This window comes from Vicia villosa, linkage group LG6 (genome assembly GCF_029867415.1).
Source record: "Vicia villosa cultivar HV-30 ecotype Madison, WI linkage group LG6, Vvil1.0, whole genome shotgun sequence".
NCBI lineage: Eukaryota > Viridiplantae > Streptophyta > Magnoliopsida > Fabales > Fabaceae > Vicia > Vicia villosa.
The window spans coordinates 91,452,472-91,524,560 of NC_081185.1; the positions used below are offsets into that span (position 1 = coordinate 91,452,472).

Genomic DNA, 72,089 nt, shown 5'->3' on the forward strand with positions numbered 1-72,089 from the left:
CTTTCCAATTATTAAAATATTTGAACTTCTTAACTGGTAATCAATTTCTGACATCTAGTAATTGGTTACTGGCTCTGTTTTCTTTGAAAAATCTCACTTAAAGGCTTTGCTTCAATTGTTTCTATGTTTTAACTTCGAAAACAAGTTATCTTATGATTGAATGAAGTTTTATGAGACTTATAAGTGATATAAAAGATGAATAATGATATATTAAAGATAAAAACAAGCTTAACCTTGATTTAGATTATCCTTAGCATTTTGCTATTGGTCATTTGTTGTCCTCGTTTTTCTTTTCTTTTTTGTGATATTTTTATCTTCATCAAAACTCAGTTAAGTTCCTAGAAGAGATCTTCTTCACATATATTAAGAAACTTAGAAGTATACATAAATGATATGGTAGTAAATACAATAGGAATGGTATAGCCACAATAGGGACATGAAAGAGGTATTGGGCTAGGTAAGAAGGTACAACATGCACTTTAACCCGAAAAGTGTTCAGTTGAGGTGTAGTTATGATTTTTTTTTTGAGCTTCATGTTAACAAACCGAAGAATATATGCCAACCTGGAAAAATTTATTGAAATCATTGACATAAAGGGTTCGTTCAACATAAAGTAAATTTAACAAATTACAAGGAGAACAACAACGCTATCGAAATTCTTATCCTCATAGGAGAGAAATAATTCCACTTCTTTGCAAAACTCAGGAAAAGATAGAAATTTTCCTGGATACAAGTTATTATCTTTGTTGGATGTAGTCTTTTCAACTTTGTTGGTGTAGTTTTCTCCTTCTATGCCTAGTAGAAAAAAAAAGGCTAAATACCCTTTTTGGTCCCTTAAGTATACCTCGGGGTCCATTCTAGTACTTCATCTTTAAAAAGTTCCAAAGTGGTCCTTTAAATGTTCAAAAAGGTCCACGTTAGTCCTTTCCGTCCATTTTTCTCAAACAGCGTTAACTTTTGCTTAGGTGGCATCTGACGTGGCACATGTTTGTACGCATGGCATCTATTTATCATCAAAGTAATCAAAATTATTATAAAAATTCCAAAATTTTGTACCTAAGTTGGATTTGAACCCAAACCACCTTACATACAAGAGAAACAACTTACCACTACATCACTTAATAATTGATGTTTATCTTACACATTCTTAATTATTTATTATTAACTTTCTCATTATTAATTAACAATTACAATTTTAACCATTCTTCTTCATCTAGTAACAAGAAAAATCATGTTGACATAATATCACTACTGCACTAATTTTCACCTGCAACCACAACCATTTATGAACATAACATAACAACAAAATCCAGTAGCCAAAGCTGACATTCCACAAACATAAACTCTATCAAACAAATAAAAAATCACAGTATAACACAATCACAAATCATATGAAGCAACATTGTGTTTTTTTCTTTTCTTGTAGAAACTATAAAAAAAAAGACAAGCAATAAGATTCGTCAGCCTCCAACCAGAAGCTATCCTTTGTCTGTCGGCCGCTATCCTCCGACCACACGCACAACCGCTGCAAGATGTCTCGCCGTCGGCACCATCAAATCAGCCCACGCAGTCCATTAAGATTCGTCAGCCTCCGCTGTAATCGCGCCGTCCCTGGCCTCCCACAACACAGTGCTCCGATCCATCGGTTCAAGCTTCAAACAATTCTTCTTCATTCAATTACAATTACAGAGTAAAAAAAAATGTTGTTCATTATTTCAATTTGAAGGGATGGTGTTGTACAATACTACCGAAACAGAAGCCTGTGAACTTGAAAATCAATTGGAAGAAGCCTATGAATTCTAAATTTGAAAAAGGGCAAAGATTTAGGGTATAAGTTTAGGCATAATCTTAGTGCCATGGTCGAGTTGGATCTGAAATTGCAACTATGGCTTCCAACTACAAAAAATCAAATTGGGGAAAAACTGTCAAAAGCTAGGTTTAGCAATATTAAGCGCACTGCATATTTTGGGTGGGTTTAAAAATTGAATCTTTGTAAAAGAATAAGTACTAGAAATAATTAAGCATGTGATTAATATTATAGTTTGATGGTTTTGTATATCTTGATTTTTGATTTTTTAAGAATCTGTACTAAAAGTAGGGGTGGCAAACGGGCATGCCCGCCCCGTTTAGGCCCGCCCTGCGAAAGCCCGCAAAAAAACGGGGCGGGGCGGGCATTTTTGAAGATGCGGGCCTAAAACCTAACCCCGCCCCGCAAAAAAGTGAGGGCGGGGAAAGCCCGCGGGCATTGCACCTTTTAAGCCTAAAAATTACAAATTTTCATGTTAATGTCCATGCCCGCAAAAGCCCGCAAAAAAACGGGGCGGGCACATTAGATAGTGCGGGCCTAAAATCTTGTCCCGCCCCGCAAAAAAAATGCGGGCAACCGGGCTTTCCCCGCGGGCCGGGCCCGTTTTGCCACCCCTAACTAAAAGCATGATTGTTCTCGTTAATGGATGAAGAAGAATGGTTAGAATTGTAATTGTAAATTAATAATGAGAAAGTTAATAATAAATGATTAAGAATGTGTAAGATAAACATCAATTATAAAATGATGTAGTGTGTCATACCCCAAAATTTGCCCGAACAGATCTGTATCTTTTAATTCATCAAGGGTCAAAATTAAGAGCCATGGGGTTTGACATTCCTATTGTCAAACCCGCCCTCTTATAAAATATCCTGAGTTAAAATGTAGGTAAGGTTAGGAGGTATTTAGGCCCAGTCCTCTGGCCCATCTATTCCCTTTTTTGAGGTTTTTTAGTCCATTCTCACAAATTATTCACATGGTTTATTATTTATATTAATAATTGGTTTAATCATTTTATTATTATAACTAGCTATTATTTTTAATTAATAGTGGTTTTAATAATATTATTATTAAGGTTATTATTATTATAAATATAATTAGTTAATGGATTAGTAATTTATTTGAGCTAAAATGATTAGTTAGGTGATAGGCCCATTAGGGTATAAAAAAAAACCTAATTTGTAAATATAAGAGAGTGAATTCATTGAGAAAGGGGGGAGGGACCGAAAAATCATCATCACCCTATAAACTGCCACTACAACCAGCAACTTCGTGATGGCCACCAACAGCAACAAAACTTCATCATACAATATCTAACATCATTTTCCAAAATCTCAATAATCATCCATACACACAACACTTTAGTTTCCGATCACGCTTCCGACCCGCACCACCGTCCACTTGCGTCCCTCTTTTCCGTTGCCGCAGCTCCTCCGTATCGGATCTGCAAAAGGAAGAAGGAGAAATCGAGTCCGCTGCAACTCAGAGCATCCTCCGACGAGTTCGACAACGATCCAGCGGAAAGAACCAGATCTAGTCGTCCTCGCACGCACACGACTCCGGCGAGCAGCGATTTGACGGAATTCTGACCGGCACCGTGCGGATCCTTACACCACTAACCATCAGATTCGGATTCCTATGATGTGCCGGAAACGATGGTAACCACATAACCACGAACGCCTTAAATTTGTGAGTGTTCTTCCCCATATATGTATCTTATTTTGATGTTGGATCTTGAAAATAGTTTGGGTTTGTTTCGTTTTTGCGAATGTTGTGTGAAGAAGCAGAGAGAGGAAGAATACGGTGGCTTTCTCTATGTATCTGTATATATGTTTTTTTTTTCCTTCTATTTTTTGTTAATAACAAGTGCCAGCATGCTATTGGGTTGTGAGGAATTTGGATAGTCAAAGTTCTTAACTTGATTTAAGGAGGTTAAACCTATGTTTAGGGCTTTATTCACGTTCTGTATCATCTACTAATTATTAGGTCTTTAGGGAATAACTATATCATAATAACTTACTACTTTTCTATAATTTTTAATTAATTATTATAATCTAGTTTTTAAATAATGGCTTAAAATTCAAATCATGTTGGTTATTATATTTAATTAGTTTTATGTTTCGTTTGAACTAATCATGTTTAAGAAAAAAAACAAAACATATTAACTTCTTTTATCTAATTTTAATTAATTATTAGGTTATAAAAAATACTAAGTATAATATATAATAAAAGATGTTAGGTAAATATTAGGCAGTTCTTATTCAATTGATTCTAGCTTAATTCTCTCCTCGACCCGACTAAAGCTATTAGTCGCATTAGACGAGAGATAAAAAATACATAAAATTCAAAACACATTTAATTTGCTTTCCGCGACGATCAATCTATCGATCTGAGTAACCAGCAATGCTCCTTAATCCGTTAGCTATACTGACCAAATCTATTGGTCATCGCATCTAACGGTGCCATATCAAATCAGGGTTGTACGCCCAAAACATCTAAAAAAACACTAAACCACGACACTACGGATTTTTATCCTAGGCGATTCAAAATGCCTTTCATTTCAAAAACTGCGATAGGCCATTCAAAAAGCCTTCAAACATTCAAATTCAATTCTAAGGCGTACAACCCTGTGCCCGAACTACGTTGACTCTGATTCTCCGTAAGGAGATACGTAGGCACTTGGATAACCAAGGCGAGTCCCCCTCCCTAAAATCTCAATTTTTCCCCTATTCACTTTCTCAGCTATAAACCTCAATAATTCTAGCCACAAACCTTTACCTTAGATTCAAAGCCAATAGGAAAGGGTTGAGGGTGCCTAACACCTTCCCTCAACCTGATTATAATAACTTACCCTGAATCTCATATCTGCGTAGGGTTTCCTATTCGCCCTTCAGAATAGGTGGCGACTCTAAAAGCTAAATTTTTAGGGCAGGTTGCTACAGCTGGCGACTCTGCTGGGGATAGTGATAACAAAATTGTAAATTATTATGCTCCTATAGGTTTGGCAGGGTTTAGGATTTTTGGCAAACTGTTTTAGGTTTTGGCGAACTTTTTAGGGTTTGGCTAATTCGCCAAGATTAGGGTTTGGATTAGGATTTAGGTTTTCATTTTTTTATTTAAATATTTAATTTATTTAATTATTTATTTATTTACAATTCCTGTTCACAATCATTATTTACAACAATTTAAATGAATATTTGTCTACGTTAATATTTATTGTTGTACGACGTTTTTGGAGCTACAAATGGCGGATTTGGGGATCAGGTTCTTATAAATATTTAAATTTTATTTTTTTTATTTATTTACGGTTTTTATTTACAGTAATTATTTATAGTAATTTAAATAAATGTTTATTTAAATGATTATTTGTTTTACTGTAAATTTTGGGGATATATAAATTGTTGTTAAACTTAAGCGTGGGAATTATAATAATGACCAGAGGGGAATTACATCGCCTACGAGTCTTATTATAATTCCACTCAGAGTGGGTTGAATATCCGGAAAGGTCTGATACGAGGCTTGACCTTGTTGAGGGCTGGACTTGGTATTTGGCTGATCTCTCTGGGAACCTACCCCTAAAACTCGAACCTCATGGATAAAATGAGTTGTTCTAAAATCCAAAGAGACAAAAAGTCTCGGCGGCTACTGTCGCTACCGCGAAAATTAACAGAGTCGCCACTAACATATTTATCCTGAAAAGGAAGGGAATGCCAGCAAACCACAAAACAAAACAATGGTCTCACGACCAGAGAAAAAAGGTAAGGGAGTCGGTTACGCGAGGGGAAGGTATTAGCACCCCTCGCGCCCATCGTACTCGATGGTATCCACGCATGTGTCTAAATCTATGGGTGTGTAAGCAAACTATGCTAATCTGGACTAAAATGAATGCAGGAAAAGAAAGTATTATGCTCGCACGGGCCCTACCCCGCTGCCTACGTATCTGTTTTGCAGAATCAGAGCTACCGTAGCTCGGCTAACTAATTTTTGTTTGTTTTGTGTTTTTTAGGTGAACAAGTTACATTCACACTCCGCTGCTCGACCTTTGGAGACTTATGCTGGGAATGGAGCGGAAGTAACAAGCTCTTAAGAAAAGAAAATCAAAGAGTGTGGTTTGTGTTTTAAAAAATGCATGAGGAAGACCTAAGCTAAGGGGGGAAAGCTTGCTACCTAATGTTATCATACAAAGGGTGCAAGTCTAAACTAAACTAAACAACCTACGGGGGAAAAGCGAAGGCAGACAAGTATATCACACAAACGAGCATCCACTCGTGAAACAAACAAACCAACGGTACTGACCGAATGGTAGAAAAGCGGTCCCGCCATAGCCAAGGGGAGCAGCTCAACCCAAGTCAACCAAGCATTAGACCTCGCGAAAGTGATCGGGCCATAGACAAGAGGGCGGACCCCTCTCAGCAACCAAGCCGTCACGGATCGTAAAGGAAAACGGTGCGTGCGTACACCGAGCATCAACGTCGAGCGACGCGAGCTATAAGAAAGGCGGGGGTCCGACTGCATGAACCCTTTTCCTGACATACTCGATAACAAGATCTTGTGCAGGTTCAGAAGCGAGCAACGCGTAGCGTGCGCATACTGAACAGACTCGATGAGACTAGGCGGGGGTTGATTACGAACCCTTGACCGCATGCCTTCCATGAGGACTTAACGGAGTGCCATATAGGACTTATTACACCGTGACTCCCTGCCGCAAAGCACAAATATAAACACACCAACAAAAACAGAGCCTCTTTCGAGGGCTTGGCCAGATGCATGTCTAAGTCCTACTTCTCATGTTAAAGGATGATGCGAGAAAGCGATAAAGTGCGAGAAAAGATAAAATGAAACGGAATCAATACCAAACGGATGATGATCCGTAAACTAAAGCGAAGCAAAGCGAAGAAACTAGAATCCCGCGAGCGAGCTAGCAAAGCAAAAGCAAATAGTCAGCACACCGATTATCCATAAAACGCACAAATGTCGACTCGCATGTCGAGCATAATCACGATACACCTGCAAGAGGACCAAGCAAACCAAACAAGCAGATATAAAGCGATAAGATCGTGTCTCCAAGTCGAGAGCACGATATGAGTCCATGAGATATAATCATATTCCGCAAGTGAGGCGGAACACTCAAGCAATGAGTATCAATCGGTGACCGTCCAAATGCCTTGCACACTAGCACACAAGTTAGAGATAACAAACATCGCAATCGGAATTGCGTTATTGCATTATAAGCTAAGATAAAATGAACAATTAACGCACACATAAAGTGGACAACAAATGTAAAGGGGAAAACCAAACATGAATAACCTACAATCAATCAATATCAATCATCTCATGAGATAGCACGTTTCACAAGCTTTCCAACGATATAAAGAACGCGCAAATCGGAGTTACGAGCAAAAAGATACGAAAGATTGAAGTTAGAGAAAAAAAACACAGGGGAACCGGTTCCCCCATTTGGGAACCCGGGTTCCAGGGCATTCTGCCTCCCGTTTTGGCCTCTGATGGATGGGAACCGGTTCCCCAAAGCTAGGAACCGGGTTCCACTGTTTGAAAATCACTTTTTGCTATTTTTTATGTTTGGGAACCAATTCCACTCAACTTGAAACAATGCCAACTTGTAAGCATCATGAAAAGTCATCAAGACACATTCAAAACACAATGAAACACCCATGGAAACAAAGCACGATATCACGGTAACAATCAATGGCATATGAGGATATGTAAACCAAATATTAATGTGAGGCATGCTATTAGCAATAAGTGAACAATCCTTAAGCACCAAAGCAACAAAACCACACATATATCGATTTCAATGATTAAGCACAGGCCAAAAATGTATCGCTCTCAACGATTAGGCACAAAGCATCTTGGCGAAGGATAGTCATGAATCCACAAGTCAATTAGGCCGAATAACAACAAATCGAGCAAAGTGCGACGCGTCAAGCTAAACCACAATTCAAATATCATCACCAACAATTACATGAATGCAACAAAGGCAACAAGTATTTGCACATGCGATAGTGATCAAGCTACACAACATATAGCATCAAGCAAGGCAAATTATCAAGCAAAAAGTTATCACATGCATTTGTACAAACACCTTAAGTGCGACACAAGTCATCTATATGAATTTTAACAATTAAGCACACACAATCATCAACAAAACCACGGATCCGAAGCGCGAATGTCACAATTCACCAACAATGATCATTAATCACATGCAACAATTATTAGATCTCATCAAATCACTATCAATTCTATCAATCCACATGCAAATTCACCGATCAATCATCATCAATCAACATTAATCAACAACGAAATATGAATTTAGATCCGAATCCACATAACAATCAACAATTAAGCACTTAATTCAAGATCCGAAAGCTTACCGAATGGAGATCTAAATCGATGCGCGAACACGGACACGACACGAACGCGAACACGAAAGCGAAGTCGAAAAGCAAATCCCAAGGGAAGAGGAGAGTGGCGCGCAAGCTTGGGAGGGAGAAGAAGAAGAAATTCGAACTCCGAACTTTGATTCTCAATCCATGTTTTTCTTGATTCTTGAAGAAAATTGATGAATATTGATGAAAGTTCTATGTGATTTGTGGTTTTGATCCAAGAGAATTGAGAGAGAATTGAGAGAAAGTGTTTTTGATCTTTTGGTGAATTGAAAATTATGAGAGTCCTCCCTTTTGATTTGTGAAGAGCAAAATGTTTATATATTGTCAACGCGAAATGTCCAAATTGCCCTCGGTGCGTCTCATTTTGGCTCGCTTTTAAGGAAACTCGGTTCGGCTCTGAATCCCGGAACGAAACCGATGCCATTATGAAGATGACCAAATTTGTGATCCGTCGCCGCGAGAATCACCTTAATCCGATAAGTGATGAAGAAAATACGCCTGTTTGAATGACGAGAAACGTTGATTCATCTGGCGCGACTGTGCGAAATTTTGTGAGTACCGCTCAAAGAACTCGATAAAAACCTATCTTCGGCTCAGAATCTGAACAGGCATGTGTGACGAAGAATTGAAGCTAACGAAATTTCTGAGAGAATGCCGCCGGAATGGACTTCATACGATAAAAATCGAAGAAGTTATGAATTTTCGAACTCGGCGCGACATACCCGAAAACACACTTTTTACCGAAACAACGCGACGATCCTTAAAATTCTGGGAATTTTCTATGCATATTTGGCCTTCGGTCCGAACATATGAAATCTTGGTAATGATGCCACGGAGCTCCAGTTAAATTTTCAAGCGAATCCGGCGAAAGGATTAGGAGATATGAATTTTCCGAGGCGCAAGACCTTACATTCAGCACTATTTTTCACTATGAAACCTCAAGTAATTTGCCAATTTGAAAGCCTTCCTCAAAGAATTGGCTCCCGAGCCGAACACGAAAGTTGTAGATCTTGTCGAAACAATGGGGACAACGAGGGAACTTAACTCGTATCACCTTTCAAATAGTATTTATGAATTTTCCCGTACTTTCACCGTTTTAAGCCATTTTTCACACTTTACTTCCTTAACACATGAAAACTCTTTATTATTTTTCTTCCATTTTTGGATGGCGAAATAAACGTCATCATTAACTTATAGCTCCAATAAAGAGGGCAAATTTTGGGGTGCAACAGCTACGAACGACCCCATGAGACCTTCTAGAACATACCAATGGGAAGGGTAGGCACCCTAAGCCGTTACGTCGAACCTATGAACCTAGGGCTTATGTGCTTACGTGCTTATTATATATGCAATTTATATATTGCGAATGTCTTGCTTCTAATTTTTGCAGGTATTCCTACGCACTCCCTGGCCTGCAGGGACTCTAATTTCGAGACCATGTCCTTCCCACGAAGGACACCTCCATTTACGCACGTTGATTGGCCTCACGATGGCCATGAGACTTAGTGACTGTCATGAACGGTCACCCCGTGCTTACATTTACGTGTCCCCTACCCTGTAGGGATTCCATTTCTAAAAAACGACGCGTCCTTCTCGAAGGACAACTTCATTAGCATGCGTTCGATGGGCCTCTCGATGGCCATGCGATCTAGTGACTGTCTTGAACGGTCACTCCATGCTTATTCCCGCGCACCCTCTAACTTGTAGAGTTTGGATCCCCATCTATACATCTTTCATCCCTAGCATGTAGGGATTTCACTTCATCCGATATCGTCCTTATATAGGTTGTGTTCCGCATAGAGAACCTTCCGACCAAGGACAACTTCATTGGTACACGTTGATTGGCCTCTCGATGGCCATGAGATTTGGTGACTGTCTTGAACGGTCACCAGCCGCTACCTTCTGCATACTCCCTCATCTAAGGGATTTCTATTGGCGTGTCATAACATCTAATTCGCAAGAATTTCGCTATGGACCAATGACACCCCTAAATCCGCATAGGTTATCCTAAGGATTATATCTGTCGCACGTCTGCATGGCATTACATACAAGGGGTTATAATACAAAAAAAAAAGAGTCTCCCGTATACGCATGCATTTGCATTTTCATGCATTCATACATTTACATTTGCATCTTCGCCCGCACCCACACTTACCACGCTAGCCGGTTTCCCGAAATTCTCGAAGAAAATCAAAGGATTATAGACTATGGAGAAAGGAGGATCAATTATTGGGAGTGAGCCCGACCCTACTAAGGAAAGAGAGGATGCCTTTCACCATGCCAGCCACGTGTCCATGCCTTTCCGTAACGGGTTGTCATCGAGCAAGGATTAGTTCAACAAAGAAGTTCCCTCATAGATACACTCAAGATGTATCTAGTCGTAAAGGGGTTCATCTTAGAACATACCAAACTTACAAGGACGCTCTACGATAACCTAAGGGCAAGGGTCAGTCCAACTGGGGCAATACCCTGAACAAAGATGCATGACTATGATGGAGGGAATGCGACATATGTTGACTCCCCACCAAGGGGCAAAAGGGTCATAGGCTATCTTTATCAATCTACAAACTCTGGGGGTTACAAATGGTGTGATACTATCCGTAGGAAAAGCAAAAGAGGTTCAGTCAAAGGAAACTCATGAAGTTCCGATACGACGAAAACCCACCGCTTACAACTTATTCCCGATCAGTCTGATGTGCCCAAGGAAAATTCGAGGTTGCCCTCACTTCTACAAGTCTAAGGATTAAAACAAGGTCGATGGATCTACAAAGGAGATTGTCCCTAGGATTAATAGGTGTTTATCACGCTCATAATTTCAACCGTTACGATCACTAAGTGTTACTCAGGATAAAGTTGCACCATCGGATTAGCAATTCTAATGGGATGACCATGTAGGTTTTGGAGTCAATTCATTCGCTCGCGCACTTCTATTCCATTTTCAATTTCAAATTTAGGATTATTAACAAACTTAAGGGAGAATGACAAATACAAATAACTAAGTCCAGCTAAACATATGCTTTCAAGGTAAAACCGAGCCGACGATGTACAGGCATTGTTTCAATTCCCAAACAGTGGAGATATAAGGATGTTAATCCCTCGTTACCCCCTCGAGCCTGGAGTTGGAGTTTTGTTTCTAGTTTTCAAATAAACCTTGATTTCAACCAGGGGCAGGGTAGATTTCAATTAATTCAATGGCGTATTTTGGTTGTCAAGAGAATCAGTCAATCCAAGCAAAGGATCAAGCAAAGCAAAGGTTCAAGCATATTTTCTTCCTCGCATTCATCAAAGATTGAGGAAGTAATGGAGATAACATTCACAACAATCTTCTTCCTCATTACATCGTTCAAGATCGAGGAAGTATCAAAGGCGAAGCTTACAAATCAAAGGCGACATGGCAGTCACAACATTCAATATCCAAAGATCAAAAAGAGCATTTCAAAAGAAAAAGGAGAAAAACGCCCGCTAAGTCAAAATGAAAAAATTCCATGAAAGAAAACAAAAACGACTTAGGCAAAAATTAGGGCATCCCGATGAATCAAATCCAAAGAATTGGTTCATGCAAAAATAAGGGATAAAAACAAAGGCGAAGTACAAAGGATAATCTTGTGACTGCTAAACCATCAAAGCTTCACATCAATGCTTGGATCCCTACTAAGGCTTCTGCTCAACATCGAAACTAAAACGATTCTCTTACAAACAAAGCACATCCATTGGATTAGTAGAATTTTTAGGATCTTGAGAACATCAAGGAGAAAGGGGTGGGATAAATAAAATTTTGAGCCTTATATCCATTGTTTCTTAAAACATGAACCAGGCCAAGTTAAAACATTTAAAAGTCCTAATTGAGGCAAGGTTAACTACGAAAGCATATTAAGCAGGAATTTGTTATACTGACTCCTATGTTTGTTAAAACTACTTCTAATCACTATGCTTCTTCAAGCATTCTTTTCAAAACCATCCAGTCCTAATTCATAACGGACTTCGATTTCAAAACTTGCATACACATTGCATTGGAGTTACTTCTCAAAGGGTACAACGTCATCTGCGAGTATACACTTAGCATCGAAGAAATCTCAAAATTGGTTTAATCAAAGGTGAGCATTTCTAATAAAGACCCTGGAGTAGGGGGAACCACATCTAGAGGGTTCTCCTAAACAGGGGCAAAAAAAAAATTTTTTTTTTCTCAAGGATCACAGGGGCATACAATCAAACATCCTATCAACTAGGGGCACTCTTCCTAAGGTTCAATCGACTTGGGTGCACATCTCGAAGCAATAACAAACAGGGGCATGTCAAGCATGGGATAAGTTCAAAATGGATAGAAAACCATGGATAACCCTCCATATCTGGCAAGTCAGGGGCACACCCTTCAATCTAAACGTCGAAGCATATGACAAGGCTATTTCCTGGGGGGCACTTCCCTCATAAGCATCTTTCCCACTAAACACGGGGGGCATGGGGTATCAAACCCATAAGGCAAACAATTCAAAGGTTAAAGGTGTGGAGAACCTCTAAAGATTAAAGTGTGAAGAACCTCAAAAGGTAAAAAGAGTGGAGTAATTCAAAAGAGCCAAACTGGGGCAAGACGAACAACAAAAGGAAAAGGCGTTCTCGCACTTTACAACCTTGGACAAATATTTCTCCTAACTACGATCATCAAAGTTCAAAAACAGGTACCGGGGAATCGCGCTAGCATCACACCTCATCTTATCAAAGCAAACCTACAACTCAAGCGAACTATATACGCTTTGGTTATTAATAACCTACCGTTGGAGCATCACACAAATACATACAAATCACGCATTACATACATTGGTTGATACATTACACCGTAACTCTTTATGTGGTCTTCTTCAAGCCAAACATTCACATCCATTCAAAAGACCTTTTTCAGGTAATCTTACAGAAGACATTACTTCGTTCCACTCATTACGTCAACCAAGCATACGCATATGCATAAGCATACATAAACATTACAAAGCCAGCATAAGCATAGTCAGGGTATAAGTGCAAGCATGGAATAAACAAGTTCAAAGGGTTTGAGGAGATAAAACCATGAGATTGCATCACCATTAGCATACATGCATACGCATTAGCATTAGCATATACATATCACAAAAGCCCAATTTTTATTGGCAATCCAAACCATTACAAAGTCCAGTTCCCGTCTGGTAGTCAGTCCTCGTCTGGCCGTTTCATCAGTATACATACAACATATACATGTGTAAGCATTCACACATACGCATTATACAAACAACAGGGGCATGTGCATAACGCATAAGCATGATGCATACGCATTTACAAAACAAAATTCTACATAGGTAAATTTCGCGATAACACTCGCGGATAACCCTATTGGTGGTACAGGTAAATTCTGCGATAACACTCGCAGATAACCCTGATGACATAGGTAAATTTCGCGACAACACTCGCGAATAACCCTATTGGTGGTACAGGTAAATTCTGCGATAACACTCGCAGATAACCCTGGTGAAACAGGTAAATTCTGCGATGATACTCGCAGATAACCCTGGTAATATAGGTAAATTTCGCGACAACACTCGCGAATAACCCTATTGGTGGTACAGGTAAATTCTGCGACAACACTCGCAGATAACCCTGATGACATAGGTAAATTTCGCGACAACACTCGCGAATAACCCTATTGGTGGTACAGGTAAATTCTGCGACAACACCCGCAGATAACGCTGATAACATAGGTAAATTTCGCGACAACACTCGTGAATAACCCTATTGGTGGTACAGGTAAATTCTGCGATGATATTCGCCGATAACCCTGTCGGTGCAGGTGAACTTGCTAGAATTATAGCAAGCAATCCTATTGGGGTCCACAAATTGCGGAAACTTACTAGAACTATAGTAAGTGGGGGTTCACAAACTACGGAAACTTACTAGAACTACAGTAAGTGGGGGTTCACAAACTACGGAAACTTACTAGAACTATAGTAAGTGGGGGTTCACAAACTACGGAAACTTACTAGAACTATAGTAAGTGGGGGTTCACAAACTACGGAAACTTACTAGAATTATAGTAAGTGGGGGTTCACAAGCTGCGGAAGCTTGCTGACCATAGCAAGCCAATTACACAACCAACAGAAGGTCCTCGCTATTCCTTTTCAGGAACCTTTCCAGGAAGTCTTCTTCAAGACGTATTCCATCCTTTCTAGGAGCTTTTCCAGGCATACAAGATTTTTCAAACGATTCCTCAATTGGGTTTATCACGTTAGTCCCTCGACAGTGATATTCTCCAAAACATCACCAATAACACGCAAAGGTTTTATCTTTCTTTTCAGAATTACTAACATACTTCAACTAACATAATTAACAATCATGCATCATTCAATTGCATATCTCATTCATACATAATGCATATACAAACATCTCTCTCATTTATTTTGAGAAGCTTACTGCATCATACATCGCATGCATCATACCATTGCATAATATTCAGGTTGCCTTTTTAGGCTATGCTACAATCAAAGCACCCGGTTCCTCCCCAAAAGCATCTGGTTCACATCCTACAGAAGAGGGGTATTTACTCTGGGTGGCATCTGTAAGCCCATCTCCCATAGAGCTTCTTCCCAACAAATGCAAATTTCGGGGCATTCTCAGTGTCCAATCATCTTCTACCTTTAGATCGCGATAGGCGGACGTGCCTATCTGATTCTTCAGGTTTAAGAAGATTGAACAGGGGCAGCTGTCATACCCCAAAATTTGCCCGAACAGATCTGTATCTTTTAATTCATCAAGGGTCAAAATTAAGAGCCATGGGGTTTGACATTCCTATTGTCAAACCCGCCCTCTTATAAAATATCCTGAGTTAAAATGTAGGTAAGGTTAGAAGGTATTTAGGCCCAGTCCTCTGGCCCATCTATTCCCTTTTTTGAGGTTTTTTAGTCCATTCTCACAAATTATTCACATGGTTTATTATTTATATTAATAATTGGTTTAATCATTTTATTATTATAACTAGCTATTATTTTTAATTAATAGTGGTTTTAATAATATTATTATTAAGGTTATTATTATTATAAATATAATTAGTTAATGGATTAGTAATTTATTTGGGCTAAAATGATTAGTTAGGTGATAGGCCCATTAGGGTATAAAAAAAAACCTAATTTGTAAATATAAGAGAGTGAATTCATTGAGAAAGGGGGGAGGGACCGAAAAATCATCATCACCCTATAAACTGCCACTACAACCAGCAACTTCGTGATGGCCACCAACAGCAACAAAACTTCATCATACAATATCTAACATCATTTTCCAAAATCTCAATAATCATCCATACACACAACACTTTAGTTTCCGATCACGCTTCCGACCCGCACCACCGTCCACTTGCGTCCCTCTTTTCCGTTGCCGCAGCTCCTCCGTATCGGATCTGCAAAAGGAAGAAGGAGAAATCGAGTCCGCTGCAACTCAGAGCATCCTCCGACGAGTTCGACAACGATCCAGCGGAAAGAACCAAATCTAGTCGTCCTCGCACGCACACGACTCCGGCGAGCAGCGATTTGACGGAATTCTGACCGGCACCGTGCGGATCCTTACACCACTAACCATCAGATTCGGATTCCTATGATGTGCCGGAAACGATGGTAACCACATAACCACGAACGCCTTAAATTTGTGAGTGTTCTTCCCCATATATGTATCTTATTTTGATGTTGGATCTTGAAAATAGTTTGGGTTTGTTTCGTTTTTGCGAATGTTGTGTGAAGAAGCAGAGAGAGGAAGAATACGGTGGCTTTCTCTATGTATCTGTATATATGTTTTTTTTTCCTTCTATTTTTTGTTAATAACAAGTGCCAGCATGCTATTGGGTTGTGAGGAATTTGGATAGTCAAAGTTCTTAACTTGATTTAAGGAGGTTAAACCTATGTTTAAGGCTTTATTCACGTTCTGTATCATCTACTAATTATTAGGTCTTTAGGGAATAACTATATCATAATAACTTACTACTTTTCTATAATTTTTAATTAATTATTATAATCTAGTTTTTAAATAATGGCTTAAAATTCAAATCATGTTGGTTATTATATTTAATTAGTTTTATGTTTCGTTTGAACTAATCATGTTTAAGAAAAAAAAACAAAACATATTAACTTCTTTTATCTAATTTTAATTAATTATTAGGTTATAAAAAATACTAAGTATAATATATAATAAAAGATGTTAGGTAAATATTAGGCAGTTCTTATTCAATTGATTCTAGCTTAATTCTCTCCTCGACCCGACTAAAGCTATTAGTCGCATTAGACGAGAGATAAAAAATACATAAAATTCAAAACACATTTAATTTGCTTTCCGCGACGATCAATCTATCGATCTGAGTAACCAGCAATGCCCCTTAATCCGTTAGCTATACTGACCAAATCTATTGGTCATCGCATCTAACGGTGCCATATCAAATCAGGGTTGTACGCCCAAAACATCTAAAAAAAACACTAAACCACGACGCTACGGATTTTTATCCTAGGCGATTCAAAATGCCTTTCATTTCAAAAACTACGATAGGCCATTCAAAAAGCCTTCAAACATTCAAATTCAATTCTAAGGCGTACAACCCTGTGCCCGAACTACGTTGACTCTGATTCTCCATAAGGAGATACGTAGGCACTTGGATAACCAAGGCGAGTCCCCCTCCCTAAAATCTCAATTTTTCCCCTATTCACTTTCTCAGCTATAAACCTCAATAATTCTAGCCACAAACCTTTACCTTAGATTCAAAGCCAATAGGAAAGGGTTGAGGGTGCCTAACACCTTCCCTCAACCTGATTATAATAACTTACCCTGAATCTCATATCTGCGTAGGGTTTCCTATTCGCCCTTCAGAATAGGTGGCGACTCTAAAAGCTAAATTTTTAGGGCAGGTTGCTACATAGTGGTAAATTGTTTCTCTTGTATGTAAGGTGGTTTGGGTTCAAATCCAGCTTAATTTAACGCCGTTTGAGAAAAATGGACGGAAAGGACTAACATGGACCTTTTGGAACATTTAAAGGACCACTTTGGAACTTTTTAAAGATGAAGGACCATAATGGACCCCGAGGTATACTTAAGGGAGCAAAAAGGGTATTTAGCCAAAAAAATAAGAATAACAAATTTAAGAAATATGTTGAACATTGGAATTATGATATTTTTGTAAAGACTAAACAAATAAATAATGCAATATTTTATAAGAATAAAAAAATACTTAACCTTTTTGGTTGTTCTATCTTAATTTATTTTTCACAAACGTCTAATTTCAAATTTATCGTCACCACAAGAAATGTCTTGTTTCTTGTATACAATCTCATTATCGATTCCTAACTATTAACAAGAGCTGAAGACTTTAGTAAGGATGTGATGAACAATCTTAGAATGGTGGTTGGTCCTAATTCAACCTTTCAAAACTAATTTGTAAGATAAAAGATAGTTTCACTTATAATCATATGTCCAAACCATATATTATCTGATGTAGTACTTTTAACGTAGACCCTCACTCCCAATATTAATGGGCTTGGTGTATGGATATAAATGATAAAGGACCATATAATGGAAACCTAATGGCAATGACCCCAAAAATCTTGAATCTGACTCTAATACCATCTTAGAATTGTGGTTGAACTTAACTCAACCTTATAAAACGGATTTACAAGGTGAATATTTCTCCACTTATAAACATATATAATACATATATTATTGGATTATATCGATGTGATACTCCTAACAAACTACAAGAGATCTTTGGTATGAACAAAATGTGATACCTTATAGTCTATAAGTTCATACAATTAAAACTAATTATTTATTTTTTTAACAAGTGTATAATTTATTTTATTACTTTATAATATTATTTAGAAGTAGTTTTAAATAGTTTATATCTTACTGCTTTTAATTTATATTTTTTATTTCAATTTTAGTTATGACATCTTAATTAAATATATCTTTTACATTAGTTTATATATAATATCTTTAATTTTATTAAATATTATAAATTAAATCAAAAAAATTATACATCAAGTATTAAGTATCAACCATTTTGATAGGTTGGAGTATATGGAGTGCATTGAAAATCTTTTTTTTCCTTCAAGAAGCGACTCAATCATAGGATTAAGAACTATGTAAAATTTGGGAGAATTTAATTCAACATCCTTATTATTAAACCTAGTAACCGCCACTTTTTCATATTGATAAAAATACCCTTTCTATTATTTATGTCATCTCAAATTTATGATTGACAATAAAATTTCACTCTAAAAAAACCAGTAAAATATAAAAATTCGGTAGTATATTTTAAAAATCTGGTATATATTTTTACTGACCTAGAAGTACAATTTGCATTTTTATCAGAATTTTAAAAGTCCATATGAATTTTTACCAAATTTAAAAAAAAACGATATGATTTTTTAGTGATTTTTTTAAAAAAATCTAGTAAAATGCAAATAACTTGGATATTTTAAAACATTCAAATATTTTCCAAATATTTTGAAAATCTGGTATACCAAAATTTTTAGCCCACCTCTAAATAATTTGTTAGTTCAAATCAACATGCTATCCTTATGTGCGCCTGAGGTGGATGGTTCTTCTACATATTTTACCCAATTCTTACCATTAACTTTGTATGTTTTACTTACATCTTTTTGTATCTTTTGAAAGTTTAATTAGGTTATGGTATCTTTTAGAAATTTTAAATCATTCATTATATGTTTTAATTGATAGATAATTCCCTCATAGACCGAAGTGTTATCATGGACACAATCTACTAGAAGACAACATGGTATAATTGTTGTTACCGTTCATTTAGATATAGCACATGGGCAAAAAGGGATGGAAGATAAATGAATTATGGATTGTGAGAGAGGAGGAAAGTATAAGAACCTGAATACCTCTTAAGGCACTAATAGTAGAAGAGTGAAATGTCTATTTATGTTGAGATATGCGCCAAACATATTTAGTTGGAATGTAACTATTAGATATGGTATTCATAACCATGAACTAGATCAGGATTTAATGAGTCATGGCATATTAGGCCATTTAAAACCTCATGAAAGACAATTTCTGAATGAAATGAGAAAGTAGAACATGGCGTCGAGATTCATAATTGCCTCTTAGAAATGATACCAAAATTTTAGTAAATTCGGTAAAACTTCATGATTTACCCAAAAAAAAAAACCGGTATATTGGATCAAAAATCTGCTAAAAAAACCGGTATATATGAGTAAAATTGGTAGGTTGTGTCCCATAAGCTTGGTTTTGTACAAAATTAGTTTAAATTAAGAAAAATTTAGAAAAAATAAATTGAGATAAATTCTAAAATAAGTTTATAAAAGAAGATATAATTCATCTTTTAAATTTTTTTTTAGACAAGTTAGAACTAAAGAAATTCGATATGATATTAGAATTTATCTATTCCATGTTAGATTCATTGTTATAGTCATCTTATTATTAAACTAATATAAAACAATTGAATCATTTTTATATAATTTCTCTATTTTTTGGACTCAATGATATTTCTCAATAAATATCACTCCCAATTTTAAAATCACATCAATTTTAATATTAGAATTATGTTTGATTAAACAAAAGTATTGTTTTGAATTGACAATAAAATATAATATAAATTTATAAAATGAGCATTTTTCGTCTACTTATAGGGATCTGTTTAAAAGAATCCCTTTAAAGTCAGAATAAAATTTGATATTAATTTAGTCAAATACAAAATTATTTGCATTTAATTTGATTCGAATTTGAGAATTAGAGAAGAATTCATTTTCTTAAAATCTAACTTTCATCACTAAACAAACATTAAAGGTTATAAAACGAGTCATTGACCACTTTAAAAATAATTTTATAATGTATGTTAAAACAGTTGGTAATTATTGTTAATATGTAATTATTTGTGTCTGTAAATGCTCGATTCTACAGAGTCGAATTAGTGTGTATTCGACATAGTCACATATAATTTATATAATAGATGTATCTGTTGGATTCAATAGAAAATTGAATACAGCCGATCAAAGTATGTATTAATTGATTATTTTGAGAATTGCTTGTTGTGCAAGTAATCTATTTATAAATAGGGAGGTACCGTATTCTTATAAAGAAGTACTCCCTCCGGTCTCAATTATAAGCAAACATTTAATTTTTAGATTCATTCAACAATCAATGTATTTAGTCTAATAATAGACTAAATACATTAATTGTTGAATGAATCTAAAAATTAAATTTTTGCTTATAAATGAGACCAGAGGGAGTAGAATAGAGACACTAGTACAAAAAGAACAATATGATTTAAAAATTTACACCCGATATTCTAAAAACGGGTGTAAATTAGAAACGTGATGGCAATTTTGTAAATAAAGTTTCATTTTAAGGATTAACATGTGACAAATTACACTCTATTTATTAAAAATCAGGTGTAAATTAAAAATATTATTATAATCAGATATCAATTACTCCCATTAAATTTAAAAAGGGTGTAAATTTAAATTGTTTAAAAAAATTATTTAACTTCATAACTCAACTCGACACCCCAAATGAACATACCCACAATCTTTAAACATTTGTTACATTGACGCATCTAAACCTGCAAGAGAGTCAGTCTCCAACATACAACTTCACTTGCCTCGATATTCAGATCGTAGCACCGCAACATACAGAACCCATCATCCATCTGCAGCACATCGACACAACTTTATCCTTCAAGCAGATTCAACAGCAACCACGGTGCATCAACAACAGAAGCACAACCTACATATCCTCCAATCTTCAATGCAATCGCAAACACCGACGCGAGCTTCACCTCACGGACCACATCATCATCATCATCGGCAAAAACGAAAACTGACACACACAACTGCAACGATTCCAGAACACAGGTGAGCTCAACGCAGCAACGTTATTGATCATCGTTATCTGATTCAATCTACAATAACAATTTAGGACGCTTCTATATAACTTTATGATTCTTTTTTCTTGTAATTTCTCAACAATTTGTTTATGCTAAATGTAAAGTTAATAGGTAAATTTGAACTTTCAAATGTGAGAGATGGATGCATGGAAAGTGTTTGTAAAAATGTCTCTTTGAACTTTGAAGGACTTCTTCATATACACCTTCTGCAAGGAAAGGATCTCGACCTGCTCATTGTCATTTTTCTTTATAATAATGGTTCTCTTTATGGTAAATGATACTCTGACTTATACTTCAAATTCTTCCTTGAAAGGTCCAGATCACATTTTAATATTTTCCAACTCTATAATAATTTCAGCTTGAGTAGGTGGGTGGAGTGAGGAAGTGCAAAATATAATGCTTAATAATCTCTACCATTTATATATCTCTATATATAAACACAGACCTATACATGTATCTATAGCTTAACATTGTTGATTTCTCATATTTCTTTCCTATGGATGTGTTATTGTTGTTACTGTCTCTATTGGTTGCTTTCCTAAGCTTGAATGTAGTTGAGAGCCGAAAAAAACCGGCTGAGGAGCACTATGTTGAGTACTGTGCTATGAGCTGCAGAGCTTACAGTGCCTTAGTGACGGAGTTTAGAGCGGTTGGCGATGGACAAACTTCGAACACACAAGCCTTTAGACGGCGGTAGATCATCTGAGTCAGTACATCTATGTGAATATGCAAATGTAATGTACTTGAAGTGCTTTGAATGTTGATGGGAGAAAAAGGACAGAGACATATGGGACCACCTCCTCCTGGACAGATGTTGAGAGGACCTCCTCCACCTCGTCCTGGAATGCAACAGCCGCCACGTCCCGGCATGCCTCCTCCTCCTGGAAGTGGTGTTCCAGCGTATGGTCCACCCCGGCCTGGCATGCCTCCTCCACCAAATGCTCCAAATCAACAACAGCAAAATTGATTGGTATGTTTGTCAGTTATTTTGTTCTTTCTTTTTTATGATGATAATTTCTGTTTATCATTTAGGTATCTGAATATCTCTGTGTTCTTTAAGGTCAATGTTTATGACAGTCATATATAGATATTTTAAGGATTATATCGATCAATGCTCCAAATCCGTGGGATTTTTCTCCTGTGCTCAATTTAGATTTATCAAACAGTGGTGTAAGGAAAAAAACGGTAGAATTTCGAAACATGGACTATTACTTTACTCTAGTGATTTAATAATTGGGAAACTAAAATTCTTGTTTCTGTAGAATAGAAAAAACATGCCGTTAAACAACTTAAATTAAGTTATTTTTCATAATTATTTGTTATCATGTTTGTTCACATGCAAGAATGGATGGATTTAAGTACTTGTGCTCAGATACTTTTTGATTTTGTTCTTTTGTTTAATGCACTTACTAGATAATTCTAGATGAGGTGGTTTGCTATGTGGTGTCGGGAAATTAAGTGGGATATGGATGTGCCTTGGAATGCCTTAGTGTATACATGTGAGTGTGATTAAATTTACTTGTATTTAAAGTCCTAAATGTCTTACAAGTGCTTTGTATGAAAACAGATGATGTCATTCTTGCCTCTCAGGTTTGATTATTAGCTTAACTAGTCTTGCACACTCAAGGCGGACGATATAGTAGTCTGATTTTCGGAACCAACCTCACTGATGTAGTCATAACAGGTAACTTTTGAGATATTGCGAATCGACGACTGAACTGTACAATCCGGTTAAGCTTTTGGGATTAATCTAAAATTTGGTTCCTTTAACAATGAATTTGAATAAGGGACAATGGAACATTAGATGGACAAGGTGAAGTGTGGTGGCAAAAGTTTCATAAGGGGGAGCTTAGTTATACAAGGCCTTACCTGATTGAAATCATGCACTCATATGATATTCAGAAATTGAATGCAGCAACATTGTTGTTCGAGGCATCACGATTCTCGCTCCTGTGAATTTGCCAAATACAGATGGGATCAACCCTGGTAAGTTAACAGAGCCAGCCGTGGAGATTTAAGTCCTGAAGAGTTGAAGAATAGACATGTTTGTTATATTGTGTGAAAATCTTTCCCAATCAGAAATTACAATTTAAATGTGTTCTTAGTATGACCCTAGCCAAAGTTTATCCAACTGGGTAGGGTTTAATTTCCCTTTGTCTCACTAGTGCTAGTTTATAGAATTGGTATAATCTTACTATTAGTGTTAAGATTCTCTAATTTTACTTTCCCATCCTGATTTTGTGTAAAATCTTGATTATGGTCTCCTCTATAGTGGAATCTTCTACTGAATCTTTAGAAGAGAGTTATAGACATGGCACAGTTGGGCTTGTCTCTTCTTCGGCTAAGTATATGATTGTTGACGATTCTATTTGCGAGAAACAAGAGACTCATACTAGGTGTTCGATCAATTGTCGTCAAATTGAACAGGGTTTGTTTATTTATACTTTGCCATGTTTTAGAAATGCCCTGTTTTTCTTGAGAATTCTTAAATAAGGTTCTAAGTAACACGCAGATGAGATTGAAAATTGAACAGGTTTGTTTATTTATACTTTCCATGTTTTAGAAATGCAATGTTTTTCTTTTTCTTCATACATGTGTCCTATGTTAAACACTACTCTAGTTAAATTTATTATAATAAACCACAATTATGTTTCTAGCTATCAAAGTTCATGGTTCATCAAATGATTAGCAGAACTTTGATATAGTTGTGTCGTAGTGCGACTTCCATGTAAAGCGTTCCTCACCGATTCTACTAATATATACCAATTTGATTAACATAGCAGGGTCTTAGAACTATTTTTTTATATGACTTTAAATGCAGGGACTTGGGTTCTCTTGTTGGAGTGTACACCAATTTGTGGTTGCCTTTTGTTTGCTTTGAGCTTGTCTTACATAAATGAAAGGTAAGAATAATCTTCCTGGATTTATATGGTCAAAATTAAAGTTTTAGAGCCTCTCTATTACATCCTTATGTACCTTGTTTAGTGTTAAAATGTATATTTTGTAATTACAATCAATGGAAGTGGTTCAAATTTCTGTGGTTTATTTATATGTGATAGTTAATACATACATAAATATTCTCATTTCCCTTCATTTTCACCATGGTTTGGAATAGAAAGAGAACTTGTACAACTTAATTGGTGTTTCTGATTAATTCTCAATGATACTTTACCATTTGTGTGAATTTGTGTTTATATTTCTTCAACATAGAATATAGAGGCTCTATTTTTTGTAGTAACTAATTCTGCAAGTTGGAGATACAGTTTGAGCTAGGTGTGTAAAAATAAGATTTCTATGATTGATTGTGCCCCTTCATAATTTGTAGTACTAAAATGCTTGTTTACTCTTACAACAATATATGCAAGTAGACATGTCATTTAGTGATGTTATTTAACTTCTTTTAGTGGCTAGGACAAGAAAGTTTTTCAAAGATGATTTATACAAGATCTACAAGGAAGAAGCTAAAATGGTGGAGGTAAAGAACATGTGTGATAGATATTGTTGCATCTAATTGGAGGTTTTGAAGAAGTTTCACCACAAGTCTGGCTAGTGTCTTATGCTTTGATAGTGAATTTTTAATTTTACAGTTTCTGCTCGAAGATTGAATGATTGAAGTTGAATCTGTTGTGACCTTTTGTGCAGCATGCCAATGGCGGTGTTGTGCCGGAATGTGATGCATATTTAGATGGTCCTTCTTGTTAAAGCATCAAGAGAGTCTTGACCGCATTTTAGGCCTTGCATATTTATTTTCAAATAGTCTACAAACATAAACTATTGTTTTGATCGAATGAGTCAATTCTGAGAAAAAATTATTGTTTTTACCTTTATATGACAGGAAATCAACTCAGAATTCAGTGATTCTCCCTTAAGACTTCAATATTACATAGCAATCACAGGAGCAGCATATCTCATATTTTCCTTCTCCATTCCAACATTATCTTCAATGAGAAATTGGTTAGGACTTAGGAGCATCTGCAATTATCACCCTCGCTTACATTGTATTTCTTCTCATTGTTGTTGTCAAAGATGGTAAATCAAACCCCAACAAAGATTTCACCATCACCGGAAGCAAAGTGAACAAGGTATTCAATAGCTTTGGTGCTATTTCTGCAATCATTGTTACAAACACCAGTGGCATGCTTCCTGAAATACAGTCAACTCTACGTAAGCCAGCGGTAAAGAACATGAGAAAAGCCTTGTACTCACAATTTACAGTGGGAATCTTGTTCTACTATGGTGTTACTATAATTGGATATTAGGCTTATGGATCAATGGTATCTTCATATCTTCCTGAAAACTTAAGTGGACCAAGATGGATCAATGTCATTGTTAATGTCATCGTTTTTCTACAATCCATAGTTTCTCAACATGTAAGTATTTAGCATATGTCTCATCATATAAGTATTTATTGAGATGCAATTGAACAAACTAATGTTCAAATAAAATGCAGATGTTTGTGGCACCGATTCACAAGGCTTTGGACACTAGATTTCTGGAAATCGACAAGGGTATGCATTTGGGAAAGAATTTTAAACGTTTATTTCTACTACGCGTCTGCTTCTATACCGGAAACACATTCTTCGCAGCTGCATTTCCTTTTATGGGTGACTTTGTAAATTTGCTTGGATCATTTTCACTTGTTCCCCTCACTTTCATGTTCCCAAGCATGCTCTTTCTTAAGGTTATTATCTCTATCCTTACTAACTACTCACTAGAATGTTATTAATTATTATTATACTTGACTAATTAATTTGTTTATGATTTTGTTTTAAATTAAGATAAAGGGAAAGGGAGCTAGAATTGAGAAGAAGGCATGGCATTGGATCAACATTATATTTTCATTTCTACTTACAATAGCAACAACTATTTCAGCTCTTCGGTTCATCATCAACAATATCCTCATTTCTACATACAATAGCAACAACTATTTCAGCTCTTCGGTTCATATCAACAATATCCAAAAGTATCAGTTCTTTGCGGATGCATGATTGTGGATTACTAAATAGAATTATATGCATTAGTTTTAGTAATTAACAAATAGAATTAAGCTCACATATGTAAAATCAATGTATCATTGACCGAACAAGGATTGGCTACCTTAAGGTAGTTGTTACCTTTGTGCCTTTCTCTTTATCTATTTAGCCATTTGTTTCACCACAAGGTAGTTGTTACCATGGCTGTTTTTGCAAATATCGAAGGATAAGGATATAGAAATGTTGCAAAAACAAAAGTCAAAGAAGAAGAAGAAAACTTATATATGAAGAAAGTGTTATGACTTAGTTAAAATATAATTTTTATGTTTATGATTTTATAGTACTTGAAATATTATGAATGCACATGATTTTGTATACTTTTTGGTTAATATTAAAAATATTTTGACTTAGTTAAAATATGATTTTTTATGTGTATGATTTTATAGTATTTGCAATATTATGACTGAAAATAAAATATAACTAAATGGTGTTTATGAAATAGGGTGTAAATAAATATAATTGTTCATTCATAAATGGCGTATTTACACCCGATTTTTACTAAATTAGGGGGTAATTAAGAACATATTTACACCCAATTTTTATTAAAATAGGGTGTAATTAAAACATAATTAAGCCCAATTACACCCGATTTTTATTAAAACAGGGTGTAATTAAAATGTAATTAAGCTCATTTACACCCGATTTTTATTAAAACAGGGTGTAATTAAAATGTAGTTACGCCCAATTACACCCGATTTTTATTAAAACAGGGTGTAATTAAAAACGTAATTACGCCCAATTACACCCGATTTTTATTAAAACGGGGTGTAATTAAAAACGTAATTACGCCCAATTACACCCGATTTTTGTTAAAAATAACGGGTGTAAATTCGTTAGACATTTCTCACCCTGTGGATATACACCCGATTTTTATTAAAAATAATGGGTGTAAATTTAATAAAAAACGGGTGTAAATTAACATTTTTGTACTAGTGAGAAATTAACAATTGCAAGTTAAAAAGCTGAGAGACTCTGCAAATTTCAAAATTTATTTTCTACTCTTTATTCTCTTTTAAGATTTTTTTTTCTAAAACCATTTGTATTAGAAATTGTCTTGTCACTAAGAAGTGGTTGAATCACTTGAGTGAAAATTGAAAAACAGAAATCGTGAATAGATCAAAAAAGTAATTGAATTTTGGTTTGTCAAGAACGATTTCCAACAATTATAAGACATTTGATTCGATTGTTGGAGTGTAAGTTTGAAATCATGATATTTTAATTATTGATTTTTGAATAACGAAGTTTTGCTATCAAACTACCAAAAATTGGTTTTTACAAAAATAAATATTTACTAAATATTGGTGTAGACAAGACAAGAAGAATGAAGATGATGATCAATGAAGTGGAAAATAGGCAAAGCACGTAAAGCAAGGGATGACCCTTAGTAGTGAGAAATGAGTGTATTGGTGCCTTCAATGTGAACCATTGTTTTCCCATCTTTCCACTTAATTTATCGTGTCATCATTTGCTATTTTCTGATGCTAATGGGGTCCCTTTCCCATCATTAATCTTTGATTACCTACTTTAATTAATCAATCAATGACTATCACTCTTTTTAAATATTTACTGTATTAAATATAATATCTTCGTTAATATCTATCCTTTGTTGCCAATATGACCCATATATGTATCATGCTTATCTTGTATTTAAAATAATTCAACAAAAATTTAGAGGTGTGACATAGTTGACAATAAATACTGAACTTGTTATTGAAATGACTAATCTTTGATTCTCACGTAATGGAGAGGGAAAAATGAGTGTAACGAAGTCATGTATTGTTAGTGCTTGAGACATCTTTAGTGGATTTGTAATTCTAGAGATTTTTTCACTTCGACATCAATCTCTTCCAATATATATGATAAAAAATGCTTGACACAGAGCATATGATCTTGCTATATATTTAGCCTCACACGATGATAATGTCACCACAAGTTGCTTTCTCAAGCACCATGAGATTGGGGACCCAAATACTTGAAAGAGGTAACTAGTTGTGCTTCTTCGATCTGTCTTATCTCCACACCAATCAACATTTGAATAAAGAATAATCGTAGCTTCTTTGCTTTTAGAATCTCTTGGAAACAAAATTCCAAGTTTATTGATCGTTTTAAGTATCTCAGGATTCTTCTTGCAACCTTCATGTGTGACACCCTTGATCCACTCATGTATTTGTTCACAAATCCAACTGAGAAACATATATCAGGTCGACTGTTGCATAAATATCTCAAAGATCCGACAATTTGTTTGAACAAAGTTACATCAACTTTATCCTACTCTTTATGCTTCTCAAGTTTCAAATTTGTTTCGACAGACGAAGATGCAGGATTCAAATCATCCATTATGAATCTCTTACTATCTCTTTGACATAATTTCGTTGATGCAACACCATACATTGCTTGGTAATTTGAAATTACATGCCTAGGAAATAAAACAAGTTTTCCCGACCTGACATTTCAAATTTCGTCATCATCAGCTCTTTGAACTTCGACAAGTTCTCCACATTATTTTCAGTTACCAGAAATTCATCGACATATAAGCATATGATTGTTATATCTTGTTCCACAACCTGAACATACACACCATTCTCAGACTTGCATTTGACGAATCCCAATTCAACTATGAGTCGATCTTCTTGTTCCATGCCCTAGGGGCCTGTTTGAGACAATAAAGGAATTTATGAAACTTGTTCACTTTCCTTGCTTCCTCCTGTATAACAAACCCATGAGGTTGTGTGACATATATCTCGTCATCTAAAGGACCATTTAAAAATGTTAGTTTCGCATCTAAGTGACATATCGACCAGCCTTGCTTACATGCCAAGGCTACCATCAATCTGACAGTCTCCAATCTTTAACTGGTGCATATACTTCAGAGTAGTTGAGTTATGCTCTTTGAAGAAATCCTCAAGCTATTAATCTTTCCTTATGTCTTGCTATCGACCCATCAACATTGTGTTTCAACTTGAACACCTACTTCACTTTGATAGCTTTTGTATGCATTGGAAATCCTCGTTGTAGTTGATTGGTTTAGTACTTATAAGTAAATTGAAATGAACTAATTTTCCATATGGTGTAACTTCATCATCAATAGTCAATTCATAGTCTTGAAGCCTTGCTGGAAGAAATCTAGTTCTTTGAGGTTTTTGGATTGTGTTAGCCACACCCTCTTCGACTTTGACTGCTTCAGAATGTTAGCAACTGCTTCGACTTTGACTTCATCAATTTCTTCGTCAACGCCATAACTCATCAGAGGCTTGTCAGTTGCATCACCATAATTCCAATCCCAGGTAGAATTCTCATCAATCACAATCTCTCGACTTATCAAGATCTTCTCATTAATTGGATTGAACAACCTGTAAGCTCTAATTTTATGATATCCTACCAGAATCATATGTTCAATCTTGTCATCAAGCTTCATTCTTCTCGCATTAGGAACATGCTTGTAACAAATAGATCCAAACACCTTCAAATTACTCACTGATGGTCATTTTCCACTCCAAACTTCTTCAGGAACCTTGTTCTTTAGTTTCGTTGTAGGACACATGTTTAGTATATAGACAATAGTGATGACTGCTTCACCCCAGAAAGATTTTGGCAGATTCTTCTGCTTCAGCATGCATCTTGCCATATCCAATATGGTCCTATTTCTTCTTCCTGTTATTCTGTTATGTTGAGGAGTATAAGGAGAAGTTACCTCATGATCAATAACATGTTCTGCATAGAATTATTTAAATATCTTGGATGTGTATTCGCCACCTCTATCTGTTCGTAGAACCTTGATCTTTTTTCACTCTGGTTTTTGACAAGCATCTTGAATCTCTTAAAGATTTCAAATACTTTGTCATTTCGCTTGATCACATAGATGCAAAGCTTTCGACTATACTCATTGACAAACGAAATAAAATACATGTTTCTACCAATGGTATGATCCTCAAAGGGGCCACATACATTTGAATATACTACTTCTAATATGCAAGATGATCTCATCAGCATAGTTGAAACAAAAGATTTTCTGGATTGCTTCCCTACTAAGCAACCTTCACAGAATTTGTTGGACATCACAATACTTGGTATACTAGTTACCATATTTTGAGTGATCAGTAGATTGAGTGATATAAAGCTTAGATGGCCAAACCTAAAATACCACAATCAACTATTCTTGTGGTCGACAAATGTTTTCAGGCATTGTACCTCAATCGAACTGATCATGGTCTTAAATTTCCTATTCTTCGACATAGGAGATTTCAAAACCAAATTATTCTGAGTGTCGAACATATCCAAGGACCCATCTTTCATACTTACTGAGAACCCTTTTTCGACCATTTGTCCAACACTTGGCAGGTTTCACTTTATTCTAGGTACATATATTACATATTTGATCATAGTCTTTGCTTCATTCCTTCTTTGAATAACTATATCGCTAGTATCTACTACTTACAACGAGTTATTATCAGCAATTTTGACCTTGCTCTTCATTGACTCGTCGAAATCTGTTATGCACACTTTTCATCCAGTCATGTGATTCGAGTAGCCTATATCGAGAAACCAGGTTTTGATGTCGATAACTCATCTACAACTGCAGCCATAAGGCCTATATCTTCATAGTCATCTGAATCTTGGCGTGCAAGGTTCTCTCTTTCGTCCTTGATTTTTGTCGATCCCTTGTCTTTCTTGAATCAACATTTCTTGGCCAAATGACCCAACTTTTCACAGTTAAAGAACTTCACACCTTTTTTCTCTTCTTTGTCTTTCTGATAGGAGTTTCCTCCTCCTCTTCCTAGGGGCATTACAAAAGATAGTAGTAATTCCCCTAGGAAGATAATCTTATATATAATCTTGTCCTCATTGTGGCCGAGATAAAAAAATATAACTCATCTAAATGTATGCCAAAACTAAGGCCCGATATGTGAATATTTCAGATCTTTTTGTCATCCACCTTCTTATTTAAAGATGTTTTCATAAGTAGTTAAGGGATGAATTGATAGTCTATGAAATCTCCCCGTTATCTCTTTTCACATCCCAAGTTCAAAAGCTTATACCTGATATAATCTTTTACATACACTCAAATTATAAATACCTAAATATTAGATCTATGAGTCTTGAATGCAATGAATCGAGATAACAATGAAAATTTAACGGTTTGGTTCAGGGTAGATGGAAGGGAGGGGAGGGGAGAGAGTATTTCTAATTAAATGTGTTTGGTTCAAATTTTATGAAGGGATGGGAGCAAAACCCCTCCAAAACATACTTTTTGCGTCCCTCCAAATTAGGGAGATTTGGAGGGGGGGAGAAGGAATCTGAACTTTAGTATTTTAAAAAATTATTAAAATTACTATAATATCCTCAGCTTTATTTTAACATTTTAAAATTATTCATTTTCTTTTGTATTACTGCTCTCTTCTGTGTGATTTTTTTCGATTGCTTCTATGAACTTATTATAATTATTCTCCATATTCAAATTATTTTGAAATTTTTGTCCTTAATATAAATCATAATCATTTCATTTTTATTTTATTTTTGTATAACTCGTTTTATTTTTGTATAACTCTTTTATGTTTATTTATTTTTTCTCTAATTTTGTATAACCCTTAAGCGCAAAATGCTTAGTAAATAAAAATAAAAATTTATAAGTGTCAATTATATAATATTATTTTTAAGGGTTAAATATACAAACCCCCCTGTAATGTTAGCGAGTTTTTATTTTAGCCCCTGGTAAAGTTTTTTTTTCATCACCCCCTTAACTTGCAAAGATTCCACGCCAAAACACCCCTCAATGCCACTTGTTAAATCAGATTTATTAAAATTAAATTAAAATGTCCATGTGGCCTTAACATGTTACATACGTGGCAATATGAGTAAAATTTACATGTCACGCTGTTGTAAAGAGTTAATAAAGTCATTTGGTTTTACCCCCTTGTAAAAATTAGGTTTAGTAACGTTTTCAGACATTCCCAAGTTAGCAACAACAGTGACGACGGCGACGGCGTAAAAAGGTTTGGTGGACGACGGCGCATAAGGGTTTGGTGGACGACGGCGCAATGTCAGAGGTTAGTGTTGTTATGGTTATTCTTCTTCTCCATTTCGTGTTTCTTCTCTGTTGGGGTTTTTATTTCGATTTGAATGATTAAACGCAGGATATGCAACATTTCAACGTTACTTTCCACCACGGGGGTGAGTTTATTAGGGTAAACAAAGATGAGATAATCTATAGAGGGGGGTAGATTCTACTATTTCTGGGTTACACATAGAATCATGGATCATGGAAACTGTCGAGAACCTAGTTAATAAGTGGGGGTACAAGAAAGGGAGCTATAGGGTATGGGCGAAGATATTGGAAATAGATGAGGGTTATATTCCGATTAGAAAGGATGATGATGCATATGACTTTGCTTCTTATTTTTATGCAAATGGTACTGAGGGAGACTTATATCTGGAACATGATGCTGGAAACATAGAACTTTATGTGAGGGAACCTGCTTGTGTTAATGGAGACACTGATCTAGATGACTTAGGAGATGAAGTGGTTGAGGGTTTGGATGATAGTGAGGACGACAGAGCCACTGCCTTGTTAGATGGATTTGAGGGTATTGATGTAACTTTGCCACTAAGGGAAGAGGGGGTAGTTGCTGGATTGTTGACTAGGCCCAATAAGAAATGTGAAGAAGATGCATATGTTAGTGATGAGCTCAACTCATCAGATCCAGATGAGTCTTGTGATGAGGATAAGCCCAAGTATGAGAAATTTAGGAAAGAGCACCTAAATAAGGACTTCAAGTTTAAGTGGGGTATGGAATTTAATACACTTGTTGACTTCAAAGAGGCAATACGTGAGTGGTCAGTTCTCAATGGTAGGGAAATTAGTTTTGTGAAAAATGAAAGTTATAGAGTAAGGGTAGAGTGTAAGGCTAAATGTGGTTTTTTGGTCTTATGTTCCAAAGTGGGCCACAAGCATACTTATGCTATAAAAACACTTGTAGACACCCACACATGTGCTAGGGTTTTAAACAACAGATCTGCAAACTTAAGATGGGTGGCTCAGCATGTGGTCAAGAAAATGCAATCAAGTGAAAATGTAAGAATCAGGGACATAATGCAAGATGTAAGGCAAAAATTTTCAGTTGGTATTACTGTTGCTCGGGCATGGAAGGCTAAGTTGATGGCAAAAAAATAGTGGAGGGAGATGTTGATATGCAATATGCTGCTCTATGGAGGTATGCATCTGAATTAAAAAGAGTTAATAGTGGCAATACTGTGAAAATTAATGTTGAGAGACCAAGCCCAACTATCCAACCTAGATTTGGATGTTTCTACTTCTGTTTTGATGGCTGCAAGAAAGGGTTTATCAATGGATGTAGGCCCTTTATAGGGGTTGATGGATGTCACCTGAAAACCAAGTATGGTGGTCAACTTCTGATTGCAGTTGGAAGGGATCCAAATGATCAATACTTCCCATTGGCTTTTGGAGTGGTAGAAACTGAGACCAAGGAGAGTTGGAGATGGTTCATCCAACTTTTGATGGAGGATATTGGACATGACAAAAGAATTGTTTTATCTCTGATCAACAAAAGGTAAAGTTTTTGTACTTATATCTAATTGCTCTAACTGCAGATCTATTATTGAAATATAATGTAATTGCTATTATTGTATTGAACATGGACTGGTAGCTTTCTTTGATGAGATGTTTGAGAGGATTGAACATAGGTTTTGCCTCAAACATCTATATGCCAATTTCAAGAAAAAGTTTGGTGGAGGAACCCTAATAAGGGATTTGATGATGGGAGCTGCTAAGTCTACATATCATCAAGCTTGGATGCAGAAGATGAATGAGCTAAAGAATGTTGATTTCAATGCTTGGACTTGGTTGATGGATGTACCTACCAAGAGCTAGTGTAAGCATGCTTTTAGTTTCTACCCAAAGTGTGATGTGTTGATGAATAATATATCTGATTCTTTCAATGCTACAATTTTAGTTGCTAGGGACAAACCAATCCTTACTATGTGTGAGTGGATTATGAAGTATTTAATGAATAGGGTAGCAACCTCTGTACAGAAACTTGAAAAATGACAACATAGAGTTATGCCTATACCTAGGAGAAGGTTGGACAATGAAGTTTTTCATAGTGGTCATTGGCTACCAACTTGGTATGTGGATGAGAAGTTCCAAGTGACTCACAGTTTCAACAACCAAGAATTCATAGTGGACATAGCAAAAAAATCATGTAGCTGTAATTTCTGGGAATTGGTTGGAATTCCTTGTAGGCATGATGCTGGGTCAAATGAGGAGCAAAATAATGTGGAGACTGAGGTTGTTCACAATGATGATCAAAACAAAAGTAGAAACCATCATGTTATGGTTCTTCTTCTTCTCCATTGCAACTTTTTTCTTCAACCTCAAAATCTTCTCATTACTTGTGTCTGCTCCCAAATTATCAGTACAATGTCCTTCAATATCTCTTTCAACGCATCTTTTGTCATTTCAGTGCATTTACATTGAATCACCTCGGCATTATTGAATTCACCCAACTCATCATCCCATATGAACATACCGCATCCATTCTGCAAATTACAAGCAACCTTTATCGCACAGCAAACAGAGTAAATAAAAAAAATGTGAATGAACTTACCAGTACATTTCTGCATTTCCAGAATTTGCGTTTAGGGTTATCAATGGTGTTTGATACCCACATCTTCATGGTAATGTTACAACCACAGTGAGGTGGAGCTTGGGAACGATGAAGAAGCGAATGAGATTTGCAACCGGAGTTTCCTACAGATGAAGATTTGCTACCCATGTTGTGAGATGAACGGTGAAGCAGCGAGGGAGGAATGATACGAGGAGAGGAGCGATGGAGAGAGTAACGATGGAGGAACCCTAGTTTCTTCGTTTCCAGATGAAGAGTAATTTGAGAAGATGGTGAAATGCCATGGTGGATATTAAGAAGAAAAAAATTCCACGTGTGATACAATATAGAATCTTAGGGGAATCTGAGTGCAACTGTGGCAATTAGGGGGGGTCTGCGGATGGAATCTATAGAAGTTAAGGGGGGATAATTTTTTTTTTTACAGGGGCTAAAACCTAATCTCGCTAACATTACGGGGGATTAGTATATTTAACCCTATTTTTAATTACATAAGAACAAAGTAAAGACTAATACAATTCTCTATTTTTAACAAGAGTAATGATATTCATACACCACTTTCTACACCAAATACTTACACCCAACACTATTCACCGTATTTATACGGTGAATAGTGTTTTTTAAATAAAAATATATATTTTATGAACAGTAAAATATTATTATAATAATAAATCATTTTTTATTTTTTTAAATTTGTGTCATTAACCAACTTTATAACTTCATTAACCAACAATTTACATTGCATTAACCAAATTTGGTGACTACTGTAAAGTACTGTTCATGGGTGTGAGAATAACATTATTCAAATTTGGTTAATGCAGTGTAAAAATTTGGTTAATACAATAATGAAGTTGGTTAATGCAACATCCAGGTATTAAAAATAACTTTTAGCAGTCACCAAACTTGGTTAATACAGGGTAAAAACTTGGTTAATACAGTAATGAAGTTGGTTAATGCAAAATCCAGGTATTAAAAATAATTTTTAGTAGTCATCAAACTTGATTAATACAGTGTAAAAATTTGGTTAATGCAATATTGAACTTGATTAATGCACATTTGTACATGAACAATATCGTCCGTAATTTTAAAAATAAAAAATATTTTTTATAAATATTATTATTTTATTATAAAAACACTGTTTACCGTATAAATACGGTGAACAGTGTTTGGTGTAAGTATTGGATGTAGGAATTGGGTGTAAGAGTAGCATTACTCTTTTAACAATTAATTATATCGGCAAATATGATATTAGTAGCTGGAGTTCATTCTCCGAATGAAACATCGCCTCTAATATGATAGCCAAAATTGGCCCATTTGATATGTAGTATAACTTTTGCTTTATACCCAAAAGTAAAACACAAATTACTTCCAATATCTTATATATATATATATATATATATATATATATATAGGATGTATCAAGTTGGAGGAATTTTTAAATAAGAGATAAGAGCATCCAATCCTAACTATTGGATTAATCAAGAGAGAGAAATTAAATTATTAATTAAAATATTAATATAATTATTATTTTTCTCTCTTGATTAATCTAATGGTTAGCATTAAATGCTCTTATCTCTTATTTAAAAACCCTCATACTTGATACATTCCCTATATATATATATATATATATATATATATATATATATATATATATATATATATATATATATATATATATATATATATATATATATATATATATATATATATATATATATATATATATATATATATGGGACGACTCAAGTAAAAACAGTTGGTTATTATGAGAAATTAGAACAATGAATGATGACTATTAAATTTTAATTTGTTGGTTTTAATGAATTGGATTGGTTTATCTTTTTATGTTGATTTAAAATAAATATTAAGGATCATAAAAAGAGAAGCCAATCCAGTCCATTAAAATCAACAAATTAAAATTTTATGTTCGTGATTCATTGTACTCATTTCTCATAATAATCAACTGTTCTCACTTGAGTCGTCCCCATATATATATATATATATATATATATATATATATATATATATATATATATATATATATATATATATATATATATATATATATTATTGATTGGTAGTTCATTCATTTGAGTTGAATTTAGCAAAATAAATAGATTTTACAAGATAATGAAATATAATTAAAATTAAAATATTTATATTTAATAGCACCTCCCGTCTAATTATCTTAAATTTGGGAGCATGTGGGACAAATCAAATAAAATGTCTCACGTAATAAGAGAAAAGTTCAATTTAGAACTCTCAAAGTATTATTGACCTTTTTATAAAAATACAAAAAAAAAAACTAAAACCTCCTATATTATTTTAAAAAGGTCAAACTTTAAAGTCTAATTTTTTTTAATATCTGATAAAATGTATTTTAAATCTCAGTGCATTCTTAACTTGATCCTAATATCTCAAACTTTAAAGTTTTGTTTTATTTTTACAACTTTAATATTTAAAAAAAAATAGAAGATTAATCTTCCATAAATTAATAAGGTTTGATGGAAAATATTTGATATCTAACCTAAAGGTCGATTAATTTAAAATTAAAGTTTATTGTTCATTAATAGGAGTAAAATTATACATGTTTCTAAGTACTCCTAATTCTTCATCACCACACTTCATTATAATGAATCACAATATCTACATATTGGTTCCTAAGTCTAGTAGTATAAATGGATTCACCTAAAAATAACAAAAACAAAAGTATAAAAAAAAACTTGTGATCTAAATCATAAATGGTAAACAACATTATCCTTTATTTATCTTTTCATGAGTGTCTTTTTTAAATTCTAAATGTAGACTTGGGTCCTTTTCAACTCTTCCAAATGGATTTCCTTCTCCAAGTGTCATTCTATTTTTTCCCTATTGAATCACTTAATAGAAAAATAAATCTAAACCATTTTAAGTTGGAATCGACGAAGAGCAAAGGAAATGGGTCCAACATGATAAAAAGATAAGATTATATAGTATATGGTCGGGTTAGATGATGTCATCTTCTTGTACTTCCATCCCAAAATGCGTTCCTACAAACCCAAAAAAATTGACCCAAGAAAATATCCATTAATAAAGATATAGTTAATTATAGACATGTCTATATTTGTTTTCTATTTAAAAAAGTTTAGACAATATGGTTAAGAGTGGCAAAGAGATATGTTCATTTAAATTTGATCCGTCTCACAAAAGGTAAAAAAAAGGGGATAGGGCGGGCCAATATAGTAGAGGTATATGGGTAAAACTTTAGTCCGTTTTACAAAAAATGAGGGCGGAACGGATTCTGTATCTCTAAAACTTAAAAGTTACAAAAATTCATACTTGTCTCATTAATGCTTGCATTTGCGAAAACCCGCTAAAAATATAATACAGTGGAATGAGCATAATTGAGAACATAAGCTTAAAATCTTGACTCGCTCTATGAAAAATTGTCAAAAATTGGCTTTTTCATTAGACCGGATCTATTTTACTACACCTTATATGATTATTAGATAACTCGGCGAGTCATAACAAATCTCAAAACTCACATGATGTTTTCAATCATCGAGAGACAAATAATGATATTTTTTAAAGAAACACCTTACTCTAATTTATTATATTAATAGACAGTGATAGTGTAACTTTGATTTACAATTTTGTAATTGTTTTTCATTACTTCCAAAGCGGTTATAAAGGTACATTTATAGTGCTTGTTGAAATACCTAATATACCAAGTTGTAACTAACAATTATAATAACTACCTCGATTAGTTAGTTATTCAATTTACAAACTAAGATTTAGATGGTTACTTATACACTAATACACTAAGGTAGAGGTGATAGCATAGGCGAAGCCAGCGCACGGCCAGCTGCCCAGGCTCTTCATTCTCATGGCGGCTGGAAGAACAGAAATGGTTGTGGCGCGTTCAGACTCGCGGCATCGGAAATTGGTGGTTGTAGTCGCAAAACAGTTATCGTGTTTAGATGTCGAATCGTTGCGAGTTTTCTTCTTCTTCTTTTTCTTTCACTTTTAAGCTCGATTTTTGATGCGGAATCATTGTTGTGTTGTTATTATTGTTGTTGCAGGCTGTGGTTCATGAATTGGTGAAGAATTGTTTCTGAATTTATCGTTTCAAGCAATGCATACCAAGTGTTCGGTGAAATGCCTAAACCATGTTCTTTTATTTTTTTGTCTTGAAATCTCTTGGTTGTTGGTCCGAGTTGCTGTTATCTTGTTGTGATCGATTGTGATTGACAAATTGATGGAGAATTGATGTCGTATCTGAAGCAATATTCGAAGGTGTTTTGCACGAGAATCATATATTCCTGTAATCACTGAACTAATCACATTTGGTTTCTTCTAAAATTTAAGAATGAAGAAATTGGTTTACTAATGGAATCCAAGAATCTGCAGATTGAGCATGAGGATGAGATATTCCTCAAGTATGCCTTCCCTTCTGGCTAACAACTCTATTGCCACTGGTTATTGCTATTTTCTGTTTGAATATGTTTTCCTCTCAGTTGATGTTAACGGTTTTAAACTGGTTTTTCTAATGATGTGTTACAAAAATTTACTGGTTTTACATTTATGTTCATAACACTTAATTATGGTTATAGAATTGAAGTTTGAAAGTTAATTTCCATTATTCTGAATGACGAAAGTTATTTTCATATTTTTTGAAATGCCTTATAGGAAAACCTTTTATAGAAAATGTTTAGTAAAGAATTTAAATTTTGGATAAAAACCAACTTTATGTTCCAAAAAGGGTCTTATAAACGTAACCACATGATGACAAACTACTTCCATTATTCTAATTCTATCACACATCATATGTTTTTTACATTATAACTATTTTGATTATCTAATGCATGATTTTAAATAGCGGTTGGTATGACATGCATTGCATCTTGAAGTAATTTTAAATTTCCGCAAATTATATAGAGTAATGTGATGATACATTTCCGCAAAAACTATGATTTTTAAAGAATCATTTTTGCCCGGGCTTCAAAATTTTTCTGACTTCGCCACTGGGTGATAGGTACATATGATCTCTTATACCCCTTATAGGTTTAATGGGGTTTTGACTATTGAGCATGTTCGTTCATTTTGAGGTTGTGAAACGCCTTCAACTTATCTCTAATGTGTTAAAACTTTAAGGAAGATAGAGGTTTAATGAACACATATGCTCACTGATTTGTTTATGTAGCATGGACTATAGAGAGTTATTTGACAATAACTTTCTTTCACACAAAAAAGATAGTCGATCTTCATATTATTGGTCCATGTATTTAAGATAGAGTTGTGAGCCAATAAGACAACTGATTGATTGTCACAAAGCATTGGAAGAGGCTAAACTTGAACACATAATTCTTGAACGAGAATTTGAATCCATATAAATTTAACTAATACATGTGTTAGACTTCTATATTTAGCCTGAGAGCTAGATCAAGCTACCAAGTTATTTTCTAAACCATCATAAAACCATGTTAGGGAATAAATAAATTGCAACTACTGATGTTAATTGTAGATCTATGTGTTTGCAGGTACAACAGATTGCAGTTGATTTGATCATTTGTTGATCATGATGGTTTTAATGATGACTCCGATTGTTTGTTCCATGGTTTTGTGATTGGAATAATTTTGCTAAAACATGATTCTTAACTGATGTTGAGCAAGATATTAAAACATCTTGACCTACTATCATAACAGGTTCAACTATTATGTGTTTTGACAGATGTTCTGTCAGATGTTGTGACATGCTATACCAAAACATCCTGACAGTTCAATCTGGATTTTAATCCTTGAAGATTGGATTGAAAAATATGAGATTTTGGAATATTCAAACACTCATACAGGCGCAGCCAATCAAGGAGTTTTTAGGACAAATGTAGATTTGATTTAGTTTTAGAAAAAAGGATCTTTGAGACTCTTTAAGGAAACTAATATTTGATTTGATTTGATCTGTTCTATTTTTTGTGAAGATATTGCAGCTGATTAAAAAAGGAGAAGATTGGATTCTATTTAGAAGTCCAAGCCCACAATGCAAGATTCTATAAATAAGGACTTGCTAAACCTAGTATAGCAAGCATTCACTAAAGGGAAACCATGGGGGCAATAAAGGTTTAGGTTTTGAGTGGATTTCAAGTCCTTCGTGTGTTTTTTTCTTTGTACCACTCATGTATCTTCTGATACATTGAGGTGGACGTGTGTTTTCACTTTTGAAGCTTTTAAGCAAGAGAGTTGAGTATTGTTCTTGATCGAAGATTTTAAGTAAGATCAAATATTGTTATCAGTTAAGCTTCTTGATTAATTATTGTTTGTTTGAAAGTGTAATCTTTCTATTTGGTTCCTCTAGTCACGGGGTGTGTGAGTGTTTTTATCACTGAGGTGATTGGAAGTGAGATGTCAATTTCTCATATCTCGATGTTGATTTCTAGGTAGAAGTAGCACGGGGTAGTGATTAGAAGGCAAGTTGTAAACTGGGACTGTTTAGGCTTTGAACTAATACTGATAATAGTATATTTCCTTCATGGCTTGGTAGCCCCCATATTTGTGTTGTTTCACTGAATTGGGTTAACAATTACTTGTGTTCTTTATTATGCAGCAAGTTTATTTTAATTATGATATTTGTGTTGTCAGTCAGTAGATGTTATAACATCTGTCTTGACATTGAATGGTGTTAAGACATCAGTCTTGACATCAGTTTTGTAAGTGACAGAATTTCAATTGGCATCAGAGTAGGCACCATGTTTTGTTTATTGGTGAGCTTTAGGAAGAATAATTTCTGGTACTATGGATAAAGAAGGAGGATACAACAACAGACTACCTCTGTTGGATGGTTAAAACTATGACTGATGGAAATTTAGAATGGTGGATTTTCTGAAATCCATGGACAACAAGGCTTGGAAGGCTGTTTTAAAAGGATGGGAGCATCATATATAAATAGGACAAGGAAATTGAAGAAGATGAAGAGAATCACCAAGAAGAGAATTGTACAGAGATAGAACTATGAAAAATAAAGTTGTGTGCATCATTCTAAAAAAGTCGAAACAACAACATAACAAAGAGAAACAAAGAGAGAAACAACACTTACTATTCTTAGATATTTTCATTGTATAATTTTTCTTAAGAGTAAAAGTATGCAATTCCTATTGTGTATATGCTTGTTCAGAAGCATCTTTGTAAGCATACAATCTTTGTATTATAACTCTGATTGAAGTCCTTGAGGGACAAGGTATAGTATGTAGCCTTGAGAAGTCAATGACATTTTGTGTTTGAGATTTTATTCTTTGAGGGACTAAGTTTAGTCTTTAGCCTCGAGAATTCATTAACAATTTGTCTTTGAGTGTATTCTGATTGATTAGTGGATCAAGTCCTTATTAAGAAGACGAACTCATTTTGGCGAGTGGATTGGATTAACTTCGTTAATAGTGAACCAATATAAAACTCCTTTAGTATTTTTATCATTGTTGAGTTTTTTTTTGGGTCTGCAAAAAGTTGTCACATTAGAAACCCAATTAAAACCCCCATTTTTTTGTGTTTCACTGAACCTTCATAAATATCATCATCTATTGCTCCAACAAGAAGCCTACAATATGGAAATACTTCATCAAGGAGATTGTTCATGCACGGTTCAACTTTAATAAATCAAGAAAGGAATGTGATGTCAAACTGTAAGGTAATACGACCTACCGTTATTGATGAATACTTTCTCAACAACTTTATGTTGTATGTTCACATCTACCTAGGGTTGCTAAGTGAATTCTCCGCAAAGGTACCATATTGAGTATTCCCAAATCTTAAGAGAGTTACAATTAAATCTAAATATTTAAGATCTATCCTTTAAACCATATGTGAAGGGAGTAGAAATTGATATTCACAAAGACTAATTTGGAAGAATGTTTGTACTAACCTTTCAGGGGAATCCTATACCTACGTGGCCTACAAGGTTAAAAAAATTTAAACTTTCCATTGTCATCATCTCTTTTGTTATGAATCTCGTAGAGGATAGGAAGCTTCCTATCAAAGTAAGCTACTTGAAGGCAAAAATTCATGTGGCCCACTATCTTATTACAAAGATACTCCTTCTAAGGCAAGACAACCTTAGAGTGGTCATTAGGGAAGATATGGTCCCCTTATGGCTACTAACCAACCAATTACAAAATAATTAGGTTTATAGAATGCTTCTCCATATGGTTTCTAGCAAAGAAAATTCGATAAACAAGACTACCATATGGGGACTTTGATCATAAAAATACTAGTTGTTGCTGGAATTGACACTATAAGAGAATTACTGGGAATAATCAACTTTAAGATTAACTTTTCTTTGCTCGGTAACATGAGGGTTCTCATTTTCAAGGAAAACTAAGAAACGAATTAATGGATGAATATGAAGTTGAAGTCAACTGCAGCAAATGACACAATCTGGTGTCATCTCTCTTCCTTTATCTCTTTTACTTTCCACTTGATTTCTTTACTTTGAATTTCCGCTTCATATCTAAAAGTTTTTTATAAAAAAATTCAAACACTGATTTCGAAAATGTATATTTTAAATCAATGATTTTCAAACCTCCATAGTTAACCCCCTCTTGTGTATTGAGTCACATGTTCAATACGATCCAGTACACATGAGCAAGAGTTGAGATTTCCCCAAAAAATTATTCGCAGTAATCAAGTTCTATAATGAAGAAGAAACATCATCATCAACTAGCGTATGGACACATGTTTGTCATTCCAAATGAAATGTTACTTATTATAAAGAAAGCATTAAAATCGCATGTTCCTAATTGTATTGGCGTCCTATCATAGACTTTCACGTCCCCAGATCTAGGGGCTGGGTAGGGACATATATTGAAAACCCTATGTGGATCTATGTTCTTGAAGGTATAATCAAGAAGTGATCCAAGATGGTAAAACTTATGGATAATAAGAATGCAAGTCAGCCAGTAGCTGCTTAGTTTTGATGATGACAACACTTGAAGTTAAACAACTCTTAAAGATAGCTCCAGACATCAAAGATACACAAGATGTTTGATCAAGATATTGTTCCAAATTAAGCTAGACATTTGTTTAAAGTGAACATTGTAGTCCGACGACTCTTAAGTGAAGACTTAGGCTTATTTATGGTTAACCTTTCAAAATCTTAAATGATGATAATCAACATGGAGATATCTCAGATCTCTTCAATATGACTCAAGATTCTTGTGCAATTCTAAAGATAAAGATAATGATTCCAAGACTTCATGTTTTAGAGTGTGAAAGAGGGAAAATGTTAAAGCTCGCCTGGTCGTGTCAATTTAAGTGATCAGTGTCTTGTATAGACACAAGTGCATTTTTTGAAGTATTATGGCTAAATTATACACACACTAAAAACATTAAAAAGTCTCTCTCTTTTTAAATTAAATTGCCTAAAAAAAGCTTTAAGGACTAGCCAATTGATTAGGGGGAATGTTCATTTGATTAGGAAACTTTTTGTAACTGTTAAATCGACTAGATGATGCTTAATCGAGTATTTAATCAATTGTGACAGTCTCTTAATAATTAGTAACGACTCTATATCAAAACCTTCAAATTTAGACCTCAACAATCAATTATTTGAGGTGTCTAATCAATTAGCCTAACCGAAAAAGTGAGTTAAAAGGCCCATGAATTATTCCCAAATTTATATCACGTATTGGCATTTAAATAAACAACTTCTCTATCACTTTTTCACATCCAGAAAACATGAAAAATCTCATTTTTTATTTCTCTCATCACCTCTATAAATCTCTCATATTTTCTTACTCATTTTAGACATAGTGCTTCGAGAGTGTTTTTGAGTCTAGTGAGAAATATTGTTTTGGGTGGGGGAAAATTTGCAAATTTTCCAAGAGTAGACTTTTCTCTGGAATAAATAATTCTTCCTTGAGAATTCATTATTTTGGTTGAGAGGTAAGCCATTTAAAAAACTCTTGTTTGTATTTGGGGGATTGTCTTAGTCTTCGTTGGGTTTGTATGCTCCACCATTGGAAAAAAAGAAGCTCTCTTTTAGTTCGTGAAGACAATCCAGTAGAAATCTCCACAATGGTTCCTAAGTTCATCTCGATTAAAAGCTCTATGGATTTGAGATCAACCTGCTCTAAAATCTCACTTGGTTTTTCGTTCTAGCCTTGTGTAAAAACTCAAGTGGTTCAATATCAACCAGGTAAGAATCTTGGTTTGATTCGTGGTTAGCCTGTGTGAAACCCCGATTTGGTTCGGATGATAGCCAACTCAAAACTCTGTCTTGGTTTGAGATCATACTGTGCAAAATCTCTATTTAGTTTAGAGACTAACTACTTTAAGCCTTGTTCGCTATTTGGTTATTAGTTACCCTGAAACTTCATTTCCTTAAGTAAGGGGGTTCGTGGGCATAACCTTATAAAAACTCTCAAGATTAATGAATACTTTAAAAAAAATCTTGAGGACATGATTGTGTCTTCTTGGTCAAACCTGAATAATTCTCCGGTTATCTCTCTTCCATTTTCTCTTTTATTTTCCAATTAATTATCTTTACTATGAATTTCCGCTACATATTTTCAACTATTTTATAAAATGATTATTACCATTTTTGCTTCCGGTCACTTTTGGTTTACCTCCTGCAATATTTTTTTAAAAAATTAACCTTACACGTTGGCATTTTATTTATTATTATGGGGATAATGAGACTTGAACTAATTCTCTTTAAGTACTATGGAACAAGTGTTGCCACTGGGCTATCGTGCTCTCTTTGAATTACTTTACTATTTAAATGTATACGTTTGCCATATATTTTTTTGTTTAAACTATTTCATAATTAATAACAATTTAAACTTATTTGTCATATAAAACATTTATTTAATAATACTAAATTTGTTAAAATTTCTTTAACTATTTCATAACACTACAAGAAAATGTAGGATTAGCTACCAAAATTTTACTACCAATTATTTTCATGGTTAATCTCAAGTTACAAAACAACCATTTAACTTATAATAACAAATTACTTTGTTTTACAACTAATAATAAATTACTCACTTAATATTTCATTTGTAAATATTATTATAGTTAATTTTTTTTAGTTAACAAGTATTTATTCATTTTTTTACTTTTTACTAGTTTTCTTATTATATTATTATTATTATTATTATTATTATTATTATTATTATTATTATTATTTTATTATTATTATTATTATTATTATTATTATTATTATTATTATTATTATTATTATTATTATTATTTTACATTTATATAATTTTACTAATTAGGTTTAATAGAATATTTCAATTTCATCAGAAACTCACCTAAAACTCCTTTTCTCTGAATCGCTTTTCCTTCTTCAACCTTCAACCAAAATCACTTTTCTCCATGAAACACTTTTTCTTCACCGCATAATCACTTTTTCTCTGAACAAATCATTGTTTCTCTGTCATCAAAACCGCTGCTTCTCCTTCAACAATCCAAATCACTGCTTCTCAGTCATCGATTGATATTGCTTCTCTGTCATCGCGGCTTCTCTTCATCAATCCAAAATCGCTGCTTCTCTTCATCAATCCAAAATCGCTACTTCTCCTTCATAGATTGAAATTGCTCATGAATTTCTCAAAACCTACTACTTGGGGTAATTGTTTTTTGTGAATAAAGTCTCACATAATCACTTATTCACTCTAGTAAAATTTATCTGAAAAATTTCTCCGATTCACACGGTTTCTATCATAACAGATCTTTGTTGCAGAATCTCTTTTCGATCTTCGCTACAACGGTGCATTTTCTCTGATCGACACTATTGATATTCCTTTTTACGCATTTTAAGGTATAGTTAATGTTGATTTTAAATTTTTCAGATGTAATTATCATTAATTTCTCCATATGAATGCTATAATGTCAATAGATGTATAAAATTTTCAGATTATAATATCTTTAATGTTGATTTGACAAAATATGGCACTATATCTGCTATCCAGTGTTATACCGGTTTAAATTAAATATGTTGAATGATTCTATGTTGAATGATTAAGATATGTAAGTAATTAGTTTGTTTTCAGCAAATATTCACATTTAGTCCCACCAACTAGAAATATCAATCTTCTGTGAGTTTGGATTCTGTAGGCATGTTTCATTAGTTCATAAGTGAGCACCTGTTTTTGACGGCAGCCAATGGTTTTACATCTCTTCTTCAACCACCCTGACAACATATAAAATGACTAATATATCACCTTCATACATTGATACGAAATGAAATATTATTTTGATAACACGATCTTAACATGATTTCTTAACATAAGAGAGGAATATATAATGCAATGCTCAATACCGATGCATGATGAAAACTATTATCCACTTTCTCATCAAGTGTATACTTAAGAAAAAAGTCCCACATTGGTCTTAAAAAATATTTTCAAGCTTCTATGTGTTCCACGTTATAGTTCTAACTCACTTCTTACTAACAAATTTCAACGTTGTTGTTGCAATTGTTTTCTTTTGAAGTTATTCCTTATGATCATGGTGATTTCTTTTGCAGGCATTGTTAGGCAAACCATTGAGGATAAATTTTGCTCTCGAGAAAGCCCGTGGTGTACCTGTTGTAGTTCCTCGGTTTTCAGATATTCGAAACTTCTACAGGCACTGATTTGAATCGACCTTATGAAATTTAGGTATGTGTATCTGAATCACATTAATTCTTTTAGCTAATGGATACACATTATTGTGTATTGATTATCATATTATCTAACTAGAGGATGTCATAAACCACCTTGCAAAATTCTGCACAAGACAGACCGTACCTACACAAGAAACATTTCCAAAACCGGACTGCCACGATAAAAACTTGCTGCATAGAGCTTCACAAAAACAGCACCCTACATAAAAAACAAGTTAACAGCTCAAGATATTCCATCATCAACCTTTCAAAAATATCCTCACCTCACCCCTCAACAAATTTCACGCTCCTTTAACCGAATCTCACACGTACCACTCTCAAATTTCTCTCCCCAAATCACCCTTCAATCATCCTATAACTGCAGCCACTCTCACACTGAAAAGAGGGGGAGAAAATATACAACATTACTCTGCCAAAATCTGTTTCCAAATTCTCTTCCAAAACACAATTCAACCATTCCATAAAATTCTTTCAATCTACACCAATTCCCATCCACATACTCTTGCAGAAACAATTCAACAGCTTCATATCAAACCTTCAATCCCTATATGTATAGAGAGAGGGAATTCTGATTGTAGTTTAAAAATGCTTTGCCTTATTTTTCATCACATTGATTTGCAGAGCAAACAAGCAGACGGTATATTCTTGCTCTGACAAATGAAACTCAGTGGGAGGTGATTGGAAAGGTTATACTCTTTTCTTTCAATATCATCATTAATTTGACTTATGTTATCAATTATTTGTCTTAAATTTTTAGAAGTTCTATGTTGATAATCTAAGATTTAACTTTAACAAAACAACTAAGGATTATACTATGAGGCTGAATTTAACCCTAAGGCTGAATTTAACCCTAACTTAACCTTAAAACCATCTGAATTTGACAAAACATTTTCTTTTAATTAAATTAAAGTTGTTTTCAGATCTAATTTTGAAAAATGATCCGGTGTAAAACCTTGCATGTATTTATATTTAATTAATGTAATTAGTGTCTTTTCTTGTGGATCATCGTGCACAACATACCCCATAAGCCATAAACTAATGCTTGGGTCAGAATAGAATAGAACACATGGATTCCATTCCATGTTTAGTATGTGTATTAAGTAAGTTAAATTAAAAAAGGTGAATGTCACACACACATATATATTTTTATGGTGCATGTAAATAAAATTATTCATTGACCTTTTTAGTTAGTGACACAATAAAAAAGACTACAAGGAATTAATAGTAATAGTATCTAATATATATTTTTAAATGCTTGTTTAAGTATGTGTTTATATGAGTTTCATAATAATCAACGGTACTGGCAAAATTTATTCTATTGTTTACTGCAATTATACATATACAGTGTCTTATGTTTTTTTTGTGGGGTATGGTGATGCTGATGGTCAATTTATTCTATAATTTACTGATATTATACAGGTACAGTGCCTTATTCATATTTTGAATTTTCCATCGTTGATGGAAACTTCCTAGAATGGATGGGATAAAGGGAAAGTGTAATATATTTGCCATCCCTTCTACAGCTGCAACATTGCATTGATTGGCTATTTGACTGAGGCAAGAGAGTTTTTGCAATAAGAGGAACTTAGAGATGTAAGCTTTAAAATTTTTACAACTCTGTTGTTATATATTTTCTGTGGAGAATTGTTTTGCCTTTTAATGAATTGATTCTTAGTTACATTAATGTTTAGTTTTGCCTGATATAAGAACTCCCTTTACCCACCACCATTAATAAAAAGATATAGAAATTAGAACATTATATTAACATTGTGTGGTCCTTCATTACTATCTCAAGTTATAGTTTAATGGCTAACTATTTTATTTATGTGTGATATGCCCCTGATGTGTGAGTGTGGTGCTCCTTTTTTCACCTGTTAACAATACTAAGATCAAAATTACATAAATTTAAGAAACCACTATTTAACTTCAATTACATAAATTTTTAAAATATTATTCTCTTTAAAAAATTCTTTTTTAAAAGACTGAAATTAATAATACTGTGATATTTTGACAGCAGCTGATCTCAGGTGCGTATTTTCTGCGATCGAAAGTATCAACATTCATTTTTACTAATTCTAAGGTACGGTTGATGTTAACTTTATCATACATACATATTGCAATAGCTTAATTCAACTATTTCAATGTATTGATGTTTGTGGTGTGTCTAATATCCAGAACCATTATTCCAATTTCCATAATGACTTCAAATCTGAAATAGAACATCTAACAGTATGTCAAATCAATTAAGCTTACAAGCTCAAGGCTCTGGATGACACCTTAACATTGATTTGAATCTCTAGTAGCCTCTAACATCAATAAGCTGAATTATCATTCATGTACAAACCGTAAGGATATGCTGGCAAAATGTCCAATGTAGAATCATTGACAGACACTTCTCCTATTCTTCAGGTCCTTCGTCAAGTTTCAGGCTTTATTTATTCTTACTTTCTTCTTAACATGATATGTTTTTTTTGTCAAAATTTAATTCACTTGCATCAAAACTGATCTTAATTCACTTTTATTTCTTAGATTCTCTCCTTAGTTCCTGATTTATTGGAGGTAAAGCTCTTTTTTTTATGTAAGTTGAAGTCATTGGAAGTTAACATCACAACAGATTTCCCGACTTGTTTTAATCTGAAGCAGGTAGTTATTTAAAAACATAAGGGAGTTGTGTGGTAATTTTTTTAAGAATCTGAGCTTAGACAATTTTAAATGAAACAACTATAACAAGAGTTTGTGATTGGTTGTTACTAAATAGGTTGAGGAATCTATAAAGGGTGCAAAGATTATCAAATACCGTTCGCAATTCTCCGCTCCTGCCTCCCCCTCTGCCGCACCTGCTTCTGATGCTGCTCCTTCTTCTGTCGCTGAGCCTGCCACAGCTGCACCTCCCAATCTTCATCTGTCTCCCTAGAAAGGTAACAATCCTTACACGCATTTTGATAGATCCCCTTTGATTTTCTATTAGTAAGTTTTTAAGGCCATTTTTTGTTTCCACGTGGAGATTTCCACTTTGTGATATTTCAAAATGAGATGACATATTAGATAATTAGTCACCCTTGTATGCAATTTAATCAAGTAGAAATCATTCAAGAATGAAGACATATGCATCTATATTTAAGTCAGTTTTGATTCTTTCCTACTCAGTTATTGTATGTTTATGTATACATGTCATAAACTTTTTTCATATGATTGATTTTGCAATGTCAATTGATAGTGTTAATATTTCTGCCCCTAGGATGATAAATCATCCAATAAAGATGAGGAGGAGAAGAACCAACATAACACTAAGTCTCCACTTCAAGATAATGGGCAGTGAAGAGTTCTCATATTTCCTACAGGTTATAATGCCTTCTTTGTGAACCTTTGTTGTACGATGTTAGATAAGTGACTGATAATATCAGTTTGATCGACTTTACTGAAATCTGTTGTTTGATTTGAAAAGCAGTTGGTACATGACTCTTTATTCGAGGTCCATGAGATTCATCAAGCTGTTAGTTTCTAGTTTTGAAGCCATATTGTAATATAGGTTTTTAGCAACCATCTTGGAGTAGGTTTTGGATACTAAGTTGTAGTGTACAAATCATATTCTCTGCCACTTATATGTGTGTCTATCCCTGTATGATCAAGTTTGTTTGGTTTTTGGCAGCCTTCATGAATCATTTAGTTGCTAATTGACAATACTATTGTTCTTATAATGACAGTAACATTCTTTTGAATATAGTCACTGAAGATATATAAATATGAAATTGCTTTTAAGGTGTCTTCTCATTCTAATAAGTATAAGTTTAAATGAATGCATAATCAATACTTAGGGAATGAAAAAATATTAATAGTTTTAATTTTTTTACTTAAGTCAATGCTTAGGGAATGAAAAAATATTAATATTTTTAATTATTTTACTCTAGTCAATGCTTAATTATCGACAATTACGATATACGAATTTTTTTTTAATTTTTAGTCTAATTGGGTTTTGATATGAAAATTAAAAATCTAATCTAACAAAATTTAGCTTGAGATTTACTATGATATTTTTGTGGATATACTGTAGTTGAATAGTTTGGAAACATAAATAAAAGACCTGTAATTTGCTACGTTTTAGTTGTGATTTAGCTAGGAATTATAAAAAATTAGATTGAATTTTGCTAGGACATTTTAGTCTAGATAATTAGCCACTCAATCCAAGCTACGGCATGAATGGTAGTTAATCCGTCTCGAATCTCCAACTAACTCTATTTGATAGAGATTCGCTTCAAATTAGCTACGGTTTTGGTCGTAGCTAAATGTAGATTTTCTTGTAGTGTAATTAATAATATTAAACTTTTAATATATATATATATATATTAAATATTAAATTAATATTAACAACATATATTAATTTGTAAGGTTTATTTTACACTTTAATAAATATTAATTTTAATATATCAAATAATAATTTTTTAATAACATATTAAAATTGTTTTTTTAGAATAAATTGGAACTATAATAAGCTCCAAATATATCACGTGAACCTATAGTATATTTTTAGAACCTATAGTATAATAAATTAATTGATAATAAAGTGAAATTAATAATAGTAAATCTATATATTATGTTTTAAAAAATTCCACTATAATAATAGTTTCAAACATAAATAATATTATTAAAATAAGACTATAATTTCAGTTTATTATTATGTGTTAAAATAATTGAAATGTATAATGAATATTTTGTGGATTCTAAATAATATTATTAAATATATAATATTTTAAACAAAATATAAAAAATATATTACATATGATGTAAATTAATTTCATATTATTATATATTATTATATAGTAAAAATTAATTTTAGATTATATATATATATATATATATATATATATATATATATATATATATATATATATATATATATATATATATAAAATATGTAAAAGTGGTACTATGTAATTGATACATTTAGGGTCTGTTTGGTTCAAATGAGGGGGAGAGGGATTTTAAAAGAGGGAAGGGGAGGGGAGGGGAGTGGAGGTGAGAGATTTTTTTAATCAGATAAGTGTTTGGTTCAAAATAAGATAAGGGAGGGGAAGAGAGAGGTTTTAATTAAAAATATGTTTTGTTCAGGAGGGGAAGGGAGGGGAGGAGTTTTATTAATAAATTACATTTTTAACCTTATGATCTTATATAAGTGATATGATATTCAAATATGAAAAATTCATAAATATTTTTTTGGTAATAAATTTTTTAATATTAAGGGACTAAAATATTATAATTTTTCATAACGTTAATAAACTGAGTACACTTGATTCAGATTATAACTCTCCGACCCAAATGAAACTATATGCTAATAATAATTTTTAAATAGTGATTAATCATCTAACAAAACAAATACATAAAATAAGTTATTGTTAAAACTAATAATTTAATTTTTTTAATCAAATTAATAAACAAAAAATAAAATAAAGTGAATGATTTAAATTTTGATATAAAAGAAAATATAATAGGATAAATAACAAAATTTAAAAAAAATAACATAAATAAACATTAAAAAATTATAAAAATAATGCAATGATTATGATTTGTATTAAGTAAAAAAATTTGAAAAAAAATTGAAGGTGGATAATAGTCATAATAAGTTGATGGAAATAATCGAGAAAAATCACATAGAAGAGAAGCATTAACACGAAAGAAAATAAATAATTTTGAAATATTAAACTTAAACTGATGATATTTTAGTAAATATAATAATTTTTTACGTATTAAAATTCAGATTCGCTCCCCTACCCTCCAAATCCCCCCAATTCGGAGGGACGCAAAAAATGAGGTTTGGAGAGATTTTGCTCCCATCTCCTCCCCTCCCTTCCCCTCCTTAAATTTGAATCAAACATATTTAATTAGAAAATTCCCCTCCCCTCCCCTCCCCTCCATCTACCTCGAACTAAACACACCCTTAAGTTCAGAAACAAATCAAAATAAGTTGATTGGTCGAGTCGTAGCTCCCTTCTCTTTAAATCAATAGGTCATTGGTTCAAGTCTCCTTGTCAATAAAATTTTGAAACAATTTCACTTTTAATATTTTCAAACTTAAATTTTTTTTTACAGGGGATAAACCAAAAGTCGCCTATATGGTAGGGAACAAAAATGGTAATAACTCTTTATAAAATTGTTTTAAACTCTAATTTCTCAAATGATTTTGCTTTAAATATTCGTTTTTCAAATCTCCACAACCACCTCGTCTTATGTATAGAGTCATATGTCTAAAACCATTGTCTTGTAAAGCAGAAATAATAGCTTGATGGACAAGTGTTTTGAGCCTACTGCAAAGCCCAAAAACAAAATGTATAAAGGTAAAGTGCAAGTTGTAGAAGCGCACAGAGCTGGTAGACCTTCTCCTTTTTAGAAGTTGACGATTTCACCTAGTGAACTTTTGTTGGCATCCTAGATCAATATGATAGATGATTGCAATCCACGTCTTTCTATGTGTTTTTAATTGCCAACCACTTCTATATTTAAGAGAGAAAATGTGTCGTTTTTTAAGTATTTAAATTCATTCTTATTTACACGTCACTTTTCATTCTCTAACTTAAGTGCTGAAGCGCTAACCTTACATGTTGGATATGGATCTCATAATCCTCTTAAATAACAACCATTCATTTCATTCTAATATATGTAATCAACAACATAATTAATATTAATATGTGAATTGCTAAAATTTAGAGCATGATAAAAAACATGAGAGAGGAGCAGGAAAGAAACTGTTTCCTTTAATATGAATCTCTTCTTCTCAAGTTCCTGTAACAAGCTTCATCAATTCACCAATAATTAATAGATCAAATTTCCAATTGAAATCATTTAAAGTAAAATAAATATTCACATTTACTCCAACACATTTTTTAATAAGAAAAGACCACATATTAAAAAACAATTAAAAAAAAATCCAAAACATTTATTTCACCTCATGAAATAACGCCTATAAATAAATGCATACAATGAAATCTTACTCTTACCCATCTCTCTCAAGCTTACAACCTTTTCACGTGTCTTTCCCTTTCACACACCTGTGTTCTCTTCTGTCTTCCTTCCTCTGTTTTTTTCCTAGGAAAACCAAATATCTCATTTCAATATTATTATTCATTCACAAACTTCTTCATAGGGTCGGTGGTTAATGTTTCTTTGTGTTCTTGTCTTTACATAAAACAAAACTCTCACTTTGTTTGAAACTTCGAGGCAAACAAAATATGGAAGGAAGAAAGAAATTGAGTTCTTCTTCTTCATCTTCATCATCTTCTTTCACTTCTGAACTCTTTGGTTCCATTGATTTTCATCCTTCCTCTGCTTCTTCTGGAATTTTCGACTCTATTTTTTCTCCATCTTCAAAGGTTTTAGTTTTTTCATTTTTCATCTGTTATTGAACAGTTTCATTATTGTTAGAAGTGTGTTTATTGATTTTGAGATTTGTGATGATTCAGGTGTTTGGAAGAGAGTCTCTGCGTTCTGCACTGAATGGAAAAACTGCTACTGAAGGATTAAACTCCAAAATTGGTACTCAAGGTTTGAATACTCTGTTTTTATGCCTCTATTTAATAATGAAACTATACTATTATAAATTTTGATTAATTTATGAAGAAAAAAATAGTAGTGTAGTGTTTTTTTAAGAGGTACAGTACACAACAGTGTTCAATTTTTGAGAGAGTTTTGTCTTCTATTGTTGTTTTCTCTGGCTCAAGATTAGTCACTAGTCTCTGCAGTTGTGCGTGGAGGATATACCTGATTTCTACCGTAAAAAAATAGTGGAGTTTTTTAAGGGGTTATTAATGCTATTTTTGCTTGCTTTGTTTTTGTTCTCAATGCAGATTATATGAGTAAGGGAAATGCAGATTATGTGAGTAAGGGAAGTGAGGGTGAAACTGAGGAGAAAACAAATAAGGATATGAGTTATGTTTATCAAGAACAAAGAGTTCAACCATGTCAGCTTAGTTCATCAATCTATTATGGTGGCCAAGATGTATACTCTCATCCTCAGAGTACTCGTGGTTCGGGATCGAACACTATGGTGATTGATTACATTTATCATTATCTGTATTTAAAATATATCAAAAGTTATTTAAATTTGTGGCTAATATGAATTTATGTTTATCAGTACAAGAAAGATGGTGGAGAAGATGATTCAGGAAGTGCCTCAAGAGGAAACTGGTGGCAAGGTAAGTCATATGAATGTCTCATAGATTTGTGGCCTAAACTTTGCGGTTCGCCTCTATGTCAAGAATTTCTCACTAATTTTTTGTTTTGTAATTTTCTATTAATAGGATCTCTCTATTATTAAAAGATCACACACTTGCCGGGAAAATGCTCCTCAAGGTATATAAATTTCTTACTAAGTTCCTATGAATTTTCTGTTGTCATGAGATCCCGGGAAATTACCCGTCGATTTACTCATTCATTCGCATTTTCCTAGTTGTGATGTGCTCTATAGCACAAACGCCACTATAAGAGACATGTTTATATCTATTTCAGACACTAATATTCAATTTATTTATTTTTTAAAATTATTACTAGTGTCCACGTGTCAATGTTGTGTCTGGTATTTACGTCTATGATTCATAACTGATATGTTACATTGCATAATTGCAGGTAAATAGGAAGATAGTGTGACATGACAGTGTTGTCCATCTTTTCTGACATGGAAACATTGTACTCTACTGTAGTGAATAAGTTGTGGATGCCAGTTCCTTTCTTCATCATCCAAACAACATATTCACAATATGAACCTATAGTTATAATATTTCTATAAGCATTTCTTTTCACTATCTTGTACAGAATAACATTACTTAAGTAATGGTAACATATAAGTCCTATGGTATAAGAATATGCTAGGGGGTGAAACCCTATTTTAGTGGTTTGGTTTCTCCCTATATGTAATGAGAGACTCATCTATCAACAATGTGATATCCATGTGTTTTTGTTTCTGGACATGATGCTTAGTTTATTCCATAGTTGTAGATTCTTAAGCCATATTTGGCTACACATTCACGGGTTGTAGATGATGCAGTACTAGTTAAGAATAATGAAATATTCTTGAAAGAGTGTCAAAAGTTGTAGATTCATGAACCAAATTTATTACAATGCTATAAGTTAAAAAAACTTTCAAAGATAAAGTGTGGTCCATACTCTATGAAGCATAATAATCTAGAAACATGTAGAAAACAGTTGGTTAACTAATGGGAACTATGTCCACTCAAATTTTCTTATCCTAGGAGAAGTTTCAAGAATTTGATCCTATGTTTGTTTATTTACTATGTCCAAAACATGATCTGTCTTACCTATATCCGTATCCATCAATGGTGGGACAAGGGATGTAGTAGTTGGTGTGCTTGGTTTGACTGTTAACATTTTCTTGCTTGTTTTTCTTGTTTTGGTAAAATGTTAAAACATCTTACTGGCTATTGAGCATGGGAATTCAAATATTCTTCTTTTTCAAGTAGTTTAGCGAGTTACATGAGTTTCCAAAAAAAAAAAAATTGAAGGTAAAAAAGAATCTAAGCACAAGATCTGCCTAGAATGTCAAGGATAGAGAGTTCAGTTAAAATAATTAAAAAATCAGGTCAGTCGACCACAATTTAACTAGTGGTGGTAAAACGGGTCCGACCCATTTGGCATGTCTGTTTTGTCCGCATTTTTCTGCAGGACGGACAAAGGTTTTAGGCGCGCAACATCTAATATGTCCGTCCGCTCCACCCTTTTATTTTGCGGGCTTTTGCGTGCACGGGCATTTACATGAAATTTTATATTTTTAGCCCTAAAAAGTGTAAAACCCGTGGGCATTTCCCGCCCTCACTTTTTGCGGAGCGGGACAAGGTTTTAAACCGGCACCCTCAACCATGTCCGCCCGTCCTTTTTTTGGATTTTTTTGTGGGGCGTGCTTAAACGAGGCAAGCATGTCCGTTTTGTCCACACTTTTCTGCGAGGCGGGGCAAGATTTTAGGCTCGCAACATCTAATATGTCTGTACCGCTCCACCCTATTTTTTGCGGGCTTTTGTGGGCACGGACATTTACATGAAATTTTACATTTTTAGACCTAAAAGGTGCAAAACTCGCAGGCATTCGCCGCCCTGACTTTTTGCAGGGTGGGACGAGGTTTTAAGCCTGCACCCTCAACTATGTCCGCCCGCCCTTTTTTTTGCGGCTTTTGTGGGACGGGTCTAAACGGGGTGAGCATGCCCGTTTGCTACCCCTAAATTTAACATCATAATTTAAACTTTGTTTTTTACCTTTCAGCCACCGCTTGATCATCCAATTAAATCAATTAAATGCACTACTTCACCTCGGTCCTTGTGATTAATAAGCAAGCATGACAAATACTCAACCAATTTAGCACTTCGGTCCAAAGTTTATAAAAAAATTACAACAAAAAAAAGAGTAAACATTGTCCTCTTTCGCACCAGCACAATAAAGAATCAAGATCTATAACTCCATATCATGCTAAACTATTTTTTGTAGGAATTCGATTAGATGATAACCTCCAAACAAATAAAGGCATTTTCAACAAATTTTGTTTCAAATAATTTTGTTAAACTCTAAGAAAATCACATTCTTAATCTAGGCCAAAATATTGCACATCCATTTATGTTTGGTCTTCAAATCCGCTTGTCAGAAACATTGACCTGCAAAAAATGTTAGCCAAAATAGCACTAAACTCTTCCACACGATCTTCCCAAAATACATGAAAATTTACATTTTTAGACCTAAAAGGTGCAAAATCCGCGGGCATTCGCTGCCCTCACTTTTTGCAGGGTGGGACGAGGTTTTAAGCCTGCACCCTCAACTATGTCCGCCCGCCCTTTTTTTGCGGCTTTTGTGGGACGGGTCTAAACGGGGTGAGCATGTCCGTTTGCCACCCGTAAATTTAACATCATAATTTAAACCAAATATTGCACGTCCATTTATGTTTGGTCTTCAAATCCGCTTGTCAGAAACATTGACCAGCAAAAAATGTTAGCCAAAATAGCACTAAACTCTTCCACACGATCTTCCCAAGTGAATAATCTTTGGTTAACCTCCACCCCCTATACCCCTCAACCCAACTTTCACATCCCATCCACCAATACATTTTTGTCAAAAAAAAAATCAAAAAGTATTATGTATCAAACCAAAATTGAGTACTTTCTCTATTACTAACCTCCCTCACCACCCTCTCAATATTCTAATTTCTCACATACAATATGTAACCCTCTTTCACAAACATCAAGTCATGTCACCATTGCGACGCCAACCTCCCACATGATTCAATCATTCCACCTTCTAAATCATATCTAGCAACAACCACCTTAAACCATGAACCCCTTATGATCGAAAAGTAGTTTTCAGCATCACTTCCCTTTCAAAGCTAAATTACATTCCTTCATCCTCAAAATCCCTAACCCTCCATGTTGCCTATCTGAGCACACAATATTTCAATTAGCGCAATGTATTTTTCTATGTTCCTCACTTCCCACATAAAAAAACATTAAAGAGAGATTTGACAGAAAAATAATATATATTGGAGCTTTGACAAGGAAACAAAATAAACCAATAAACAAGACATGACATATTTAAGCAAGACCAAGCAAGCACCCATGTATATCTTTCTACTTGTCTAGCCAGACAATATTTTTCTGATACATTCTACAATCAAATGATAGAAAAAAGTTTGCGGAGATTCCCCCCAATGGGGAGTCTAAGATACACAAAGGGTGTCTGACCGATTTTACAATTTTGCACCAATGAGGCGTCTAGCAACCAAGATTATATGACATTGATTCCTACCAGCATAATTTTATGGAAATTCACTTTTAATCCTGAAATAAGCTCAAACAAAATTAGGATGACCTTTAAAGTTCGAATATCCCCCCAATTTTGCTCACACGCTAATAATATATCATCTGCAAATTGAAGGTGAAAACTACGTAAACTTAAATTAGATCCTACCTGATAAAAAAATAATCACCAATATTAACGACTTCATTCATCATAACATTGTAGCCTTCCACTTTTAACAAGAATAGAAAATGAGATAATGGATCCTGTTAGACGAAGAAAACTTATCTAGAGGGGGTGGATAGATCCCCGATTAAAAATGAACTTATGAAAAAATTGTTTTGAACATTTGTTAACTATGAACAGCGGAAAATGCACGGATCAACTCGTCTAATCTGAACTATTAAAAGAACATTTTTCTTTTATAGAAATTTTAAAGTTAAAAGAAAAAAAAATATTTTCAAATTGATTCATGAGGATATTTTTAATGAGGATTCCAAGAAGATAGAAAATATTTTTGATATTTAATTTGAGGGTATATTCAATATTAGTAATCAATGAATGAATAATGGGTATTTTTGATGATTATATCCCTCTTATTGATGATAAATGATAATACCATAAATGTCTTGCTTAGTGACATACTTAATAGAAAGGAGACAAGACATGGATTGTTTAGCATGAGTAGAAAGGGTGATCCCAGTCTTTATGGTTTGGAGATATTAGACCACCTCCAGCGGAGGTTTTTCAACCAGGTTCGCTAGCGTGGCATCCTGTTTTTGCTTTTCAAATTGTTCTAAGCTGGCAAACGTAACGATGGCAAACGTAACAAAGAGATCAACGGTTCTTACTTTTATTTTTATATTAAAAAATTCAAACTAACCAATATTTTTATATTATAAATTTTAATATGGATAAAATATTAATTTAGAAAGTAAAGTTGTATGACCCCAATATGAGTTCTTCAAAGTTGTACCATTGGAGTAAAATATTAATTGAGTTGCTTCAAATTGACCTGATTTAATAGATCCCACAAAGAACTCAAAAATGTGTTCACGGTTGGAGATGCTCTTATTATTTTTAAGGGTAAATCTTAAAATCACTTACTTGCAAGGCTCTGCTGACATAATCAAATGAAAACTAGATGCTTGGAAAGCATTTCCTCTTTCCTTGCCTGGAAGAGTTCATTAAGCCATCAATATGATAGTGTCTTGGTCATAGATCTATAAGAGACGTTAATGAAGTTGTTATTGTCAAGTTAACCTAGAACTATAAAACTTGTAACGAGCGTTGGCCTCATTTGTAGAGAGCCAGAACTATGCGAAGACATGATTATATATGATATACCACATAGACATATTCATTTTTCTAAGCTTCTAATCTAAATTTCTCTTTAATGATGATTGGATCCATATGTTACAGATAGATAGATCATTTGAAACATGATCACCTGATGGCCGGGGTTAATCACTTCATTCATAATGACAAATAGAGAATCCTAACATGTATTGCTCAAATCTATCCTAATTTGAGTAACTAAATGAGCAAGGTTTGCATCCTAATGTTTGATAATTATAACAACAATGAGGTATGGTTTTTAGAGAGACAAATGTTATTTGTTATTGGATTTCAACCTAGTCACTTGTTAGGTGTCATTTTATTTTTGCTTTTAATAAATGTTAGTGGTGATAAATATAATTGATAAGTTTGGAGTGCCTAATAAAGCTCAGATGTAAATATAATTGATAAGTTTGAAATGCTAACATAATTGAGATGTCAACTCTTTTAAATATAATTTATATTTTCTCCTTTCAAACAAAATAAGTATAGCTTAAAAACAACCACTATAAACTTTTAGGAGAAAGATGAAATAAAAACACTGAAAATGCATTTTTTATTCAGGGTGTACACAAGTGAGCTGCTAGCTCTTTATCCACACTACAAACAAACAACTAAGTTGTGGTGACCATACTAATAGCTACCAGCAACATATTGCATATCCCACTTATCTTTGCTTTCAGCCATAACCTCAACTCTTTCAAGGAAGAGTGTAAGCTGCAAAATTCATAATTTTAAAAGAATAATCAGCATGTTGTATTCAATTTTAAAATCGACAAATAATTACGAACAAAAGAAGTAGTTAGTTAGTTAGTTACTTACGTCCACACTTGTAACCGACGGGACGAGTAGCAATGTTGCAACGTTTAGGGATAGTAACAGCAATTTTAGGGTCAACACCAGACATTTTGGCAACGTTTGATAACATAACAGCACAAAGGCAAGCTGGATTCTGACCAAGTTTCTTAACCTGAGCACAACAGCTTTGAGACACATTAGCATCTTCATCAGATGCTGCACTAGCACAAGGTGCTAGCTTAAAAGCTTCATTATCTGGTGTTGTACCCCTTCCACATTCACCAGCACTTTCAACTCCATAAATCCCTAAAACAAGGACAGCAAAACCAACAAGACACAACAACTTCATAAGACCCTCCATTTTTTCTTCTTCTTAAGTTATGTCTATTGTCTCTTAATTAGTTCTATGTAAGAAAACCATGCATTTGATGGGATTTTATAGTGATAAAAATATGGTTGGTCTAGTCACCCAACTTAGATTAATGGAGCTTGCACTAGTTTAAATTGGTTAGTTTCTTAAAATCCTATTGCACCACTAAGCAATAAAAAGCTTGTGTCGACTTGAATATGTTAACTTTGTTGTATAATATATCAAAGTATAGGGAGAATTATATTTGTTTTTCTTAGTTCTTGGTGTAGTCATTACTTGATGTGTGTAAATTAAGAGGGCTATGTAATGGTGACAACACAGAACACTTGCTTTGAATTAACTTTTAAGCCAACTACTACAAAACACTAGCTCACACACATAGTTTAATGATACCCTGAAACTAGCTAGGAGTGTTTTGTTTATATTTTAAATAAATGTTTGTTATATTATTGGTAGTTAAAATAACAGTATAAGTAAGTTACTCATATTTTTCGTTAAACTTAGTTATTTTAATATGTTGGATCAAAATTTATTAAAATAACTAAGTTTAACGAAAAATATGAGTAACTTACTTATACTGTTATTTTAATATTTTGGACAACCAAATCTAAAAACAAAACTATATGAGTTTCTACTTTTTAAAAGGAAAAAAAATAAAAAAACTTCAATAATTTATTTTATCAATGTCCCGTTACGAAACCATAATTGATCGGTGAATAGGAGATGAAGATCGTTGCGATGAACTTAAATTTTAGATGCGGCGGAGAGGAAGTGACCTGCAAGGTAAACATATCAATGCTCAAGTCAGTATGAGTGTCAAATGATTTAACAGTGAATTGAATTTGAATTATCCAAAAAATGGCATGTTTTCTTCATTATATGGCAGAGGACCCTTCGATTGATTAGGACTGTGCAGAAAGACCTGAGGATCGAGATCATCCAACCTCCAGTGAATAGCAGCATACATGTTCCACGTGTAATCTAGTGTACAACTCGCTTTTAGGTACTCATTATGGGGCCTTCTGGCAGTTCCAGAACAATTATGGTCTTTGAGGGTTAGGGTACTAGATTGTCTTTTGGAGGGATTTGGACCGATGGGAGTGTTTTCCCTCTTTCTTGTTGTGAGGCATTGTATGGCTCTTATGTTGGAAGTGGATATAAAGCTCTTTTGCTCATTACTATTTGCCTTTCCTTCACATGTGTCTTTAAAGCTCTCTTTTCTAAACATTTTTCTCATCCTTCACTTTGTCTACAATCAATGTTGGGATTATTCAACCCTTAGTTTAGCCTCGAGCTTCCTTAAGTCGTAGCTTTCTAGTTTCGTCTACCTTTACCTTGAGATAATACTCATTAAAGTTGCACTCCCCATGCGTTGGAAAATAAAGAAAGGTATCTCTACCATTCGGGTGGATCCAGAGATTTCGACGCTTCTATTTTTGAACTTGAAGCTAGCTATGACCGAGCTTTCTTTAACATGGGTCCTACATCTGACAGGGGTGTACAAACTCTAGAGAAGGATAAAATGATATGCTTTGAGTATGGTGGATGTGTTATTTTTACGAGTGTTTATTTGTAATCTTAGGTCTTCGCCTTTCTTATATCGACTTTGGAGTTGACGTTCCCATTCATCTGTTGATTACTCCTTTCTAAAGGAATCCTATAAGTTTGGCATTCGTTAAGGCTTTGTTTGCAAGTTTGTAGGGGAATGGAATGGAGGGCTTTGGAAAATAGGAAGAATTGGGTGAGAAGAATAGAAAGATTTTGGGTAGGAGAATTTTGGAGGATTTGATTTTATTCATAACACCAAAAACTCACTAATATGGGGGAACTCACAAATTATATTGAAAGAGAGTTTTGGAGGACATACATAAATTTTCCAAATATCTTTTAGGTTGTTATAGTATTCTGAAAAATAAAAATATAGTAATGATAATGACTCTTTTATCATTCTAAACAAAATCAATGTTTCAAAATAATCAAATATTTTCCTATATTTTTTTAAAATTTCATTTTCGGAAGCCTTCCCCTCCCCTCCCCTCCAAACTCGCAAATAAAGCCTACAGTCTTCCAACATTGATGTGTGTATCGAGGGGGGGGGACCAACCATGTCATTTTTATTCCACCTCTTCAAGGTTCAACGCAGTATGGTGAACCACGCATATGGCCAAGGTTTAATCACTCTGAAATAGGTTTGTCAGTATTTCAATGTGTACTCTGATGGCGTGAAGCATTTCTAAGATTGATTCTTTTCGGTCACTCCCCTTAACGGAGATGCTCACGCAAAGATTTGCATCATAGATATTGACCCAGAATATAGATTTCCAAATTTATTCTACAAGTTCTGCAGTCAAGACCATTTCTTGATCGGGAATGGGTCTTATGTTTATAATAAATTTGACTTGCCACAGGAAAAAATTTATCTAAAGAAGCGGTAGATTTTGTTTCAAAGAATTGGGTTACAACAAGGGCATCATTCCGCGGGGCGACGCATCAAAAAAGTAGTTAAAATGCGTCATTGAAACTCGCCTACTAACATATTCTAGTACAAAGGAGGAGAAGAACATTATCTTTGGTGAGTCTCTTAGAGCTTTCATTTCTTATTTCATTTTTTTTTGCATATTGTGTTTTTTGACGATTTCTCTATTGGCAATGCAGATTCAATGACATGTGAGAAGACAATCCGACAAATGAAAAAGACTACTCGGATTATTCCAACTCTGGTCGGCACTTCAAGTATCCCATCTCCAACCATTGTTCATGTTGTGATGACACAATCATCCTAACCTTCGTCATCAGCGAGAGTTCGGGGTTCCGATAATGAAGTTGATATGGATGACACTAAGGGCTCATCGCGGCCTTAAGAAAGAAGTAACCCGACTTCTAGCTCTGAAATTTAAGTTCTCGGGGAAACTCGAGGGGTATCAAGTATTCCGAGGGTCTCAAGTTTTGCTCCGAGCAACCCGGCTCCTATCTTCTTGGCTTGTCTTGACCTTCATAGAGCAAGAGAGAATTAGGATTTTATTTCGAAGGATGATTGTTCCTATCTTTCCAGTTTGACTGATATTACTCTTGAGGAGGAATTATCAATCTTATCTTATTACACTCGACGATCCGCTAACGTTCTAGCTACTGGTTGGGTCGGTTAAGGGGGGTTTTCATGACTGGACGACTTTAAAATGAGAAACAAATACTTGGAGACTATGTGTAGGACCTAACCCTCCATCATAATAGGTATTTGGATGAGCTAAAACGGGCTTCTATTTCATTTATTGAGATAGAAACTACTCTGAATGCTTTTGAGTTTTCAAGTTCATTGGTTGATTAGGTGAAGCTGCTCGTGCGAGAAGTGGTGAAGAATGATAAAGTTCATACTTCAATTCGAGCGTCACTGTCTGTAGTAAAGGCCTTTCTTTTCAGGATGAACCAGGTGATATACCCTTCTTGTAAAAGGGTGGAATACCTTGAGGAATCTCTAGCAAGTGTTCAAAAAAGTCTCTAGGCCCTGTGCCTTACAATCTCATTTATACTTAGGAGTTGCATAATGCAATGAATCTCAGTCTTTCTTTCGTCTCTAACTCTTTTGAGAATGCTTTGTGGAAAGTGGATAATTTATATCCTCCTTGCGTATTTTGAAGAGAGTGATTCCGCTCGGATCAGTTGGTAAAAGGTGGGAAGATCGTTTCGCTGGAGGACTAACCAGATGATAGTGTAGTCCCTCTCCTCATTTTCAACATGTTTATGAATGCCAACACCTATATATGAAAAATTTTATTCATTAATTTGATATATAGATATCATTGTTACCTGAATAGGTAATCTTTCTAGGTCCCAAGTACGTTGCTCCATGAGATAGCTTTACTTTACGAGATTTTACTCAAAGTTTATTGGACCTCTCTAGGGACCGCGCCCGACCAATGGTCAGTACCCCTTACCTACCCCCAGGTGAAGACTTGGTTCAAGGTTGTCAAGTGACGGACCCGCAATGTCCTATAGAGTGGCTAGCTACCAAGAGAGGCGCAGGCCGGCATTTGCCATTATGTAGTTTTACCATTTTCTTTGTGTGTGTGCTTTGCATAACGGGGTTTTTATTGCTTTAGTCATACGCATGTGGAATTTGTGACAACATCATTAGTTATTTATGGTGGGACTTCGATCTCCTTGGTTGCACCCCAAATTCGTCGTTATCTTTCATAGTGACAAAGAAAAGAGATAGTTTTGGTAGAACATTCCTCTTTCTTTAATCTATCCATCATAATACATTATGTTAAACATTATGATAATATGATTTTCTTTTATACAACAGAAAGACTTTAACATAACAATTTGAATATCCCACTGCTTATTCACCTCAAAGGACACGTTGTTCGCTTTTAATATTGCCCGAAACAACAACTTTTGCTTCTCAAATATCCATGTCTCTTAGTTTCCCGACCAGGGAGACTACAATAATATCCATAGCCTTGAATTCTCCTCTTTCTAGTCTTTTCATAATGCTTTATAGATCCTTATTTCTCTAGAGAGATCGACGCCTACTATGACTAGCTCATCATGGATGTTGTGGTATTTCAACTTTAGGTGAATCGAGGAGGCCACTACGTGCAGGGTCGCTGCGAAGGGTTGGACTAGGATGCAATTGCACACTCTGTTACATGAGACTATCAAGAATTCGATATGTACGGGTTGTCATATCATTGAAGGCATGTAGGTCGGAACCCTTGTAGGGCCATAACTTCTCTTTTATCGATCTCGTATTTTCAAAGATATAAGAGTACATGATGTCACAGAAGCTTCCGCCGCCAATATGAGTACATGTGTGAGGTCAACTTCCCTCTTTGAGGATGCTTTAGGGTGAGTATCCAAGCACATTTAATTAATATGATATCAGAATCGGGTTAAGAGCTGCAGTGTGAGAATTAAACTCAGGCTCTTGCTTGACCTGATGATGGATATTGAAGTTATATTTGATTTGTGGAGTTTGTTTGAAGTTTCACATTATTTAAAGGTGAATTCTTATCTACCCAACTCAAAAAGTTGGGTAAAGTTACCTTCAATGTAAAGTGTCTTGGAAACAACAAAAAAGTATCCTATTTAATAATTAATTAAATAAGATAAAATTAAATGATGCAATGTGATTAGTGGAAGGTACACTACCCAACTTTTTGAGATGTGTAGAGAAGTTGTCCCCTTATTTAAATTCCCAGACATTTGAATTTATAAATGTGTGAGGATATTCTCACTAACGACTGCAATATAGAAATTTGACCCAAACTCACTAAGTGTGAGAGTGGGTGTTAAAGTTGCATGAAACTTAGACAAAGTCACTCTATGAGCTAACTTTTGGAGACGAGGAAGGTAATTGAAATATAATGTAAAAACAATCACTGAAAACTTTTAGTAGGCAGATACAATAAAAACATTGAAAATGCATGTTTTATTAAGGGTGTACACAAGTGAGCTGCTATAGCTCTTATCCACACTACAAACAACAAAGTTACATTACAACACAACTAAGTTGTGGTGACCATACTAGTAACATTGCTACCAACAATATTGCATATCCCACTTATCTTTGCTTTCAGCCTTAACCTCAGCTCTTTCAAGGAAGAGTGTAAGCTGCAAAATTCATAATTTTAAAAGAATAATCAGCATGTTGTATTCAATTTTAAAATCGAAAAATAACTACGAACAAAAGAAATAGTTAGTTAATTAGTTACTTACGTCCACACTTGTAACCGACGGGACGAGTAGCAATATTGCAACGTTTAGGGATAGTAACAGCAATTTCAGGGTTAGCACCAGACATTTTAGCAACGTTTGATAACATAACAGCACAAAGACAAGCTGGATTCTGACCAAGTTTCTTAACCTGAGCACAACAGCTTTGAGACACGTTAGCATCTTCATCAGATGCTGCACTAGCACAAGGTGCTAACTTAAAAGCTTCATTATCTGGTGTTGTACCCCTTCCACATTCACCAGCACTTTCAACTCCATGAATCCCTGCAACAAGGACTACAAAACCAACAAGACACAACAACTTCATAAGACCCTCCATTTTTCTTCTTCTTAAGTTATGTCTATTGTCTCTTAGTTAGTTCTATGTAAAAAACCATGCATTTGATGAGATTTTATAGTGATAAAAATATGGTTGGTCTAGTCATCCACCTTATAAATGGAGCTTGCACTAGTACTAATTGGTGAGTTTCTTGGTATATATTATTGTTATTGCACCACTGAACAATAAAAAGCTTGTGTCGACATAAATTTGTTGTACAGTATAACAATGTTGGTGAGAATTGTTTTTGTTTTTCATATTTCTTGATATAGTAATTATCTGCTGCAGTTTGTAAATTAAGGGAGCAATATAATGATGACACTATAGAACACTAACTTGGTTGGGAGTAACTTTTAAGCCAACTATCACAGAACACTAACTGACACATACTTAGATTAATGATGCCCCTAAACTAGCTAGGAGTCCTTTCTTATTGTTTTTAATTAAATGTTTGTTGTATAAATGGTTGTTAAATTAATGAATGGTTGTGGAATAAGATGATTTTAAGAAAGTTTACCCGTGAAACTTAATGAGATTAGTTCAAAAGAGTTTGAGGTAATGCTATAACTTTTGTTTTGATAAAATTGACCATATACTTATTTAGGTGTTTATATTAAAAGACGATTTTGCATAAATGTCGATTAAATTAAATTGGTTATGGATCCGTCTTTTTCAAGTCAATTTAATTGATAGCTGTGTAGAGATATCAGACTGCATGAATACAAATTCGAAACAGTGACATATCACTAATTCTTCTTTAATTTAAGAAAATTTAACTATTAGACTATTTGAAAAAAAATCGGTATGGATTCTCTCTCTCTTGATTTGTTCCCAATTAAGTTGGTGTAGTATGGTACGTTGTTTGGATTCTTTAAGCATATAATCAAGGATTCAATTTCTAGCTTATGTGTGTGATCTAATACCACATAATAGTACAACAACAACTAAGCTTTATTGTATTAAGTGAGATCAGTTATATGAATCAACTTTCGTCATAATGTTCTATTTAGACTCATTTCTATTTAAATCGTTAATTTTGAGATCATTTTTGATAATTTTTCTTATAGTTTTTTAAAAAATTTCCTCTATTTTTAGATGTTTGACTCATGTCCATCTGATATATTTTCCTTAATACATAATCTATAAGTCTCTCTCCACATGCCAAAACCACCAAACTCTATTTTCCGCTATTTTTCTACTATAGGTGTTATCCCAACACTCTTGCTAATATTGTCATTTTTAATCTTATTATGTATAATTTTACCACACATCCAACGCAACATCCACATCTCTGCTACACTTATATTATTCTTGTGTTGATTCTTAATCGCCTAATATGTTGTCTCCTACAATATTGAAGGACTTTCCACAATATGATAAAAAATCTCCTTCAACTTGAGAGGTATCTTTGTGTTACATAAAATCCCTAAATTTCTCCTCCATTTCAGTCATTCCGCTTAAATTCGATAGTTTACATCCCTTTTTATTTCTCTATCGTTTTGTATTACAGACCCAAGATATTTAAACCGCGTGACTTGCGGGATGTTATGGTCTCTAACTTTCGCCTTTAGGTTAGAAACGCTTCTCCTTTTGTCGAAATTTCATTTCATGTACTCGATCTTTACTTCTACATGGCGATATCCATGTGTTTTAAAACTTGTCTCCAAGTCTCTAACCTCTCATGTGAATCCTCCTTCGACTTTTCGAGTAAGACTATATCATCTGTAAAAAGAAACATGCATTTCAGTGCTAGCTCTTGGATGTGTTCCATAAGTACATCGAAAATTAAAGTAAAAAGATAGGGGCTTAGTGTTGAACCTTGGTTCACACCTATTGTAATAGGAAAATTGTCCTCCTCTCCACCTTGTGTCCGCACACTAATCAATACCACTTCATACGTATATGAAATTACTAGAATATATACAATCCTAATCCCTTTCTTCTCTAGGGATTTCCACAAAATCTCTCTTTACACTCTATTATACGCCTTCTACAAATCAATAAAAATTAAGTGCAAGCCTTATTAGTCATTCTACATCACACGTCGTAGTAGATAGATTGCTTTCATGGTCGATCTCCCAAACATAAAACTAAATTGATTCTTAGTGTCTTGAGTCTTTTTTCTTAGTCTTTGATTAATCATTTTTCCATAACTTCATGATATGACTCATAATTGTAATCCCCAAAAAAATCAAATATTTATAAAAAAAAAACTTATTAGTAAGAAAATGGGAAAACAAGAAAGGCGAGAATAAATTTCAACCATTCATTATTACCACGAACCACATGATCCTTTTAAAAAGAAAATTAAATTTAAAATTAAATTAAAATTCCTCTTTAAAATAGTGACACCTCATGATCCCTTTTAAAAAGAATTAAATTTAAAATTCAGCTATAAAATGGTGACACCTGTATTTCCTTTTTAAATTGTTTCATACTAAATAGCATTACTAAATTAAAAATTAGAATATCTTAATGCTCACAAAACACTATTTGTAAACCCGATTTTTAATTCAATTTTCAACCACCAAAAACCTAACATCACAATTGGGCATTTGGTCTAGTGGTATGATTCTCGCTTAGGGTGCGAGAGGTCCGGAGTTCAATTCTCGGAATGCCCCTTTTTAGTTTAAAAAATTATTTATTTTGAAATTTTATTGGACTTTTGTTTCAACAAAAAAGTTTCTGCACTGATGAGTTAATTCAATAACTTATAATTTTTCCACATTATTCACATAGATTTAATGAAATCTAATTAATGTAAATTAGCATATGGAGCATAGAAACACCTCATAAATATCATCATAACTAAACAATATAGAATAATACTATCCATTCTAAATAAAGATGAATCCTTCTACCTATTTCATTCATATACAAAACAAGAACACAAAAAAAATGAAAAAGCTTAGGCTATTTAACATCACTGGAATCAAAAGCTGCCACTTCATCAACTGTTTTTGATTCTGAAACTTCTTTCTCATTTGAACTACTCCCTTTTGCATCAATGCTAAGAAAATCAGTCAATGATTTCTTCACCCCCACACCTCTCTGAGGAGTTTTGCTCCCATTATTGAGGACTGGAGATTTTCCTCCCTTGGAAGGACTAATCGCGTGTGCGGGAGAGCGTGTTGGTGTTCCGAAAGCTGATTTGTATGGAGTCGTTGGGACAGGCGCCGAGTATGGAAGTGAAATACTCTTGCGAGTAATTACACCGGCTTTTGAGTGAGATGAGAATTGATCGGAGTTTTTTGTTAAGTCGTCTACGTAGAGGACGTCGTCGATTCGTGACACCATGTTAAATGCAAGACTCTCGAGGACTCGTGAATAGCTCTCTAGTATGGCTTTTCCGACATCCTAAGACAACAGAAAATTTCAAGGACTATTAAGATCAAACTTGTTAATGTTAGTAACAAGGTAAAAAGGTTTTTAGTTTCGAACATAATCGATACAAACCTTGTTGTATTGGATTTTGCTCATATCCAAAGCCGTTTGAGGGAGACCGGGAAAACGCTGCTTCAAGGAAAGTAGTAGCGTTTCTGCTCTATCGGCGAACAACTCCCGTTTGTCTGCATCAACCATTAGATCCTTGACCATTTCCCATGATGTTCTTGAACTTGATCTTCCACTGACACTAGCAGGCTTTGAGTTCGTCTTTTTACGCCATATATACATGGTAGCTTCTGCTCGGTTTGCGATCTCTATGGCTTGATGTTCAGAAGATAGATCGAGGCAAGCAAGCAAACACTCGGGAGAAAAATGATCCGACGTGATGTATCGATGAATAACATCCCCCAAGCTGATTCTAGCATTCTGAAAGACAGTAAGTTGGATAAGCAATTCCATCATTATCTAATTTGTTTTCGCGGGTTATTATAAGGTTCGGTCATCATACCTTTGGAAGAGACTCTAAGTAAGACTCGGGAATGTCCATTTCGGCTAAAGTAATACTGTTAATAGCCATTGCCGCTTTTAGTATTTGGCTGGTGCAATCGCGCTTGTGCTGCAATTGCTTTCTTGAATTCTCGTGTAGTCCACAAGAAGGAACCCGGGGAACCGGAAGCCACCATTTCTCTTCTTGTCGCTGAAGCGCTTGCCTAAACGACGACGGACTATTACCCGCATCTGGAGCTATAACACCTTGGTCTACATACCAGAACTCGGTATCAACAAAACTATCTTGAATTTCCTGTAAAAGTAAAAAAAGTACCATAGTTTATAGTTTAGAATAGCTTCCTATTTGAAAATCGACTAATGAAGTAAACTCAATGTTACGTAAATCTTACAAGAAGCATGTTATCTAATTTGCGCAGAGCTGGAAG

At 34.1% G+C, this 72,089-nt stretch overlaps 6 protein-coding genes, 1 long non-coding RNA gene and 1 other non-coding gene across 16 annotated transcripts in view; 5 read left to right on the forward strand and 3 right to left on the reverse strand.

Annotated features, from left to right (window-relative positions):
* Positions 1–21,623: 21,623 nt before the first annotated feature.
* LOC131614128 (uncharacterized) lies at positions 21,624–22,094 on the forward strand. The gene is made up of 2 exons (XM_058885755.1): positions 21,624–21,776; positions 21,909–22,094. Exons 1-2 carry the CDS (start codon positions 21,624–21,626, stop codon positions 22,092–22,094), a joined length of 339 nt encoding a protein of 112 aa, XP_058741738.1.
* A 3,027-nt stretch (positions 22,095–25,121) lies between these two features.
* Positions 25,122–26,115, forward strand: LOC131614129 (proline transporter 1-like). The gene is made up of 3 exons (XM_058885756.1): positions 25,122–25,497; positions 25,578–25,808; positions 25,906–26,115. Exons 1-3 carry the CDS (start codon positions 25,399–25,401, stop codon positions 26,113–26,115), a joined length of 540 nt encoding a protein of 179 aa, XP_058741739.1. The 5' UTR covers positions 25,122–25,398.
* Positions 26,116–46,061: 19,946 nt separating this feature from the next.
* LOC131609304 (uncharacterized) lies at positions 46,062–51,111 on the forward strand. 9 transcript variants are annotated; one of them, XR_009286076.1, is made up of 11 exons: positions 46,062–46,392; positions 46,494–46,584; positions 47,293–47,425; positions 48,052–48,116; positions 48,850–49,023; positions 49,445–49,510; positions 49,606–49,839; positions 49,960–50,073; positions 50,189–50,348; positions 50,669–50,771; positions 50,876–51,111. It is a non-coding gene; the product is annotated as an uncharacterized LOC131609304 (long non-coding RNA). The 9 variants fall into 9 exon arrangements; XR_009286075.1 differs by having other exon boundaries at positions 50,879–51,111; XR_009286072.1 differs by having other exon boundaries at positions 50,669–51,111.
* Positions 51,112–54,416: 3,305 nt separating this feature from the next.
* On the forward strand, positions 54,417–56,382 carry LOC131611867 (uncharacterized). Its single transcript, XM_058883706.1, has 6 exons — positions 54,417–54,791; positions 54,882–54,963; positions 55,266–55,465; positions 55,553–55,613; positions 55,719–55,770; positions 56,044–56,382. The coding sequence occupies exons 1-5, from the start codon at positions 54,651–54,653 to the stop codon at positions 55,733–55,735; spliced, it is 501 nt and encodes a 166-aa protein (XP_058739689.1). The 5' UTR covers positions 54,417–54,650; the 3' UTR covers positions 55,736–55,770; positions 56,044–56,382.
* A 4,690-nt stretch (positions 56,383–61,072) lies between these two features.
* On the reverse strand, positions 61,073–61,751 carry LOC131611869 (putative lipid-transfer protein DIR1). Its single transcript, XM_058883709.1, has 2 exons — positions 61,367–61,751; positions 61,073–61,261 (listed from the first exon to the last, which is right to left on the reverse strand). The coding sequence occupies exons 1-2, from the start codon at positions 61,701–61,703 to the stop codon at positions 61,245–61,247; spliced, it is 354 nt and encodes a 117-aa protein (XP_058739692.1). The 5' UTR covers positions 61,704–61,751; the 3' UTR covers positions 61,073–61,244.
* A 5,377-nt stretch (positions 61,752–67,128) lies between these two features.
* Positions 67,129–67,827, reverse strand: LOC131611868 (non-specific lipid transfer protein GPI-anchored 26-like). The gene is made up of 2 exons (XM_058883707.1): positions 67,431–67,827; positions 67,129–67,325 (listed from the first exon to the last, which is right to left on the reverse strand). Exons 1-2 carry the CDS (start codon positions 67,765–67,767, stop codon positions 67,309–67,311), a joined length of 354 nt encoding a protein of 117 aa, XP_058739690.1. The 5' UTR covers positions 67,768–67,827; the 3' UTR covers positions 67,129–67,308.
* Positions 67,828–70,316: 2,489 nt separating this feature from the next.
* On the forward strand, positions 70,317–70,388 carry TRNAP-AGG (transfer RNA proline (anticodon AGG)). The gene has a single exon. It is a non-coding gene; the product is annotated as a tRNA-Pro (tRNA).
* A 152-nt stretch (positions 70,389–70,540) lies between these two features.
* LOC131611870 (rop guanine nucleotide exchange factor 7-like) overlaps positions 70,541–72,089 on the reverse strand; it is a 2,935-nt gene continuing 1,386 nt past the window's right edge. The window contains exons 4-7 of the mRNA XM_058883710.1: positions 72,054–72,089; positions 71,663–71,956; positions 71,224–71,580; positions 70,541–71,124 (exon numbers count right to left, since the gene is read on the reverse strand). The exon at positions 72,054–72,089 is cut by the window's right edge and continues 39 nt beyond it. Of these exons, the coding sequence (XP_058739693.1) occupies positions 70,681–71,124; positions 71,224–71,580; positions 71,663–71,956; positions 72,054–72,089 (1,131 nt within the window). The 3' untranslated portion in view covers positions 70,541–70,680. The remainder of the gene's footprint in view (positions 71,125–71,223; positions 71,581–71,662; positions 71,957–72,053) is intronic.

Coding starts and splice junctions, on each gene's coding strand:
- LOC131611869 (XM_058883709.1), bottom strand. CDS start 61,703: ATGGAGGGTCTTATGAAGTTGTTGTGTCTTGTTGGTTTTGCTGTCCTT.
- LOC131611868 (XM_058883707.1), bottom strand. CDS start 67,767: ATGGAGGGTCTTATGAAGTTGTTGTGTCTTGTTGGTTTTGTAGTCCTT.
- LOC131614128 (XM_058885755.1), top strand. CDS start 21,624: ATGGATGTGTTATTGTTGTTACTGTCTCTATTGGTTGCTTTCCTAAGC. Junction 21,777..21,908: donor TAGTGACGGAGTTTAGAGCG/GTTGGCGATGGA, acceptor GAAAAAGGACAG/AGACATATGGGACCACCTCC.
- LOC131614129 (XM_058885756.1), top strand. CDS start 25,399: ATGGTATCTTCATATCTTCCTGAAAACTTAAGTGGACCAAGATGGATC. Junction 25,498..25,577: donor AATCCATAGTTTCTCAACAT/GTAAGTATTTAG, acceptor AATAAAATGCAG/ATGTTTGTGGCACCGATTCA. Junction 25,809..25,905: donor CAAGCATGCTCTTTCTTAAG/GTTATTATCTCT, acceptor TTTTAAATTAAG/ATAAAGGGAAAGGGAGCTAG.
- LOC131611867 (XM_058883706.1), top strand. CDS start 54,651: ATGGAAGGAAGAAAGAAATTGAGTTCTTCTTCTTCATCTTCATCATCT. Junction 54,964..55,265: donor CTCCAAAATTGGTACTCAAG/GTTTGAATACTC, acceptor TTCTCAATGCAG/ATTATATGAGTAAGGGAAAT. Junction 55,466..55,552: donor GTTCGGGATCGAACACTATG/GTGATTGATTAC, acceptor TATGTTTATCAG/TACAAGAAAGATGGTGGAGA.